This window comes from Bombina bombina, chromosome 8, assembly GCF_027579735.1.
Source record: "Bombina bombina isolate aBomBom1 chromosome 8, aBomBom1.pri, whole genome shotgun sequence".
In the NCBI taxonomy this organism is placed as follows: domain Eukaryota; kingdom Metazoa; phylum Chordata; class Amphibia; order Anura; family Bombinatoridae; genus Bombina; species Bombina bombina.
In genome coordinates, this window is record NC_069506.1 from 193,720,359 (window position 1) to 193,787,651 (window position 67,293).

The 67,293-nt window shown below is 36.3% G+C and overlaps 1 protein-coding gene across 1 annotated transcript; it reads left to right on the forward strand.

Moving 5' to 3' along the window:
- Positions 1 to 21,010: 21,010 nt before the first annotated feature.
- Positions 21,011 to 46,186, forward strand: SPIB (Spi-B transcription factor). The gene is made up of 6 exons (XM_053690818.1): positions 21,011 to 21,083; positions 25,181 to 25,205; positions 26,008 to 26,089; positions 38,166 to 38,365; positions 41,148 to 41,310; positions 43,096 to 46,186. Exons 1-6 carry the CDS (start codon positions 21,061 to 21,063, stop codon positions 43,413 to 43,415), a joined length of 813 nt encoding a protein of 270 aa, XP_053546793.1. The 5' UTR covers positions 21,011 to 21,060; the 3' UTR covers positions 43,416 to 46,186.
- Positions 46,187 to 67,293: the final 21,107 nt, after the last annotated feature.

Sequence of the window (67,293 nt, forward strand, 5' to 3'; positions counted from 1 at the left end):
GCTGGTCTTTGTGAAGAACGTCACTGATCCAAACAGCAGCGCTAGTCGCACGACTCAGGTGGGGAACTAGCGCCGTTGATTGTATTAGCAATATTTTCTGCTCAGGACAAACAGTGCCCTGTGATTCCCCAAGCGGTATTTTTATCCTGCGTTTCATACTGTAGTCTAGGATCCACAGTCTTAATATTAACGGATTAGAGCATGTATTTTTTTACTATAATTGCCCTCTAATAACATTTGAAACCTAATATATATATATATACTGTATATACAAGTGCTTGGATCATCTCATTCTCAAAATATTGAGCAATAAGTTAGAGGAAAGTTATGTAAAAATAATCTTCCATTATTTAGAGTCAAACATAAATGGAAAGGGGAAGGAACCAATTTGTATAATTTAGCAGATTTCTGTCTCTGACAATGCTCTCTGAGATATTCCCAGAAATCAATGTACACTGTGGTATATTTTTCTATATTGGCACTCCTGGTGTATTTAAATTAGAATAATAATATTAATCTTAATATATAATTATAATGGATTATAATATAAATAGAACAAAAAAATGTATTATATAAAACTCACAAGTAATATGAATGTAAATACAATAAAAGGTAAAGCTATTCTTGCCTTTCAGCTTTGTATTGACTATTATGTTGGCTTGAAATGACCCTTAATAAAATAACCCTTTAAGTGTGAATGACAACAAGTGGTCGTCATCCATACAATGTACTACGGGGTAGATTCCGAGTGGAGCACTATTAAGCTCTCCAGTTCGCACGTTAATATCTCTAGACATAGGCTTTTTGCATGCGTCGGGTTGCACTCTGTATTATGAGTTAAAAGTAAAAAAAGTTTGCAAGTGAAAACCGTTGCGCAAAAAAATTGAACCTTAAATATCTCGACCGCGTTAAAGGATTACTTTCTGTTATAATTTTTAAGCTAAACAACTAACATATTAAAGTTAATAAACATTAATTAAAACCTACTGATCTATATTTTCTCCAAAACGAAGTTTCATAACGTTCTAAAAGTTATATCTTTTATTCGCCGATGATGTCACGTTATCCTGCCCACTATTTTCAGCACTGCATGTTCAAAATACTTAAACCAATAACTTTGTGTTTAAAGCGCCATTTTGAAACCTAGGTATTGTAAACTGATTGGTACAGAGCAAAGGATACCCACGGAGTGGGTTTGGAAAACAATTAAATTTGCAGACATGATTTCTGGTATACGGTAGAGATATGTTAATGAAATGCTATTGATAAAAAGTGTATTTGGGGTAGTTAGTTAGTAACAGGCATAGAAAATATTTACTTACAGTGGCCCTTTAACGTATTCTCTCATAGACCTGAATAGACCTCAAAAACTGCAAAAAACAAAACAAAAAAAACATACTCACGCGCATATATTCAAGAGTACTAAACCGTACATGAATTATTAATGCCAATGTACTTCACACAGAAGAATATGTTCTGTTTATTCTTAAATAAATATATATTTCTTTCATGTAATTAGCAAGAGTCCATGAGCTAGTGACGTATGGGATATACATTCCTACCAGGAGGGGCAAAGTTTCCCAAACCTTAAAATGCCTATAAATACACCCCTCACCACACCCACAATTCAGTTTTACAAACTTTGCCTCCTATGGAGGTGGTGAAGTAAGTTTGTGCTAGATTCTACGTTGATATGCGCTCCGCAACAGGTTGGAACCCGGTTTTCCTCTCAGCGTGCAGTGAATGTCAGAGGGATGTGAGGAGAGTATTGCCTATTTGAATGCAGTGATCTCCTTCTACGGGGTCTATTTCATAGGTTCTCTGTTATCGGTCGTAGAGATTCATCTCTTACCTCCCTTTTCAGATCGACGATATACTCTTATATATATACCATTACCTCTGCTGATTCTCGTTTCAGTACTGGTTTGGCTTTCTACAAATATGTAGATGAGTGTCCTGGGGTAAGTAAATCTTATTTTCTGTGACACTCTAAGCTATGGTTGGGCACTTTTTTATAAAGTTCTAAATATATGTATTCAAACATTTATTTGCCTTGACTCAGAATGTTCAACATTCCTTATTTTCAGACAGTCAGTTTCATATTTGGGATAATGCATTTGAATCAATCATTTTTTTCTCACCTTAAAAAATTTGACTTTTTTTCCCTGTGGGCTGTTAGGCTCGCGGGGGCTGAAAATGCTTTATTTTATTGCGTCATTCTTGGCGCGGACTTTTTTGGCGCAAAAAATCTTTTCTGTTTCCGGCGTCATACGTGTCGCCGGAAGTTGCGTCATTTTTGACGTCCTTTTGCGCCAAAAATGTCGGCGTTCCGGATGTGGCGTCATTTTTGGCGCTAAAAGCATTTAGGCGCCAAATAATGTGGGCGTCTTGTTTGGCGCTAAAAAAAAATAAAAAATATGGGCGTCGCTTTTGTCTCCACATTATTTAAGTCTCATTATTTATTGGTTCTGGTTGCTAGAAGCTTGTTCACTGGCATTTTTTTCCCATTCCTGAAACTGTCATTTAAGGAATTTGATCAATTTTGCTTTATATGTTGTTTTTTCTATTACATATTGCAAGATGTTCCACGTTGCAACTGAGTCAGAAGATACTTCAGGAAAATCACTGCCCAGTGCTGGAGCTACCAAGCTAAGTGTATCTGCTATAAATTTTTGGTATCTGTTTCTCCAGCTGTTGTTTGTATTGCATGTCATGACAAACTTATTAATGCAGATAAAATTTCCTTTAGTACGGTTACATTACCTGTTGCTGTTCCGTCAACATCTAATTTTCAGAGTGTTCCTGATAAACATAAGAGATTTTATTTTTTAAATCCATTTAGAAGGCTATGTCTGTTATTTCTCCTTCTAGTTTACATAAAAGTCTTTTAAAACTTCTCTTTTTTCAGATGAATTTTTAAATGAACATCATCATTCTGATACTGATGATGGTTCTTCTGGTTCAGAGGTTTCTGTCTCAGAGGTTGATGCTGATAAATCTTTGTATTTGTTCAAGATGGAATTTATTCGTTCTTTATTTAAAGAAGTATTAATTGCTTTAGAAATAGAGGATTCTGGTCCTCTTGATACTAAATCTAAACGTTTAAATAAGGTTTTTAAATCTCCTGTAGTTATTCCAGAAGTGTTTAATCTCCCTGATGCTATTTCTGAAGTAATTTCCAGGGAATGGAACAATTTGGGTAATTCTTTTACTCCTTCTAAACGTTTAAGCAATTATATCCTGTGCCATCTGACAGATTAGAGTTTTTTGGGACAAAATCCCTAAGGTTTGGGGCTGTCTCTACTCCTGCTAAATGTACTACTATTCCTACGGCAGATAGTACTTCATTTAAGGATCCTTTAGATAGGAAAATTGAATCCTTTCTAAGAAAAGCTTACTTATGTTCAGGTAATCTTCTTAGACCTGCTATATTTTTAGCAGATGTTGCTGCAGCTTCAACTTTTTGGTTAGAAGTTTTAGCGCAACAAGTAACAGATCATAATTTTATAGCATTATTATTATTCTATAACATGCTAATAATTTTATTGGTGATACCATCTTTTGATATCATTAGAGTTGATGTCAGGTATATGTCTCTAGCTATTTTAGCTAGAAAAGCTCTATGGATTAAACTTGGAATGCTGATATGTCTTCTAAGTCAACTTTGCTTTCCCTTTCTTTCCAGGGTAATAATTATTATCTCAACTGTTTCTGGAAGGAAGGGAACTTTTTTACCAAAGGATAAAAAATCCAAGGTAAATTTAGGTTTAATAATCATTTTTCGTTCTTTTTCTCACAACAAGGAACAAAAGCCTGATCCTTCATCCTCAGGAGCGGTATCAGTTTGGAAACTATTTCCAGTTTGGAATATATCCAAGCCTTATAGAAACCTATAGCCAGCTCCTAAGTACCCATGAAGGTGCGGCCCTTATTCCAGTTCAGCTGGTATGGGGCAGATTATGTTTTCTTCAAAGAAATTTGGATCAATTCCGTTCTCAATCTCTGGTTTCAGAACATTGTTTCAGAAAGGTACAGAATTGGCTTCAAGTTAAGGCCTCCTGCTAAGAGATTTTTTTCTTTCCCGTGTCCCAGTTAACACAGCAAAGGCTCAGCATTTCTGAAATGTGTTTCAGATCTAGAGTTGGCTGGAGTAATTATGCCAGTTCCAGTTCTGGAACAGGGGCTGGGGTTTTATTTTATCTCTTCATTGTACCAAAGAAGGTCAATTTCTTCAGACCAGTTCCGGATCTATCAATATTGAATCGTTATGTAAGGATACCAACATTCAAGATGGTTACTGTAGGACTATCCTGCCTTTTGTTTAGCAAGGGCATTATATGTCTACAATAGATTTACAGGATGTGTATCTGCATATTCCGATTCATCCAGATCACTTTTAGTGTCTGAGATTCTCTTTTTAGACAAGCATTACCAGTTTTGTGGCTCTACCGTTTGGCCTAGCCTCAGTTCCAAGAATTTTTTTCAAAGGTTCTCGGTGCCCTTCTTTCTGTAATCAGAGAACAGGGTAGGTACTTGCTCAGTCTTCTCATTTTCGAAGAATCTCATACGAATCGACTTGTGTTGTTTCTTCAAGTTCATGGTTGGAGGATCAATTTACCAATCAGTTCATTGATTCCTCAGACAAGGGTAACCTTTTTAGGTTTCTAGATAGATTCAGTGTCTATGACTCTGTCCTTGTCAGACAATAGAAGTTTAACATTGATATCAGCTTGTCAAACCTTCAGTCACAATCATTCCCTTTGGTAGCCTTATGCATGGAAATTTTAGGTCTTAGGACTGCCGCATCAGATGCGATCTCCTTTGCTCGTTTTCACATGCGACCTCTTCAGCTCTGTATGCTGAACCAATGGTGCAGGGATTACTCAAAGATATCTCAATTAATATCTTTAAACCGATTATACGACACTCTCTGACATGGTGGACAGATCACCATCGTTTAGTTCAGGGGGCTTCTTTGTTCTTCCGACCTGGACTATAATCTCAACAGATGCAAGTCTTACAGGTTGGGGAGCTGTGTGGGGGTATCTGACGGCACAAGGGGTTTGGGAATCTCAGGAGGTGAGATTTCCGATCAATATTTTGGAACTCCGTGCAATTTTCAGAGCTCTTCAGTCTTGGCCTTTTCTGAAGAGAGAGTTGTTCATTTGTTTTCAGATAGACAATGTCACAACTGTGGCATACATCAATCATCAAGGAGGGACTCACAGTCCTCTGGCTATGAGAGAAGTATCTCGAATTTTGGTTTGGGCGGAATCCAGCTCCTGTCTAATCTCTGCGGTTCATATCCCAGGTATGGACAATTGGAAAGCGGATTATCTCAGTCGCCAAACGTTGCACCTGGGCGAATGGTCTTCACCCAGAGGTATTTCCTCAGATTGTTCAAATGTGGGAATTCCCAGAAATAGATCTGATGGCTTCTCATCTAAACAAGAAACTTACCTGGTATCTGTCCGGATCCCGGGATCCTCGGGCGGAGGCAGTGGATGCATTATCTCTTCCTTACAAGTGTCATCCTGCCTATATCTTTCCGCCTCTAGTTCTTCTTCCAAGGGTATTCTCCAATATTCTAAAGGAATGCTCATTTGTCCTGCTGGTAGCTCCAGCATGGCCTCACAGGTTTTGGTATGCGGATCTTGTCCGGATGGCCTCTTGCCAGCTGTGGACTCTTCCGTTAAGACCAGTCTTTCTGTCTCAAGGTTCTTTTTTCCATCAGAATCTCAAAACCTTAATTTTAAGGTATGGAGTTTGAACGCTTGATTCTTGGTCAAAGAGGTTTCTCTGACTCTGTGATTGATACTATGTGACAGGCTCGTAAATCTGTATCTAGAGAGATATATTATAGAGTCTGGAAGACTTATTTTTCTTCAGGATGGTTTAGATAAAGGTTTGTCCGCAAGTTCCTTGAAAGACAAATCTCTGCTCTTTCTGTTCTTTTTCACAGAAGGATTGCTAATCTTCCTGATATTCATTGTTTTGTACAACCTTTGGTTCGTATAAAACCTGTCATTAAGTCAATTTCTCCTCCTTGGAGTTTGAATTTGGTTCTGGGGGCTCTTCAAGCTCCTCCGTTTGAACCTATGCATTCATTGGACATTAAATTACTTTCTTGGAAAGCTTTGTTCCTTTTGGCAATCTCTTCTGCCAGAAGAGTTTCTGAATTATCTGCTCTTTCTTGTGAGTCTCCTTTTCTGATTTTTCATCAGGATAAGGCGGTGTTGCGAACTTCTTTTGAATTTTTACCTAAAGTTGTGTTTTCCAACAACATTAGTAGAGAAATTGTGGTTCCTTCATTATGTCCTAATCCTAAGAATTCTAAGGAGAAATCGTTGCATTCTTTGGATGTTGTTAGAGCTTTGAAATATTATGTTGAAGCTACTAAGTCTTTCCGAAAGACTTCTAGTTTATTTGTTATCTTTTCCGGTTCTAGAAAAGGCCAGAAAGCTTCTGCCATTTCTTTGGCATCTTGGTTGAAATCTTTAATTCATCTTGCCTATGTTGAGTCGGGTAAAACTCCGCCTCAGAGGATTACTGCTCATTCTACTAGGTCAGTTTCTACTTCCTGGGCATTTAGGAATGAAGCTTCGATTGATCAGATTTGCAAAGCAGCAACTTGGTCCTCTTTGCATACTTTTACTAAATTCTACCATTTTGATGTATTTTCTTCTTCTGAAGCAGTTTTTGGTAGAAAAGTACTTCAGGCAGCGGTTTCAGTTTGAATCTTCTGCTTATGTTTTTCATTAAACTTTATTTTGGGTGTGGATTATTTTCAGCAGGAATTGGCTGTCTTTATTTTATCCCTCCCTCTCTAGTGACTCTTGTGTGGAAAGATCCACATCTTGGGTAATCATTATCCCATACGTCACTAGCTCATGGACTCTTGCTAATTACATGAAAGAAAACATAATTTATGTAAGAACTTACCTGATAAATTCATTTCTTTCATATTAGCAAGAGTCCATGAGGCCCGCCCTTTTTTTGTGGTGGTTATGATTTTTGTATAAAGCACAATTATTCCAATTCCTTATTTTTTTATGCTTTCGCACTTTTTTATCACCCCACTTCTTGGCTATTCGTTAAACTGAATTGTGGGTGTGGTGAGGGGTGTATTTATAGGCATTTTAAGGTTTGGGAAACTTTGCCCCTCCTGGTAGGAATGTATATCCCATACGTCACTAGCTCATGGACTCTTGCTAATATGAAAGAAATGAATTTATCAGGTAAGTTCTTACATAAATTATGTTATATATACCTATTTTATATATATATATATATATATAATATTATATTATATATTATATTAAAAACAATGGAAAGTTAAATATTTACAGTACATACACAATTAAACACATTATTAACCCTTTGGCTGCTAAACCATTTCCCACCTGGGTGCTAAGCTGGTTTTAAGTTTTTTTTTTTTTTTTACTTTTTAAAAAATATATTTATTTTTTACTTTTTTTTCCCAGGTCCCCAAGACTTCTACCATTGGAAAGGTTAGGGTCTTGGGGGTCTGTAGCTGCTTAGATGCCTGAGATACAAGCTTCTACGCAGCATGCCCCCATCTCCCTATATTGTCCATTGTTATTCAGGCTAGATTGCCGGGGTGGGAGTAGGTGGGAGCCCCCAGATTGCCCTCAAGGTGGGTGAGTGCTAGCGACAGCTCTAAACCGTCGTTAGCACCTGACTGAGAAAATTGTGACAGTTCAGAACCGTCGTTAGCACTCAAGAGGTTAAATATGAATATTGCATAAATATGATTTTTCATGTTTTCAGCTACTTGATTGCAAAGGGCTCCAATACACTTATATCTATATATGTGTACATATGTATGTATATGTATGTGTTTATATGGCTGTAACTACATATAAGCCCTTTGCATGCCTTTTTTTTTCTAAGAGCAGTTATAACTTTTTTTAATGCAATATTTTTAAAACAATTTTATCAGACATTAAAGGGACACTATACCCAATACCAAATTTTCTTTCATGATTAAGGTAGAGAATACAATTTTAAACAGCATTCCAATTTATTTCTATTACCTAATTTGCTTCATTCTTTAGATATACTTTAATGAAGAAATAGCAATGCACAGGGTGAACCAATCACAGGAGGCATCTATGTGCAGCTACCAATCAGCAGCTACTAAGCATATCTAGATATGCTTTTCAGCAAAGAATATCAAGAGAATGAAGCAAAATAGATAATAGAAGTAAATTAGAAAGTTGTTTATAATTGTATGCTCTTTCTAAATCATGAAATAAAAAAATTTGGGTTTCATGTCCCTTTAATATTATGAGTGTAACTGTACTTTTAAATGTATTTTTGATGTTTTTTTGTACTACTTTGTTGTCTCATGTAACAGTTAACCAGAGATCTGAAGTTGCGCTAACCCAATACGCATTAAATTCAATTGTGCTCAAGTAAATGTGTTTATTTTCAACTCATAAAACACGTGCTATTTCCATTGCATACAAAAGCCGCAAAATAACCCATATTGCTTGCGCGCTAAAGTTAGTGTGCCACTCATACTATTATTATCATCAGGTATTTGTAGAGTAGGTATGTGTAGATATGTAATCTAGCCTTAAAGGGACAGTACACTGTAAAATTGTTTTTATATGACTGTATTTTCAATGACTTGTTATACCAGCTGCAGAGTATAGAATTTATGAGAAATTGCATTTTTCGGTTTATTTGTGTATATGAAATAGTTGGTTTTGTGATTTTAAACCACAGCCTATTACAATGGGTTGAGCTTCAAGTAATATCAGATCTCATTATGTTATCACTTTTATGTACACAGACTGGCTTCATTATCTTAAATTTGTCTATAAAACCAAAGCTCAATACTTAGAGAGAACAATGGAAAATTATAATTTTATTACTTAACTATCCTGCATCCCACTGAGAGTGTAATCTCTTCTGCTAGCTGTGTTTACTTAGGCTATTCAATAGAATATACTCCAGTATAGAAACTTTCAGTATAGGTTGGGATACCACAGGCTAAATCAGCTATTTCAAATGCCAAATTAAGGGTAAAGGAGCTACTTGTAAACAATTTAAAACACTCCAGCAGGTAAAACAAATCATTGGGAGCAGTTTAAAGAGGAGAACATTTTTGGGTGAACTGTCCCTTTAAGTGTAGATGACAAACGCTTGTCATCATCCTGCCCCCCCTGCACTAACCCCTGCAGGCCAAGTAGAAAGCTATCGCTGAGGGAATCCGGGATGCCGGTAACATCACCACGCCAATGATTGGTGACATCATTAAAGGGACAGTCTACTCCAGAATTTGTATTGTTTAAAAAGATAGATAACCAGCACTGTTATATTAATATACTTTTTACTTCTGTGATTACCTTGTATCTAAGCTTCTGCAGACTGCCCTCTTATTTCAGTTCTTTTGACAGACTGGCATTTTAGCCAATCAGTGCTGACACCTAGGTAACTCCACATGCATGAGTACAATCTTATTTATACAAAACAAATGAACTAATGCCCTCTAGTTGTGAAAAACTGACAAATGTATTCAGATAAGAGGCAGCCTCCCAGAGCTTAGAAATTAGCATATGAATCTACCTAGGTTTAGCTTTCAAATAAGATTACCAAGAGAACAAAAAACTTTGATGATAAAAGAAAATTGGAAAGTTGTTTAAAATGACATGCTCTATGTGAATCATGAAACTTTAATTTTGACTAGAAGACTGTCCCTTTAAGTCCCGGAAATCCAGAAGTGTTGGGCAACTGCAGAGTACTTAAGACATCTAATTCTCAGCTCCCTTAAAACCTAGAAACCTCCAAGAACCGGTTATTTTAAAGGCAATGGCCTGCTCTTTCAAATGGTGCCTCAGAGGTATGTTTAATAACCTTTTTTTTTTTAAAAAAAATAATAAAAAAAACATCCCTGACACACACTATGTGAAGGCTGGAGGTCTCTAGGCACTTATAACAAGTCATCAGAAAGGCCTAGGGACCCCCATGACCCCTGAAGTCTATATAGGTTGTTACAGCCAGGTGATCACTGTGGTTGGTAATAGTGGTCACTTGGCATGAATACATTTACATAGATTTAAATAGAGGCTCATAGGAGCTCCTACATGCACATCAAAGTTGTATACATATAACCAATGGTCCTTATTTGGTTATATGTATACAACATAAATCTGCAGGGTTCCCTGCAGATTTATGTGTGTTAACAATTAAAGGTTATGTTTTAGCCTAAATACTACAATACTAATAAGAGTGAGTGCTTTAAGCCCCTATATCTTTTGTTCTCTCCTGTCTGTGGGAGGGTTTTTTGCTATTATATATAGTGGGGTAGCACCGGCCTATTTGGTTTATTCCTTAGGTAAATATTTGTCACAGTGCCGGTAATTACTTTTTTGTATTGAATTGATACTTCATAGTAAGCAATGGGGCAAACAACAGGCAAGGCAGAGGGACACACAGAAAAGTATCTACTTATGTGTTATGTCACTGATTCTTCATCAGAGTACCCTGCATCAACATCTACACATAACTGAAGCATAAAAAGGCGCAGTTTCACAGATTTTTTAACCTTTTTTTTTTTTTTTAGAACAAATCTGATTAAATAATAAAATACAAAAAAATGATAAGAACATTTTTTTATTTAAATGCAAATTTATTAGAGCATGACATTTTATCCACTGTTCACTGTGAAACTCTGTGTTTAACCCCTGTAAAGGGGGTCTGCTCATAAGCCACAGAGCATGCTGGTCCCAAGCAGGAAACAGACGGTGAGTCAGAGGCAGTTGCACGACCTGCTAATTACAGAATGCTCAGGAGCTGCAATGCTTACCTATGAGTTTAACTCCTTTGCAGGTGTTAAACACATGGGGCCCAGTTATCTAACATTTATCAGACCTTGTTGACAATCACAGAGGCTCCCCCCAGGGAATTCTTTAAAAAAAAAAAAAGGGACTGTCCCTTCGAGTTGTAAGATGCCTCCCGTAAAAATTAATAGAGCTTGCTGGAAACGGAAGCTTTGCTGTGGAGAACGGATTTAGGAGGCGCAATTAAAAACTTAAATGCTGTCACCAATGCAAAATCAGATTACCTTGTTTCAGTTACGTTGCCAGTGGGGACCAGGGGGGCACTAGCCCAACCAGCATAACAGTTGCCCCCACCCAACTCTGATCCACCAGAATTTCCCACCACTGTTCTGACAACAGATTCCACAGTCCTTTCAGGTCCTGTTGCTCTCGTTGTGGCCCTGTTCTCAAAACACTGATGGACCTCTGACAAGTGACACCTTATAATTTCTATCTGGCAACACTACTGCCCTGTTTTCAGTGTATATTATCTTACATCTGTGTTTATATTTCCATACATACAATATTTGACTCTCTTTTTATTTCTCTTTGGTTGCCATACGTCCCAGAAAACCGGAGTCCCGGATTTTATCCAATAAAAAAAGTCCTGTTGGGTTCTCTATATATCCCGGTTTTTATTATTGCACATGATAAAGAACAGTTGTTTTTTTTTTGGGGGGGGGGGGGGGTTCTACTTGCAATCTTTATTTATATCTACAGGGAGTGCAGAATTATTAGGCAAGTTGTATTTTTGAGGATTAATTTTATTATTGAACAACAACCATGTTCTCAATGAACCCAAAAGACTCATTAATATCAAAGCTGAATAGTTTTGGAAGTAGTTTTTAGTTTGTTTTTAGTTATAGCTATTTTAGGGGGATATCTGTGTGTGCAGGTGACTATTACTGTGCATAATTATTAGGCAACTTAACAAAAAACAAATATATACCCATTTCAATTATTTATTTTTACCAGTGAAACCAATATAACATCTCAACATTCACAAATATACATTTCTGACATTCAAAAACAAAACAAAAACAAATCAGTGACCAATATAGCCACCTTTCTTTGCAAGGACACTCAAAAGCCTGCCATCCATGGATTCTGTCAGTGTTTTGATCTGTTCACCATCAACATTGCGTGCAGCAGCAACCACAGCCTCCCAGACACTGTTCAGAGAGGTGTACTGTTTTCCCTCCTTGTAAATCTCACATTTGATGATGGACCACAGGTTCTCAATGGGGTTCAGATCAGGTGAACAAGGAGGCCATGTCATTAGATTTTCTTCTTTTATACCCTTTCTTGCCAGCCACGCTGTGGAGTACTTGGACGCGTGTGATGGAGCATTGTCCTGCATGAAAATCATGTTTTTCTTGAAGGATGCAGACTTCTTCCTGTACCACTGCTTGAAGAAGGACTGGGAGTTGAGCTTGACTCCATCCTCAACCCGAAAAGGCCCCACAAGCTCATCTTTGATGATACCAGCCCAAACCAGTACTCCACCTCCACCTTGCTGGCGTCTGAGTCGGACTGGAGCTCTCTGCCCTTTACCAATCCAGCCACGGGCCCATCCATCTGGCCCATCAAGACTCACTCTCATTTCATCAGTCCATAAAACCTTAGAAAAATCAGTCTTGAGATATTTCTTGGCCCAGTCTTGACGTTTCAGCTTGTGTGTCTTGTTCAGTGGTGGTCGTCTTTCAGCCTTTCTTACCTTGGCCATGTCTCTGAGTATTGCACACCTTGTGCTTTTGGGCACTCCAGTGATGTTGCAGCTCTGAAATATGGCCAAACTGGTGGCAAGTGGCATCTTGGCAGCTGCATGCTTGACTTTTCTCAGTTCATGGGCAGTTATTTTGCGCCTTGGTTTTTCCACACGCTTCTTGCGACCCTGTTGACTATTTTGAATGAAAAGCTTGATTGTTCGATGATCACGCTTCAGAAGCTTTGCAATTTTAAGAGTGCTGCATCCCTCTGCAAGATATCTCACTATTTTTTACTTTTCTGAGCCTGTCAAGTCCTTCTTTTGACCCATTTTGCCAAAGGAAAGGAAGTTGCCTAATAATTATGCACACCTGATATAGGGTGTTGATGTCATTAGACCACACCCCTTCTCATTACAGAGATGCACATCACCTAATATGCTTAATTGGTAGTAGGCTTTCGAGCCTATACAGCTTGGAGTAAGACAACATGCATAAAGAGGATGATGTGGTCAAAATACTAATTTGCCTAATAATTCTGCACTCCCTGTACTCCCACATGCACTGTACGTCTCTTTTGTGGAGAGTCTAATTTACCTGTCTGTTATTTGTGTGATTCGATTTGCCTCGCCCCCTGCATGGTGGCCCCAGGAGCAGCTGAGTGATTATGTCTAGGCCGGTGTTATGTTATATTTCCCTACCTTTTTACGTTGTCCCATCTATGTAACGTGTACGGCCAAGCCTACATTGAGATAGAGAACTTTCCTATCCGCCATATTTGTTTCAAAAGGAGGCTGATGTTAAAATAGTGATCGGATTCTGTATATTTTCTGACCATGTTATATTTGGCTGTTTTGAGTGCAGAGCTCACTCAAACATAAATAATTAAAACCTAAACACAAAATATTATGTATGGTATTAGCTTGTGATGATAGCGTTCATTTTATTAATGTATTTTTCAGGATATGTAACAAAAAATAATGGAAACATATCTGTACCCTGAAAAAATACATTTATAAAATCAATGCTATCATCACAAGCTAATAACATACATAATTTTTGTTTATTATGTTTTAATATTTTATGTTTGAGCGAGATCTGCACTCAAAACAGCCAAATATCACCATCCGATCAATATTTTAATATCAGCCTCCATTTCAAACAAAAATGGCGGATATGAAAGTGCTCTATCTGCCCGTACGTGTTACGTAGGTAGGAAAACTTAAAGGGACAGTAAACACCAGAATTTTTGTTGTTTAAAAAGGTAGATAATCCCTTTATTACCCATTCCTCAATTTTGCATAACCAACACAGTTATAATAATATACTTTTTACCTCTGTGATTACCTTGTATCTATGCCTCTGCAAACTGCCCCCTTATTTTAGTTCTTTTGACAGACTTGCATTTTTAGCCAATCATTGCTGACTCCTAGAAGCTTCACGTGCCTGAGCTCAAAGTTATCTATATGAAACACATGAACTAATGCCCTCTAGTGGTGAAAAACTGTCAAAATGCTTTCAGATTAGAGGCAGTCTTCAAGGTCTAAGAAATTAGCACATGAACCTCCTAGATTTAGCTTTCAACTAAGAATACCAAGAGAACAAAGCAAAATTGGTAATAAAAACAAACTGGAAAGTTGTTTAAAATTGCATGCCCTATTTAAATCATTAAAGATTTTTTTTTACTTTACTGTCCCTTTAACACAGTAGGCAAATATAACAGAGCACTGGAAGCCTTATAAAACTGCGCATGTGTGGGCTGTGTAGAGAGGGATATTGATTGCTGCTGCTTCGTGAAGCAGTTGTCGTTGAGTTGGTCAGTCTCAGTGAGTTTGTCGTGCACAAGCTGCTAGAATGTGGGTAGAAAACAAGTCAGAGAAGACTGGTGAGGTGCAGACTGTAGCAGTATGTTTTCATTGTATGTCAATATACTCCCTACCTAACCCCCCTCATTCCAGTGAAATATCACTTTGTCCCGGTTTTGTGGAAGGGAGTTATGGCAGCTCTACCTGCAGCTCTATTGGTGAACAACAATGCACAAGGAGAAACACTTATTTATTTATTTTTTAATCCAAGTACATGAGTTAAAAAAATGTATAGTACATTTTACAATACCCTGTATTAGATGCATTAAATAAAATGATAATGATGATGATTATAAATAATAATAATAATTCCAATGTCCCTTCATGTGTTACTTGGCTTGAGAATAAATTAAGTTTACTAAACGGTATTATCAAGCACAGAACCTATGAAAACTGGAAATATCTGTGACTAGAAGTAAACTATAGATCCTGCAACATCCCAGATACAGTAAATGACAATCTAATCGCTGTATGTGTGAAATACTCAGTGGGTTCTTTCTTTGTTTCATAATGCCCTGCTCTATCTCGCTTGTTTGTTGGCACAAGATAATTGCTGCTTGTGTAACTTTTTCTTAGGGGGGGGATCAATTTCCTCAGTGATGTCACCAATATCTGTAGGAGGGTTAGCTGTGTAGTAACGCAAGGAGCCTGTAAAGTCTATTTTGCCAGACTTCCTGCCATCCACTTAGAATTCATGATAAGGTCAAGATATCACTATGATAAATTACTGGGGGAAATGTGAATTTCTAATACCCCAGCTGCTGGGGGGACAAGTTCAAATACATTAATACCCAATGCCCTATAACAGTAAGGGGCACTAAGATCATATTTTACCTAAGACGCCTCAGACCAGCCTTGGTGGTTTTATAAAGTTGTATAGAAGAGACAATTCATTACTAAGTTGCCTCCCCATGCTGTGCGGCTTTGCTTATACAGTTGTGTAGTATACAGTTGTGTAGTACATAGGGCAGTAGGTTACAGTTTACCATATTTACATTAGTTTATATTGTTTCCAGGAGGACATCTAAACTTCAAGGGAAATGGAAATAAATGGCAGCACGGCCCCAGCACACTGTAGCAAGGCACAGTGTTTTAACAAAAAAGGCTGCATTAGAATTTTTTTAACAACATGGTGGTGCAGTATCTATATACCTGGTGCATATGCGGAGGAGCGGATTGGCAAGTTTGCTCTGTTCGTAGCACAAACTTTATATTTTACAAACAGTAAACTGGTGGTAAAAACATTTATCTCCATTAAAGTCTATGGAGAGTTTTTTTTGTTATCACCAGTTTCCAAACTTTACCATCTCAATTGAAACTAGGCCTAAGTGTGCTGATCTTAGTGTTAAATAGCCTTTTTTTTTCTTCTTTTTTTTAACTGCATTATAGCAGGTACTGTTATGTAGTATATTGTGGCTATAAAGGCCCAGCTTACTATTGCAAGGCACTTAGGAATACAAAGTGTGTTAATAATATATATATGTAAATAAACTGCTTTAGCGCACTGTTGCTGTTAGGCAGTATGTATAGTAAGTATGCTCCCTTTATAACACAGGCTGTTTTTGCTGTGTACATGAATATAGCTCCCATTGCATATTAAACATACTATACATAAGCAAAAGAAAGCAAACCTTTGTAAGCTTTACAATCAGTCATTCTGGCATAGAATGTATAAGTGCCTGGTGCGCTAGCTAATACATGTGTCACTCGGCAACACACCTGGGGCGCTAGCTAATACATGTGTCACTCGGCAACACAAACATAAAGGGCTCAATCTATCTAACGCAAGGAGAATTCTCAGTGTAATTCTCCTATGTGTTCTCTTCAGCTCTCCTTTACTGAAGTGAGCTCAAATTTATCAAAAAATGTTGGGGGGGTTTTGCGCTTCTCCATAAGAGAACTGAGGAGAACTAAAGATAAATTTTTCTAGTCGGATTAGTATCTGCGCCTTATTTATCATTGAAAATATGCAAATATTCTCCATGTAAGTCATATATAAACCAATAGTATAAGCGATGCACTGTGTTGTCTGCGCTCCTCCCGCAGTCCTGTGTAGTGAACGGAGCCCGGCACAATGGAGAGTGGGCGGGGGACACACCCCTGTTGTAATCCAATCCGGTAGGCAGCCACTTCAGGCGTGTCTGCCACACACGCCCCAAACAATAGTAGTATGCAAGGTGCAGAGATGGCGCTCTGATAGAAAGGAGAGTTATTACGAAAGAGCAAAAGAAAGAGCTGTATATACAATGAAGGATTCCAGGCAGCAAAGTAAAAAGTAAAAAGTAAAAAACTAACTTTATTCCAAAAGCTTAAAAAGGACAAAACCAGGATGTCCTATACAGAGCGAGCAGTGACTCTAGCAATCAGGAAAGTAAGCAGATCCCCATGCAGACATGTTTCGTGCACCAGGTGCACTTGTTCACTGCTATATAAACCAATAGAAATATTTATATAGCCCCCCCTAGTAGCTTTGTTAACGCCCTTCTTTAGCAAACTCTCATGGAAGAAAATAGATCTACATTTTCATTGTTTTTGTGCTTCTATTTTTAGCGCTTCTTTTATATCTTATTTTTATACCCCAATAATTTTTGTGCTCGGTTATATATTATTTTTGGGTTCCATTATATATTTTTTATCACCTCAATACATATTATTTTTGCACTCCAATATAAATTATTATTGCGCTCCAATAAACATTATTATTGCACTTTGTTATTAATTATTTCTGCACCTTTTTATAACATTGCTTCCACAACTGGCAGATAATAGATTACTAATGCTGTTCTCCACAGTAGCTATGGAGAACTTTAATGCAGGCATTTGCAGGAGACCTTTCAGTCCTCTATAGGAGAATATAACTGATACATTTGTAACTAGGAGAATTGAGGAGTACTATAGGAAATTTCTCAAATTTAGTCTAAATTTAACCTTTTTATTTAGCACATGTTCTTCAAGGAGAATGAAACAAAGTAGAATTTTACAGTCGAACACATTTTAGAATGATAAATAGGGGCGTTATTTCTCATGTGCATTTTTAGGGGACAGTTATAGAACATCAATTATAAATCAAGGCCAAACTATAGTATATGATTATAGACTGGTCACTATGGGGCCCCCCATGTCACTAGTGTCATATGGTGCAGATGACACAAGGGATACAGTTTTGGTGTGGGGTTATGGGTAGTTCTAGGTCTTGAATTTGGGGGTGCTAAGAAAGCTGCATAGCAAGGAATAAGAGCGCTAGTGATGAGGGACTTATTATTTTCTATTGTTTTCCAGCACTTATTAAAAGCAACAGTAAAAACCTTGTAATTACAAGACATTTCTGTTGTATTGCTAAAGTATAATATATAAAAAGTCTTTTTTCAAACAAATTAACATCCTTTTTACTGCAGTTATTTTTCAATTGTCAAACTCCCCTTACCATTTGTCTTATTTGTAGGAGTCAATCTGGGCTTTAGTCTGCATGCAACAAGGCTTACTACAGTCATAAAGTTAGCATTAAAGGGACACTGAACCCATTTTTTTTTCTTTTGTGATTCACACAGAGCATGCAGTTTTAAGTAACTTTCTAATTTACTCCTATTATCAAATTTTCTTCATTCTCTTGGTATGTTTATTTGAAAAGCAAGAATGTAAGTTTAGATGCCGGCCCATTTTTGGTGAACAACCTGGGTTGTCCTTGCTGATTGGACAGCACCAATAAACAAGTGCTGTCCATGGTCTGTCCATGCCTCTGAACCAAAAATTTGCTGGCTCCTTAGCTTAGATGCCCTATTTTTCAAATAAAGATAGCAAGAGAACAAAGAAAAAATGATAATAGAAGTAAATTAGAAAGTTGGTTAAAATTGCTGCTCTATCTGAATCACGAAATACATTTTTTTGGGTTCAGTGTCCCTTTAAGTACCCTGTTTTCCATCTTAACAGGGTTAGCCTTAAGAAGTCAGCAGGGTGCTTTTCATGTTCTGAGACATAGAAATTGCTTGTTTTCCAGAGCTAAATTACATGAAAATGGAGCAAAATAAATAATGAAAATACATTGCAAAGTTGTTTCATTGGGCATAACTAAACATTCTATATACAAATCTCAAAGCTGTTTACTGTCCCTTTAAAAGCAGACTTTCCTTTCCCTCCTTGTGTTGCTATAGTGAAGGACAAATAAAAAGAGGGAAATGCAACCCTTGTGCTACACATGTTGTCACTACTTTTATTACATTACAGACATTTGATTTCTCCTGCACCAGCCAGAAAACATTTGGTGGAGGCTCATGTATGGCTCGTGACACCTTTACAAATGAGCAGTGCCTCCCTTAAAGGGACAGTACACTGTAAAATTGTTTTTCCATAAATGTATTTTAAATTACTCGTTATACCAACTGCAGAGTATAAAATATTTGAGAAATTGCATTTTTTGGTTTATTTGTGTATATGAAGTAGCTGGTTTTGTGCTTTGAAACCACAGCCTATTACAATGGGCTGAGCTTCAGGTAATATCAGATCTCATTATGTTATCACTTTCATGTACACAGACTTGCTTCCTTATCTTATATTTGTCTGGAACACCAAAGCTCAATACATAGAGAGAACAATGGAAAATTATAATTTTATTACTTAACTATCATGCCCCCCACTGACAGTGTAATCTCTTCTGCTGGCTGTGTTTACTTAGGCTTGTCAATAGCGTATACGCCAGTATCAAAACTTTCAGTATAGGTTGGGAAACCACAAGCTAAATCAGCTTTTTCAAATGCTGAAATATGAATAAAGGAGCTACTTGCAACCAATTTAATACACTCTAGCAGGTAAAAAGGATCATTGGGAATAATTTAAAGGGGAGAAAGTTTATGGGTGAACTTTCCCTTTAAACACATAATAGCCAATACAGTTAAAGGGACACTGAACCCAAATTTTTTCTTTCATTATTCAGATAGATCAGCAGTTTCAAGCAACTTTCAAATGTACTCCTATTATAATTTTTTATTCGTTCTCTTGCTATCTTTATTTGAAAAAGAAGGCATCTAAGCTAATGAGCTAGCCAATTTTTGGTTGAGACCCTGGACAGCACTTGTTTATTGGTGGGTGAATTTATCCACCAATCAGCAAGAACAACCCAGGTTGTTCACAAAAAATGGGCCGGCATCTAAACTTACATTATTGCTTTTCAAATAAAGATACCAAGAGAATGAAGAAAATTTGATAATAGGAGTAAATTAGAAAGTTGCTTAAAATTGCATGCTCTATCTGAATCACGAAAGAAATAATTTGGGTTCAGTGTCCCTTTAACCACTTAATTGATGGCGCTAACTGCAGCAACCTGTGGCTCCCAAAAGGCTCACACAGCATGCCCTGTTGCTATTTCTGTTGTATAACTTGTTTTTTTATCATTAGACACACTAACATACTCTAAAAGTTTGACAACCCTGACTTTTATTTTTTTACAGGTTACTCCCAAGAACTCCAGTACAATTATTTGAAATAAAAATATGGTGAGCTCTGTAAAGGATATAAAATCAGTATTTTTCAGTTTCCTTTGCTCAAATAAATCTACTATCAATAATATAGAGAGAATCACAGCTTTCATTGCTCATATTGTTTAATCTATATGAACCACTGTATATGTTTTCCCAAATAGGATGCTATATACTGCATTCCATCATATGTTTCATAGGTGTTTAATCTATATGAACCACTGTATATGGTCATATTGTTTAATCTATATGAACCACTGTATATGGTCATATTGTTTAATCTATATGAACCACTGTATATGGTCATATTGTTTAATCTATATGAACCACTGTATATGGTCATATTGTTTAATCTATATGAACCACTGTATATGGTCATATTGTTTAATCTATATGAACCACTGTATATGGTCATATTGTTTAATCTATATGAACCACTGTATATGGTCATATTGTTTAATCTATATGAACCACTGTATATGGTCATATTATTTAATCTATATGAACCACTGTATATGTTTTCCCAAATAGGATGCTATATACTGCATTCCATCATATGTTTCATAGGTGTTTAATCTATATGAACCACTGTATATGGTCATATTGTTTAATCTATATGAACCACTGTATATGGTCATATTGTTTAATCTATATGAACCACTGTATATGGTCATATTGTTTAATCTATATGAACCACTGTATATGGTCATATTGTTTAATCTATATGAACCACTGTATATGGTCATATTGTTTAATCTATATGAACCACTGTATATGTTTTCCCAAATAGGATGCTATATACTGCATTCCATCATATGTTTCTAGACCATAGGTGTTCCTCATACTACAGTTACACAGATCTTTTTACCTGAGTCCTAAAACATCACCCTCAGCTGGGGAGAACACCCCAGGGTGCCCAGACACCAAATTAAGAATCATCAGACCTGTAATTACATTGTCCAGTATAATAGACCAGATAACAATCCTGTGTCTTACTGTGTTGAGCAAGTATTCAGCTCCTCCTATTTAAACAGAAGGGAAATTTTGTAATGATCTCATGAGTCCCTCCCCTCTTGGGAAACTTAAAAACGAAGCACTGAAAGTTGTGCTGAAGTCTAGAGGTAGAAACTTAACAATTGCACTGACCGGGACCCATCCCTCCTGTGAAGAGATGCTCGCCTTAAATTCTGTGCAGTAAGTAGCGGGCTTCCCTGTGTTATACAGTTATTTATTTCTTGTGTTACTGTGTGAGTGCAGTCTTGATCACCTCAATATAGGGAAACTTACATGTAGCACCTTATCCATTCCTTTTTTTCATAAAAATAGTACATTTTTTAAAAGTATTAATTTGTAAAGTCATGAATTCTTAGTTCTGTTTTTTGTTTTAGTTATTTTTGCTGTGGCGCAATGAAAAGGGAACTCAAGATAAATAAAACAGGAATTATGCAAGTTAAATGGACATAAAACATTTTTTTTTCTTTCATGATTCAGATAAAGCAACTTTCCAATTTACTTCTATTATCTGGTTTGTTTTATTCTATTGGTATCCTTTGTTGAAAATGCTACCTAGGTAGGCTCAGTAGCTGCTGATTGGTGGCTGCACATATATGCATCATGTTATTGGCTCACCCAATGTGCCCAGCTAGCTCCCAGTAGTGCATTGCTGCCTCTTCAACAAAGGATATGAGAATCCAAGAGAATGACACGTTAGATAATAGAAGTAAATTGAAAAGGTGTTTAAAATGGTATTTTCTGTGTGAATCTTGAAATAATTTTGGGGGTACACATCCATTTAATCAATACGTAGCTGTTCTCATCAAAAATAGATGCTATAATACCAATAGCAAATAAGAAAAAAATACAAATTTGAATAACTTTGTTTTTCATAATTAATCATTATATATATATATATATATATATATATATATATAGCTTTCCTTTCTTAAAATTTAAGACATAAAACTTACTATTTATACCCATTTGAATCTCTATAACAGTTAAAAAAAATTATTATGGGTGTAGTTTGCTCCATAAAAGTAATATTCTATGAACAATGGAATATAAAATAAATTATTAATCAATCTATCTATTTATCTATACAGTATCTATCTGTCTGTCTATCTATATGTCTGTCTGATTGTCTATCTATCTTTCTGTATGTCTGTCTATTGATCTATACAGTATCTATCTATCTATCTATCTATCTATCTATCTATCTATCAAGACACTAGGGTAATCAATTAAATAGCCTTATTTTTTAATCTGTTTTTAAAACTGTAGGTCAGGTAGCAATTTTAAATCCACATTGCCTATGTAATAATAATCACCTGTGATATCTCCAGCAGCGACAAAACAAAAACTTCTGTTGGAATTAAAAACAATAATGTGTCTTACAACAGAATGTATAAAATTTTATTTTTCATTCTCCTCGCTACCAAAAACATTTTTTTTATTAACAATATCATATTGGACAAAGCAGTTCTCCTAAGGGTAAATTGTACAAATTTTGTAACTGAGAAATGATGTAGGCATTTATAGACTGTTTTACCCAAACTTCTACAAACTTCATGGATCTAGGTAGTTGTATTTGGTTACTAATTATTTTCCAATAGTAAGATTTGTATAAAGATAAGTAAACAGGACAACAACATATAATTATAACTTATGTATCACAATGGCTTTATGTCTTCTAATCATATTCAAAATTGGCTTGTTCTATCTAGACAATAAAATACAATAAAAAACAAAACACAACATTGCAAATTCAGGATAGCTAGCACCTTTGAGGTTTGGGGATGCTACAGTATTGAACGGGGGTACATTTATCCCCCATAGAACTGGCACTGTTCTGAGTTAAAGGGACAGGAAACCCCATAAATTTAATTAATGATTAATCAGAACATACAATTTTAAACAACTTTCAAATATACTTTTATCAAATGTGCTTCATTTTTTTGTTATCCTTTGCTGAAGGAACAGCATTGCACTACTGACAGCTAGCTGAACACATCTAAGTAGCCAATCACAAGAGACAAATGTGTGCAGACACCAATCACCAGATAGCTCCCACTAGTGTAGGATATGTGCATATTCATTTTCAACCAGGGATACCAAGAGAACAAAGCACATTTGAAAATAGAAGTTATTTTAAAAGTGTCTTAAAATTACATGCTCTATCTGATTCTTGCAATTTGCTATCCCTTTAAAGCCTAGTTTTGTTCACCCCATAATATTTAACACTGGGTCAAATGTAAATTGAATCTTGAATTTTGTAAGCATTAGTTTGTTTATGGTTATTAAAATGTATCTGTAATGTACCACGTCGGTGTATGATGTTCTGATCAGGATGACACAGTTGTATTGTTTTGACTATCTTTTCCCTTTTATGCAAACTTGGTCCTTTGGGAGACAGTAAGAGGCACTGTGGGTGATTGGAAATTTACACCCCATGACCCTGCAGTGGGAGGAGAATGACACAGTTTTGCAGACATAGCTGCCTCACTGCATCACATGGTGGAAGTTTCCATCTCTTCAGTCATTCACATTACTAATAACGTTGACCTGTCTCAGACAGTGGTGCCCAACTGGTCATAAGATGCTGCGGATGCAAATGAACTGTGTTTTCAGACACTAGGAAATTAACTGTAAATTACATTCTATTGGCCTCATCTTTATAAGGGTGTTTGCACTGGATATTGTTACTTGCTTAAGGGTGTAGTTAATAAATATTTGTGATAAAAAAAATGTTAATCTCATATGTGGTGACATGTTATGAAAGCTCCTATGTTTATCTGATTAGACACACAACACCTACAGCTAAAACCTTCCTTCTGTGCATCTTTTTGTGCTTCAAATTGGTTAGTAGTTTGTAGTATAACTGCTTCATACAAATAGCGTGATGACATTCCAAAGTTTTATCATTTTTTTTTATATACATACACACACTTACACACACATACATATACATACACACACTTACACACACATACACATACATATACACACTTACACACACTTACACACACATACATACATACACACACACACACTTACACGCACATACATACATATACACACATACATACATATACACACACTTACACACACATACATATACACACTTACACATACATACATACACACACACACACTTACACGCATATACATACATATACACACATACATACATATACACACACTTACACACACATACACACACTTACACACACATACATACATATGCAAATACATACATACATACATACACACACACATTCACATACATACATACATACGCCCACATACATACATACACCAACATACATACACCAACATACACACACACACACATGCACATACATATACCGACATGCACACACATACATACACATACAAATACACACACACTCACATATACACACACAATAAATTGAACAGCATTCTTTCAATTCCCTCTATAATTGCTTTGCATGGAGTGCTGAATAAAAAAAATGAACTTGAAAATTCCTGGTTCCTTTAAGTTTTGAGGGTTTTACAGTAATTAATAGGGGTGTACTCCCCAAGAAAGAAACACTAGTTTTTAGTAAGTATTTTATATTAAATTTAAAGATTTAACACATAGCCAGATGCTGACAATATTAACTAGGTATGGTATGAAACACTAAATGTTGATTTTTGATAATACTAAAATGACATAATTTAGTAGACATTTTTTGCTTAAAGTCTTAATAGTATAAGTAGGATTCAAAGCTATTATTTTACTTAATTGTATTTATAGTCGCAATAGTCAATAAAGTTCCCATTACTGTAAAACAGAACATTTCAGTATTGTCGTAGAATTATAGGTTATGATATTTTCTAATATTTTGCTGTGGTTGCCTTGAATGATACAACCTTATCAATTCGTTTAGCCATCCAAATAAATAATACATTTTTACAGCAGTTGAATAAATTACCAGCCTCTATTTTAGTATCTAATAATGACTTAAGGCCTAATGATCAAAAACCTGCCGGCATGGAGAGAAATTTCGCCAAATATTAGGGGGCTTTTTGAGCATTATTTTGCAACGTACGTGTCTCTTTCACATCCAGAACTTTACATAGAGAGATAAACAACGCTCAAGAAAAAAAACGCCTTTTTAAAAGTCTTTGAGGGACCTCTTGGTACTGACAAGATCACCTCGACAGAGCAGAGAGGTTTAGATCATTATTCCCTTAATGAGAAATATCAACAACAATATAACACATCATATAGTATCTATAATAATATTACGTTTTTTTCTATCTCATAGGTTTGATTCTACATTAAACTACTCAGTAAGTTTTATCTTTTTTATATTTATATTTTTTGTTTATTATCTCTCTCTCTCTCTCTTTCTCTCTCTCTCTCTCTCTCTCTCTCTCTCTCTCTATATATATATATATATATATATATATATATATATATATATATATAAACGTGTGTTATGTTTTACAATTTAGTGTGCGGTGGCTTAATTATAATAAAAAATCTTTCTCTTGTTTCCATTTATTTTGTTTCCTCTTTTTAAACTTCCTATTTTTTCCTGCAAACAGAGTTTTTTTTTTCTTTTCTCTTCTCTACTATTTTTTATAGCTATATTTTTCGGTCCCTTTTCTCTCGTGAGCTGTGCAAGTTGCTATTAAGAGATTGACAGATAGTAATCTTTGCATGTACTTTAAGTTTTTTGGAGTCTGCAATTAACAGGAAATGTATCTCAAAGATATTGTCACTTATTTTCATTTCCCTAGTATACAGTATACACCCTAGTCTTTAGCTTTACTGTCATTTATTTTTAATAAATATATAAAACAATTCCTCCTTATAAATACTGAGACCACTAATAAGTTTAGTTTGGATTTTTGGATTACATTCCATATTGTTAGATTTTTCAAATACATTGGTAGTTTGAAATCTAGAGCTTGTCATTGAAAAAAAATTAAATTTGAGAGCATTTGAACAATTACTAAGAATTTGCTTTAGTTCTTATGAGTGAATTTATTCCCTGTACAGAATTGTGTATATTTCTGGTGCATTACAATCTAATATCTAATTATTAATACTAAATGAAGACATTAAATTTAATTGTCTCTGCTTTAGTATCTAGATACAGTGTTTCAAGATTCGTTCAGCAAACACTCCAACAGTTTTCCACAGATCAATGAGCCTGACACTCATGCAGGTAAAGCCTCTCTCTTTCTATTTCTTAATATTTTCATGGCTATATTGCTCTTACATGTTAATGATAACATTCAGTTTTAGAGATATTCCTAATTAAAGGGACAGTCAACTCAAAAAAATGTTTATTGTTTAAAAAGACAGATAATCCCTTTATTACCTATTCCTCAGTTTTGCACAACCAAGATTGTTATATTAATATACTTTTTACCTCTGTGATTACCTTGTATCAAAGAGCTGGGGAATGGTTAGTAAAGGCATTATCTATCTTTTTAAACAATAACAATTTTAGTGTTCACTGTCCCTTTAAATGTAAGACTTCTTAAATCACACATTGATGTAGATATTTTTTGACTATGTGTTGCCAATGATCATTTCATGTAATATATAAATAAAATGTGTGATGTGTACAAGGGAAACAGCTGCAACAAAGAGTATTTGAGGATGGTACAGATAAAGTATTCAATTTTAAACAATTTTAAACAACTTTCTAATTTACTCCTGTTATCTTTTGGTATCTTTAGTTGAAAAGCACAAGTGTAAGCTCAGGAGTGTGCACGTGTCTTATTGAGCACTATATGGCAGCAGTTTTGCAAGAATGTTATCCATTTGCAAGAGCACTAGATGTCAGCACTGTTTCTTGCCATGTAATGTTCCAGATGCCTACCTAGGTATCTCTTCAACAAAGAATACAATAGGCACTAAGGAAATTTGATAATAGAAGTAATTAGGAAACTTTAAAAATCGTATGCTCTGTCTGAATCACAAAAGAACATTTTTAGGATTCATATTCCTTAAAGCTAAGAGTCAGGGGTCTGATCTGATGTGTGTATGTGTTTGAAAGAGAGGCTGTGGACAGTTGGTTTGATGTGATGTGTGTATATGATGGATACAGGGGCTGCAGGACCAGTGATCTGATGTGATGAGTGTATATGATGGATACAGGGGCTGCAGGACCAGTGATCTGATGTGATGAGTGTATATGATGGATACAGGGGCTGCAGGACCAGTGATGTGATGTAATGAGTGTATATGATGGATACAGGGGCTGCAGGACCAGTGATCTGTTGTGATGAGTGTATATGATAAATACAGGGGCTGCAGGACCAGTGAGTGGTCTGATGTGATGTCTGTATATGATGGATACAGGGGCTGCAGGACCAGTGGTCTGATGTGTGTATACGATGGATACAAGGGCTGTAGGACCAGTGGTCTGATGTGTGTATATGATGGATACAAGGGTTGCAGGGGCAGCGATCTAATGTGATTTGTGTATATGATAAATACAGGGGCTGCAGGACAAGTGATCTGATATGGTGAGTGTATGTGATAAATACAGGGGCTGCAGGACCAGTGAGTGGTCTGATGTGATGTGTGTATATGATGGATACAGGGGCTGCAGGACCAGTGGTCTGATGTTTGTATATGATGGATACAAGGGCTGCAGGGCCAGAGGTCTGATTAAATGTATGTGATTGACAGGAGGGCTTCAGAGCCCATGGTCTGATGTGAGATTACATCTGAGAGAAAGGCTGCAGGGTCACGGATCTGCTCTGAAGTGTGTATGTGACTTGCAGGGAGGCTAAATGGCTTTGAGATATGATCTGATTTCTGATGTTGGTGGGTAACACAGACAGGTGTTGCAGGGCCAGAGGTCTGATCAACTGTTGAGATATGGCTGCTCAATGATTGTTTTTGTTTTTTTATTATCTGACAATCAGAAAATCTAAGCAACTATACCACCAACATCTTTTAAATTATAAAGCAACTTAACTATATTTTTGTACTAGTTTAACTCTTTAAAGACCAGCAACGTACCCTGTACATTGCTGGTCTTTCTATGGGGATTGCGTTATTAATAGCGCAGTCTCCCCGCCAGTGGTAAGACCGCAATATTTCCGGTGACGAGAAAGGAGGAGGTAAGGTATAATAAAGCGGTCCCACCATTTGCAGCAGGACCCGCGCTATTATAAACAAGAAAACCCTTAATGACTGGCAACGTACATGGTATGTTGCGGTTATAAAAGGGTTAACAGTACATAATGGAACCTTTTTCTTTTTTTGTTCTATTTTGTTAATAAAGACAAACACATTTGATTTTATTACAAAGCATAATAAAATAATACCATGTCTAATGGGTTCCCCTAAATCAGGGGTGGGCAGACTTTTGTAAGGCAAGGGCTACCTCTAATTTAAGTCCAAGTGACTTGGTCATCTAATTAAAAAAAACACACCAGTCTTGATAATAATAATTACAATAATCTATTTATTGTAGGGGTTAGTTTAAGATAAGCGCCAAGTTGTTATCCTTATGCTCCCTCACAGGTAATCTTCCCTATGATTACCAATTCACAGTACAAACAACATTCAATTTTTATAGTTTAGGAGCGCTTGAAAAGCTTAAAGGATGATATGGAGATTGATATTTTAATAAGTGTGATTTATTTGCAAAATATCTTAAGAAACATATGGTTAATCAAAAATTCATTAAAACAGTAACAAAAGCAGATTAGTATTGCTGAAAAAATACTAATCTGCTTTTGTTACTGTTTTAATGAATTTTTGATTAACCATATGTTTCTTAAGATATTTTGCAAATAAATCACACTTATTATTAAAATATCAATCTCCATATCATCCTTTAAGCTTTTCAAGTGCTCCTAAACTATAAAAATGTAATAATCTATTTATTGCCACAAATAGGACCTGCTAGCTGAAAATTTTATTTTTGCTACAAATAGGACCTTCTGGCTGAAAATTTTATTTTTGCCACAAATAATACAGCTTTAAAAATCAGCCACGCTATTTAAAAAATACAGCCGCGCTCTGTCTTTACTTACTGCGAGAGCTCTCTCTTTACGTCACGCTGGGACTGTCAAGCAACCTTATCTGTGTACCATGCCTGCGTTTGATAAGTAGTCTCACAATCGAGTCTCATTCTTCAAAGTAATGTTATTGGCTGGACGCCATGTCAGGTTGATTAGGGGGCAGGTTCTGTAACCAAAGCTGGGGCAGCGAGTTCAGCTACAGTCGCGTCACGCATGCTAAAGTACAGTGCCCATACCGCCGTCATAGACCCAGAGTCATAGCCGATTTCAAAAGTCTGCATAAGAGAAATATTTCTCACACATCTACAGTGGCGAGGCTCTAGATTCTGAGTGAAGATCCTCGCCGCCGTAGATGTGTGAGAAATCTTTCTCTTATTATGCAGACTTTTGAAATCTTACAGGAAGTCACCTCAAAATTCACTCGCGGTCCACGCGGTCCACTGGTAGACCGCAATCTACTTCTTGTTCACCCTGCCCTAAATTATATCATTCCGCCTCAAATTTCATGCCACAGAATAAGATAGAATGTTCTCTTATGCAGAAATATGGCTTGTAGTACCACATTAAAAATTAGCTCCTTTCCATGAGAGCATGCTGAGGTAGGCTCAGGGGTGTGCATGTGTTTTGAGCATTATATAACATCCTTCTGAACTTACCTACCTCAGTATGCTCTCATGGAAAGGAGCTAGGTTTCAACATAAAGTACCAATAAAAATGGTTAAATTTGATAATGGAAGTAAAATGGAAATCTTTTTAGAAAAATTTACACTTTATTGGACTTAAAGGGACACTAAACTCAAACATTTTCTTTCATGATTCATATAGAGCATGCAATTTTAAACACATTTCTAATTTACTCCTATTATCAATTTTTCTTCGTTCTCTTGCTATCTTTATTTAAAAAGCAGGAATTTGATGCATAGGAGCCGGCCCATTTTTTTTTGAGAACCTGGGTTATGCTTGCTTATTGGTGGGTAAATGTAAGCCTCTAATAAGCAAGCAATATCCATGGTGCTGAACCTAAAATGGGCTGGCTGCTAAGATTTACATTTTCGCTTTTAAAATAAAGATAGCAAGAGAACGAAGAAAAATTGATAATAGGAGTAAATTAGAAAGTTGCTTAAAATTTCATGCTCTATCTGAATCATGAAAGAAAAAAAACTGAGTTCAATGTCCCTTTAAGTAAGTTAAATTTTGACTACCCCTTCCCTTTAACAATAATCACTTCAGAAAAACTAAAATTAAAAAACTGTAATATGACATGAAAAACTTTCAAACGTTGCTATGGGGTGTTCTTGTAGAATAGATTCATAGCTCTATAGAGGGAAATCATATGTAAGGAAGTTTTTAAATTATTTTTATTTATAGCCTACGAGTACAAATATACAATATACACATCATTTCGCCACGCAGGACGAAGAAAAAGTTACAGTCGTGGTGACTAGAATTATAAACATCATACATTTCAGATATTCAACATGTGTACCACAATTATAGATTACCCTGTACGTCGCTAGTTGTTAAGTGTTTTCTTGATTAAAATAGCGCTATTATACCCTGCCTCTTGCTGGACACTGGAAGAAGAACGGTCTTGCTGCTGGCGGCGAGAACACACTATTAAAAATGCAATCCCCATAGAAAGACCAGCAACGTACCCTTAAAGGGACAGTATACTGTAAAATAGTTTTTCCCTTAATGTGTTTACAATTGCTTTTTTTACCAACTGCAGAGTAAAAAATTTATGAAAATTATCTTTTTAAGGTTTATTTCTGTATATTAAAGCTCTGATTTTGTGTTTTGAAGCCACAGCCTAATAAAATGGGTTGAGCTTGTAAGTATAATCAGATCTCATTACTGTATCACATTGTGTAAATATAGCTGCTTCTTTATCTTATATCTGTCCATAAAACAATCACCAATACTTTGAGAGAACAATGGAAAATCAACATTTTATTACCTTATCTCTGCTTTATCACACTGGGAGTGTAATTTCTTCTGCTAGCTGTGTTTACAAAGCTTATCTATAGCTGGTACGCGCGGCCACAAACTTTCAGAATAGGTGGGGATACCACATGCTAAATTAACAATTTCAAATGCCAATATAAGGGTAAAGGAGCTACTTGTAAACAATTTAATACACTCCAGCAGGTAAAGTGGATCATTGGGAACAAATTAAAGGGGAGAAAATTTTTGAGTAAACTGTCCCTTTAAGGGGTAAAGATACACTCATGATAGCAAACTGTCACAAAATATTGTATTAACATTATTGGGGGGGTTCGAGAGAAAAAAATTGTAAGGAAGTTTATTATCAGTGCTAAACTAGATCAGTAAGGTAAATCTGCACGCTTCCGCTAGATTAACATATCAGCAGAGTCTGAACTATATTAGAACTGATTAACATCTTGTTTGCTGCAATTGTTTTTCAATTTCCAAACCCCCCCCCACCACCACCACCACCACTTTCCCTAGCCTATCTGGATTTGAGTTTAGAGAAGACAGGGCTTTCTGTTCTCATTGTGTTAATAAAATCTACATATTTTTACTTCAACAGAAAAAAAAAAAAAACTTCAGAGTTATGTGGCCAGGTTAGGCTTGTGAAGCCTTTTATATAACAATCTCAAAGTGTTTACTGCTTCTTAACTTTAAATTGTAATATATATGTACATATATGTAATATATGTACATGTTTTATATTAAGATGTAATGTTGTTATGGATTCCACTGCCCCCTCGCATACCTTATTCTAACCCACCTTTTGTTCATAACGTAATACTCTCTAGGGGCGCCAGCAGAATAAATACAGCACTTTCTATGAAAGGGGTGTTTTTTTTAAGAAACCACAGTGAAGGGGCTACATAAAAATACATAGTTTTCCATAATCAAACAGACATTCAATTGTAAATCTAGAATGTTCTATTTCGTTAGGACTTTTCATTTTTAAACAAATACCTGTCTTTTACTATGTGTTTAACCACTTCACATAGGTTACCCATGTAGTCAGTGTTTAATTCCTGGTAACCCTTATTATTTCTCTAGGTGGTGATGTGACCAGTGACAGGAGCTTACGCATGCGTTTCTGATTCTAATTTTCTAACCACCTGTATTTTTATTTGTATGCAATGTACATTAAACGGACATGAAATCCAACATTTTTATATTTTGTTTCAGCGATAGCTACATTTGCTTTATTTTCTTGGTATCCTTTGCTGAAGGAGTAGAAACCCACTAATGTGAGCTTGCTGAACCAATGACAAGAGACATATATGGGCAGCTACCAATCAGCAGCTAGCTTCCAGTAAGTCATTGCTGCTCCTGAGCATACCATAGGTTTGCTTTTCAACAAAGAATACCAAGACAACAAAGGAAATTAAATAATAGAATTAAATTGGCAAGTTTTTGAAACTGTGTGTTCTATCTGAATCATAAAATAAAAAAATAGGTTTCATGTCTCTATAAACACTTTGAGATTGTGAAGAAAAATTGTATTTGTGTGTAGTAAAACAACTTTGCAATATTCTTTCACTATTTATTTTGTCTCCTTTTTCTGAAAGTCAAAATTAAACTTGCAAGAATCAGAGCATATAATTTTAAGACACTTTTAAATTAATTTCTATTTTCGAATGTGCTTTGTTCTCTTGGTATCCCTTGTTGAAAAAGAATACATACATATCCTACACTAGGGGGAACTAGCTGTTGATTGGTGCCTGCACACATTTGTCTCTTGTGATTGGCTTACTATAGGTGTTCAGCTAGCTGCCAGTAGAGCAATTCTGTTCCTTCAGTAAAAGGATATCAAGAGAATGAAGCAAATGTGTTTATAGAAGTAAATTGGAAAGTTGTTTTAAATTGTATGTTCTTTCCAAATCATGAAATTAAATTTTGGGGGTTTCTGTCCCTTAAACTCTGAATTTGTGTGCTTTCCAATAGTTGAAGTGTATGTACTAACACTTCTATACACAGCATTGGTCACAAGTATCTACTAACTTAGAATTTGTTTTCATTGAGCCGCCATTGGGTTTTCACAAGGTCGTAAAACTAAAAAACTGCTGTCAGAAGCCATTACACTTATAGACAGTTTCCAATGGCGAGTTTTCCATCGTTACCGTCTGCCCCAAAGAAAATAATAGAAGTTGAAAATCGCAAATTTACACCCGGTTTCCATTGAGCACGCAAACAGTTAAAACAATTTTGGAAGCTGTCAATAAGGTCTCAAACATTACAGCCTGCTCAACTAGGTGTAAAAGAGGAAAATTAAGCTTTTTTTAGGCCTCTTTTCCTTTGCGATATTAAAGTTTTCAAACAATACAAGTGTTTCAGTTTATAAATGTATTGTTATATAAAATATTTTTTTCTGGCCCAGGTATTGGACTAGTTGGAGTTATCTTCCTATTTAAATATCATATAAATTTACATATACAAATATAATCAAGCCTATGCCTAGGGTAGCGCTAAAAATTACATATATCAATCATTTTTTTTCCATTAAAGGGATAGTAAAGCCCAAAATTTTCTTTTATGATTCAGATAGAACATACAATTTTAAACAACTTTCCAATTTAATTCTATTATCAAATTTTCTTCATTCTCTTGTTATCCATTGCTGAAGGGAAGGCATTGCACTACTGACAGGAAGTTGAAAATATCTATTTAGCCAATCACAAGAGACAAATGTGTGCAGGCACCAATTAGCAGCAGCTCCCACTAGTGTATGATATATGCGTATTCATTTTTAACAAATGATACTAAGAGAACGAAACACATTTGAAAATAGAAGTGAATTTAAAAGTGTCTTAAAATGACTTGCTCTATCTGAATCATGCAAGTTTAATTTTGACTTTCCTATCCCTTTAATTAAAATATTTTTCATTTCATTTTTTTTTAAATGAATTACATACTATCTTTGTTTTGTTTTTCTCTCTAGAGGCGATCACAGGTAAGGAGAGTAGACGTTAAATGTAACTTTTATAATGTAAGGTAGGGTTACCATAGCAACAAACTTGTTATGGTGCGTGTTTCGACAAATCTAACATTGGATGGAACCATTACCACATTGTTAACTTACACCTACCTACACGAATAGAGTGACTGCACACATTGCGCAAAATATTTAAATGGAAACCTGTTACTAAAATTGAGCCGTAAATTACTTTTAGCTGTCGGCAACTTTGGTAGCTGACGGCTCCATTTTGAATGATTCAGTGGAAACGAGCCCTGATTTGTAACTGTCCCTAATTGTCCTTTAGCAGAAAAGGAAACTTTGGTTACATCATTGCTCTATCGACATTAAAGCTTCACACGTATGTTTTCAGTATTTAAACAACTGGTATCATTTGAAAAGAAAAATGAATCTGCTAATTGTTTTTAAGCCAATCTTTGCTTCGAATACATCATTCTGATAGCATTTATTTAGTTTAATGTCCCTTTAATACTCTTGCAGGGGATAAACCCTTAGGAATTGATCACAAACCTGTAGAAAAAATAAAAATCAAATGGTTTATTTACACAAATCCCCATAAAATTCAGTGATGATTATCTGTAGAAAATCTTTGTAAAGGATTGTGCTCAACCCCATAGTAATCAAAATGAATTAGTTTAAAAAAAGAGTATTTTTATTTTACACTAAAGTATCACTTTAAAGAAACAAGAAACTCAATACTTTTCTTTCATAGTTCAGACAGAGAATTCACTTTTAAACAGCTTTGCTTCATTCTCTTGCTATCCTTTGTTGAAGAAGTAGCAATGCACTACTGGGAGCAAACTGAATGCACTGGGTGAGCCAATAAAATAAGGCATATATGTGCAGTCACGAATTAGCAATAGGTATCATTTTCAACAAAGGATAGCAAGAGAACAAATTAGACCATAGAAATAAAATGGAAAGTTGTTTAAAATCCAATGCTCTATCTGAATCATGAAAGACATTTTTGGTGGGGTTTCATGTCCCTTTAATACACCATGGCTAAGTTAGCTGCAGGAGGATTCTAACCCATCCATTGGATTGGTTATTCCTGTTTTTGGAATCTTGCCCTTATTTGTAACCTGCTTTTACCCTAAACACAAGTAAGCAAAGTGTTCTTAGAGGCGCAGAAGTAAAACACAAAGACCTTGATAGAACTTAGAGATGTAATGCAAATTATCCCATTGGAAATTTGCAAATTTTCTGTATGGAAAATGGCAGCTGCTCTGTGAGTCGTCCAGTAACAAAGGTGCTATTGTCCTCTCATTACTGTGCTCATTCTCACTATCTCTCTGTCTTTGCTTAGCAAATGTATTGATTTGTGGATTTGATAATGAGATGGACCTGCTATATGACATTACACAAAAAAGTAACTCAGTGCCGATGGAAAACACAATACTGTGTGAAATTGCATTTGTAATGTGTTAAAGGGATAGTTATACTTTAATAAATACATAACATTATCAGCAAGTTCTGCTTTGTAATATATCTGCATATCACAGAAATGGTTTAATAATTTAAAGAGGCATACATTTTTTTATGATTCAGATAGAGCATGCAATTTTATACAACTTTCCAATTTACTTCTGTTATCTAATTTGCTTCATTCTCTTGATATCCAATGTTGAAAAGCATAGCTAGGTAGGCTCGTGAGCAGTGATCCACTACTAGGAGCTAGCTGCTGATCGGTGTCTCTTGTCATTGACTCACCTGTGTTAAGCTAGTTTTGTTACTCCTTGAACAACGATAGCAAGAGTATAAAGCAAATTTAGTAATAGAAGTAAATTGAAATGTTGCTTAAAATGAAGTGCTCTACCTGAACCATGAAGGTTTTTTGGGGGGGTTTATGTCCCTTTAAATGGACATATATAAAAATTTGCAATGGTTTCGATTTCAGAGGCACACCTCCTGAAAGCCTTTAAAAGATGTTTCTCCAGTCTCCCTATATTAAATCACAGTTGTAAACATTCATTTGTATAGCATTTTGCAGGGTTAAATTCATAGCCCTTCAGTAGGGTTACCACCGACCCGTCCCTTAAAATACAGAACACTTATAAGTTACACATGCTGCAGGGTGTGCAGGGAGCAATATGAATGTTGCTGTCCAGAAACACAATACATGTTCCTCCCTGCACACTCTGCAGCATGCGTAACTCATAAGTGTCCAGGAAAACATGGCTGAGGTGGCAACCCTATGTATAACTCATAAGTGTCCAGGAAAACATGGCCGAGGTGGCAACCCTATGTGTAACTCATAAGTGTCCAGGAAAACATGGCCGAGGTGGCAACCCTATGTGTAACTCATAAGTGTCCAGGAAAACATGGCTGAGGTGGCAACCCTACCCTTCAGGATTCACTCTAGCCCCTTTCTGACAGTGTAAAACCTACACGTTTCTGAGTTAAATTACAGGAAAATGGAGCCAAATAAATAATTAAATACACTGCAAGTGTTTTTTATTACAATATCAAAGTGTTTAAAAGCAAATTAACACGTATTTCTTAATTTTAATATTTATATTGTGTGTTTATATATATATATATATATACACAAACACACACATTATCTATATATCTGTCTGTCTATCTATCTATCTATCTATCTATCTATCTATCTAAATAAAAAACTTTTATAGAGTTTAATTTGAATATATACTTTAAGGAGCATACATGAATTTAACTTAGAAGAAGGTAACTAACTGTATGAATAAAGCCCATTGTATTGCTTGCACCATTGATATGAACACTGTTTCTGGTAATATGCAAAACGGTCTCTGGATGGTGCGTGTACTATTTGTGTGAGACTAATTTCCCTCCATATCATTATTATCTGCTAGACTGCTCCCCAGCTGTTCCTTTGTTTTCTGTTATGTGCAAGCCCTGTAAAAGTGCATAATCCCTTGTTTAATCCATCTGATAACTGTATATCTCAATAGAATGTGGTTCCTTACAGGTAATAACCATCATTATAATCTGGTAAATGCTAAATGAAAGCGAGCAAACCAGCATTCATGTTTATTATTTTCAAAACTGTTTATTTTGTTAAAGGGACAGTCTAGTCAAAATTAAACTTTCATGATTCAGATAGGGCATGCAATTTTAAACAACTTTCCAATTTACTTCTATTATCTAATTGTCTCAATTCTTTAGATATCTTTTGTTGAAGAAATAGCAATGCACATGTGTGAGCTAATCACACAAGGCCTCTATGTGCAGCAACAAATCAGCAGCTACTGAGCATATCTAGATATGCTTTTCAGCAAGTGATATCAAGAGAATGAAGCAAATTAGATTATAGAAGTACATTAGAAAGTTGTTTAAAATGACATGCTCTTTCTAAATCACGAAAGAAAAAAATTGGGTTTCATGTCCCTTTAACTTGCCCTTCCTGATACTAACACACAGAAATAAAGGTGCTATTCAATGTTATAATTATTAATGATTTATGCTTATTTAAGAATTAGAGTATTGATTCATGTTACTTGCTTGTCATTCTTTATCACATTATTGTCCATAAATTAAAGGGATACTAAACCCAATTTTTTTTCTTTCACGATTCAGATAGAGCTTGCAATTTTAAGCACCTTTCTAATGTACTCCTATTATCATTTTTTTTCTTTGTTTTTTTTGCTATCTTTATTTGAAAAAGCAGGAATCTAAGTTTAGGAGCCGGACCATTTTTGGGTCAGCACCTGGAAATTACTTGCTGATTGGTGTATAGATGTAGCCACCAATCAGCAAGTGCTACCCAGGGTGCTGAACATTTCTGTTGTTGAGCTTGTTCCAGCTCACTGGAGGCTGGAAATTACATTCTGTAACTAAAGTATGCTGCAAAATACTGTAAATTGTATAGACCATATACATATTTAATGTCTTTTGATTGTGACTAATTAGAATGTTGTGCATTAATCTACGCAACAACTGTGTAGTGTAAAGACGATTCAGACCATGTTGCAGCATTTTGCAAAATAAAATGTTTGCTTTTCATTAATTTATTATGGATAATTACATTTTGAGTTAATGTCCTTTAAAGGGATATTAAACAAAATACATTTCATGCATCTCCCTCTAATTATGGGTGCTGCCATTTTGGAACCTAAGCTACACAATGCACATGTACAAACATCAGCACTCAAATGCAGTGAAAACTAGATTTCAACATGGCGGCACCCATGACTAGGCAGAGGATAACATCAGTACTATGCTTATAAAAGATATTTAGTGTTTAGTGTAGCTTTAAGTATTTCCAGGTCTCAGAAAATGTTTCACGTTTCAATAAAGTTGTTTTGCCTATACAGATCTCTTTTGGAATTTGGAGCAACAAGATCCTTGTTATGATATTTACAAGAATGGACAGTTAACCCCTCTCCAAAATGTTGAAGTTTCCTACTTGCAAGGCACCTATCAAAACTTTTGCCCAGACAATGTTCAGACCATGGATGGCACAACTCCCTGCATAACACAATACCAACTGCCTGAAAACATGTATAATGCAGAGGTAAGAATCCCATAAAACTAATTCTCTTACAAACTCTTTTTAATGTAATCATTTGTGTAATCTGCATGTACGTTCTCAGAATAAATAAATACATAAAAAAAAAAACTTATGCCAAGCTTTAAAATAGTTAAGTAACAGATAAAACAGTGAAATGTTTTCTTCAGGAAAAAAAACAGTTTTGGAGTTTTAAACACATTGCATTAAAGGGACATGGAAATAAAAAAATAAAAAAAAACTCATAATTCAGCAGAGCCTAGACCTTTTAAAAGAACTAATTTTTTAATTTATATCTATTATCAAATTGACCTTGTTATCCTTTGTTAAAACGTTGTTCTTTTCCTTGAGAGCATACTAAGGTAGGCTGAGGACTGAGCACGTGTCATGAGCAATATGTATATAACATTGTTTTATATTCCCTGTGTAATGCTATGTGGTGGTCGCAATTATTATTATCATTTATTTGTATAGCGCTGCCAAATTCCGCAGCGCAATTTAGTTTAGTTTTAAAATGACATTGTGTTTACCCACTATTGTTATTCTTCCCTCTCAAGACTGCTAAGTGGTGATGAAGAACATACATAGGAAGTATCAGGAACATAGATGCTAATTGATGGCTGTACATATATGCTTCTTGTCATTGGCTCACTGTATGTGTTCAGCTAGCTCCTAGTAGGACTTTACTGCTTCTGACAATGCTGTTGCATTGTAGGCCCTGCTGGCATCCACTGGGTTAATGGGAGTTTGTATTCCTGTTAAGGGACATTAAACACTGTGTAATTACAAGATATTTCTGCTGTGTTGCTGCAGAATAACATATCAGACAAGTCTAATAGATTTTAATACAAATTAACATCCCTTGTACTGCAGATATTTTTCAGTAACCAAACCATCATTTGCCTAATTTGGAGGAGCCAATCTGAGATTTAGCTCACAGGCAATAAGGCTAGTCACAGTAATAATTTTAGTATTATAAAGCCAATTAGGGACATATATGTAGTAGGGTTAGCCTTGAGAAACCAATAGGTGCATTTCAAGTTCTTGGAATTTAAAATGGCTTAATCTTCAGAGCTAAATTGCATAAAAAGGGGTCAAAATAAATAATTCAATTATATTGCAAAGTTATTTAATTATACATAACTAAACATTTTATATAGAAATCTCAAGGTGTTCACTGTCCCATTAAAGGGACATTCCAGTCAAAATATAAATGCACATAAATGAATTACATCTTTGAAAAGAAACATATTTGCAATATACTTGTATTGGTAAGAATGCTTCTGGTAAAAGTTATCACTGTTTTAGTGTGAGCATTTTTCTCTGCACGTGCATGTGAAGCTTAGCTATTCTAAGTGCACCAGCATTTTAAACACTGCAACTGCTCAGAACACCAGTGGGGCTTGTATCATGTGAGCTATTAACAAATTGAGTCATTACTGAGCAAGTGCTGTGTTTAAACTGCTGGTGCACGGAGCATACTTAAATACACGTTTTAAACAGCTATAGCTTTTATTAGAAGCATTTTTGCTAATACATCTATATTACAAAAATGCTTCTATTGAAAACTGAAATGCATCCACGTGCATTTTAATTTGGGCAAGAATGTCCCTTTAACAGTGATAGGTCTGGACACATTATATCCATTGCAATATTATGGCAATAGTGATATTGCTGTGCTGGCAAAACTACCTTATTGAATCCTGGTAGACTATACCACTGTAATATTATGGCTAAAAAGGGTTGGTCACACTTGCAGGAATTTGTATTGTAGTAAAGTAGGGATTCTAAAAACTGACATTAGCTCAAAATACAGCGATATAATAATTACTGGACTTCAAATGGAACTTTTAAATGAAAATCTGCCCAAGATGTACAGTTTGGTGTAAGGTAAGTTTAGGCCTTGTGTATTTCTAAGTTATATCACATGGAAGAATAACAATGGTTGGTTTACTCTGCACTTAAAGGGATAGTATAGTCAAAATTAAACTTTTATGATTCAGATAGAGGATGCAATATTAAGCAATTTTCTAATTTACTCCTATTATCAATTTTTCTTCATTCTCTTGATATCTTTATTTTAAAAAGCTGGAATGTAAGATTAGAAGCAAGCCCATTTTTGGTTCAGCATCTGGATAGCGCTTTCTGATTAGTGTCTAAATGTAGCCATCCAATCTGCAAGCGCTACCCAGGTGCTGAACCAAAAATGGGCTGGCTCCTAGACTTACTTTCCAGCTTTTTTTAAATTAAGATACCAAGAGAACAAAGAAAAATTGATAATAGGAGTAAATTAGAAAGTTGTCTAAAATTGCATGCTCTATCTGAATCATGGACATTTATTTTTGACTAGACTATTCCTTTAAAGGACTACCCAATGCAGTATAATTACATAATTTAACAAGTGCATAATAAAATGACAATTCTATAGAACTTACTCTGAATTTCAAATAAGCAGTAGATTTGTTTCTGACAATTTTATTTCCCCCCCCCCATTTTCCGGCCCCCTGTATCATGTGACAGACATCAACCAATCACAGACTAGTATAAGTATACCCTGTGAGCTTGTGCACATGCTCAGTAGGATCTTGTTCCCTAGAAAGTGAGAAAGTGTGAATATAAAATGACTGTGCAAAATTTGATAATGGAAGCAAATTGGAAAGCATCTTAAAACTGCTGCTCTATTTTAATCATAAAAGTTTATGTTGACTTTAGTGTCCCTTTAAGAGAACCATTAGGTTAGTGATGTGTGTAGGTTACACAATGTTTACAAATATATTTCTCTCTCCAGGCATACACTGATTACACAACATACCAGGTGTCATGCAACCTCCCAAGTCCTTCACTGTCTGAGGAAGAAAGGTACAGTAACGTGGAAAGCCCGCCTCTAGAGGTTTCAGACAGCGATTCTGATGGAACCTTTTCTCCTGGAGAAGCCAGCAGTTATGACTCAGGTGGGCAGATTAGGTCTATACCGAACAACTGCAAATGTACTGTAGAGGTTCTATTGAGCGGTGCTGACTGACATTTTTAGTTTCATTACCAATATGGCTTCTCTTTGATGGATCTTCTGGTCTGGGGTTAAATGATTATATTTCTTATATATATTTCTAGTTCTTGTCATCTGATTATCTTCCATTCTCATCAATTTTCTACTCATCTCCTTTTCCTTGTTCTAAAGGCCACAGGTTTTCCTCCTCTGTTGTATGTATAGCACTCAAACTTAAAGGGACAGTCTACACTAAAATTGTTATTGTTTAAAAAGATAGATAACGCCTTTACTAACCATTCCCCAGCTTTGCACAACCAACATTGTATTAATATACTTTATAACATTTAAACCTCTAAATTTCTGCCTATTTCTAAGCCACTACAAACAGCCTATTATCACATGCTTTTTTATTAAGGAGACTGCTAGTTCATGTGGGCCATATAGATAACATTGTGTTCACGCCTGAGGAGTTATTTAAGATTTAGCACAACACAGTACTAAAAGTCAATAGATAATAAATAAAAAGTCATGTGATCAGGGGGCTGTCAGAAGATGTTTAGATACAAGGTAATCACAGAGGTAAGAAGTGTACTAATATTGAAAAAGTGTTGGTTATGAAAAACTGGGGAATGTGTAATAAAGGAATTATCTATCTTTTAAAACAATAACAATTCTATTGTAGACTGTCCCTTTAATTCTTAAAGGGATAGTAAAGTCCAAATTAAACTGTCATGATTCAGATAGGACATGTAATTTTAAACAACTTTCTAATTTACTTTTATCATCAAATTTGCTTTGTTCTCTTGTTAATCTAAATTGAAAGCTAAACCTAGGTAGGCTCATATGCTAATTTCTAAGCCCTTGAAGGCCACATCTGCATTTGACCGTTTTTCACCACTAGAGGGCGTTAGTTCATGTGTTTCATATAGATAACACTGTGCTCATGCAGGTGAAGTTATTTAAGAGTCAGCAGATCTGAGATAAGGAGGCAGTCAGCAGAAGCTTAGATACAAGGTATTTACAGAGGTAAAAAGTATATTCCTATAACAGTGTTGGTTATGCAAAACTGGGGAATATTAAATAAAGGGATTATCTATCTTAAACAATAAAATTTTTGGTGTTTACTATCCCTTTAAAAGCCTTCCAAGAAAATACAGGAAATATAAAAAAAAAACAGGTTCTGGTTGAGCAGATAAAGCAAATTATAATCTGATTTAAAGTAAACTAATCTAATCTAAATATATTATATTTATATGTTATTATCTATATACAGAGTAGCAATATTGTATTATAATTAAATTTGTATTTATTTTTTTCAATTGTTCAAAAAATCTGCACAAAGCAGTGATTTTGTATTGGGCACCTTAACGGTTTAATTCTTTTTAGATTAGAAGAGGTCAAAATTTAACGGCACACAGCCCAGTACAAATAAATGAATTGCACCACTGATCACTATATGGATGAAGCATAAATCTTACTTGAATTAATAGGCAATTTAAGAATCCACACATCAGTAAATATATCAGTGAGACATATGGGTATCATAAAACAATATATAATGAAGATAAGAAATCTGTTTGACTGAGGTCATGCTATAATAAAAATACAAGGAAGTAAATGTAAAGGAACAAATGATTTGTCACTCGTGATTTATTTTTATTTTTTTGTATTTTATCAAATTTAAAAAATATATATTTTTTGAGTGATCTTTTATTTTTAATATGCTATGCACACATTTGTATTACAGGAGTACGGAAGAAAGTACGTCTTTATAAATTTCTGCTGGAGCTCCTACAGAATGGGGATATGAGAGATTGTATCTGGTGGCTGGACCGTGAGAGGGGAACTTTCCAATTTTCCTCCAAGCACAAAGAATTATTAGCTCACCGCTGGGGGCAACAGAAAGGCAATCGCAAGAAAATGACCTATCAGAAGATGGCCCGGGCTCTGCGCAATTATGGCAAGACTGGAGAGATCCGCAAAGTCAAGAAGAAGCTGACGTATCAGTTTGATGGTGAGCTGCTCGGAGAAAGAAAGGTGGAATCTTCAATGCTCCTGCTTTCCTAAATTTGCCTTCATCTTGAGGCTGAGCAATAAAAGACAAGGATGGACGTTATTCTGTCAGCTTTCAGTTTTGATATTTCATCATTTATATTTAGTGAGTGTAGATGAGGTTTCAAATGACAAGTGAAATACTAAAAAATGACTTCAAAATGAGGCTGAGAAAGCAATGCTACAGTATCTATGCAATGAGTAACCATCTTACCAAGACCCTGAGCTTTCAGCAGAAGTAGACTGGTTCTCATAAATGAATTGCAAATAGTAAATGTAGCATGCAGAAGAGTAGGATGAGGAAAAACACCGGTTTTGGTGAAAGTGATGACAGATGGTGTGAAATAAAAAGCGAATGGCCTCATTTCTGTGCAGATCCCATGGGAAGCCAAAGGATACATAAACGAACTATGGGCTTGTCACTGCCAGTTATTCACATGGACAATTATGGGCATCAGTACCAGTTTGATTGTCATCTACTGACTGCTAGTGACACATTGACAGCTTCCTAAGAGTTGGTTATTGTCATCTGTTTTATATGTATTCTATTGCACCTTTTTTTTCTTTGTGCAAATAGTTTGTTTCATTTTTGTTTTCTTCCATATTGGATAGAGTATTGTAGAACTAGATCAGAATTGTTATTTTAATTAGTCATAGATTGCTCTATGTGGTTTCAAAGAGCAGGTAATTATAAATATATTGAAGGTCCCATGTTATCTTAATGCTATGCATATGTTCTTATTTAAGGGAAACTACAGCTCAGATTTTATAAGAAGGCATCAACTCAGGGATATCAGGAATATATATATATAAACAGAAGATCATAGACAGACACACCTGTAAGTCAGTGAGTATACAGTGTCATTTATAAAATATAAATTAGGATTTATCAGACATTATTATTTCACTTGTAGGCGCCCATTTGACATAGTGAAAAATAAACAGTATAATTTAAGCTGTATGGGTGACAGCTAAACTTTATTAAAAGGCTCTAAAATACTTTAAATCTTTTTATTGGATTCAGAACAGAAGTGTTTAAATCCACCGTTTTGGAGGATGTGAGAATGGTTGGAGATTATGCTATTATAAAAAAAGATGATATTGATTTCTTGGTTAGGTCGCCATTTACCGCATTTTGCCTGCCCCTACTTAATACTGATACAGCTTGTGTGACTATCCTGATTGTATACATTGTATTCATTATAAATGTAGATAATAGTTCATTCTCAGTTTTTAATACAAACACCTCCACATTGATAAAAAAAACAACAACTACCTAACAGCGTGAAGATATTAATTCAGTTTCTAAACACAGTGAGATAATAATTCTGGGCCTGCAACATCTACCAATACTGTGGTCAAAATGAGTGTTTGCGGTATGATAACGTTAGCTTTTTTATTGCTTAGACAAAATTTGGTTGTTAAATGTGTTGCGGTCTAACCTACTGGGTGGCAGAACACATTCATAACTGGCAGCTAAGGAACATAAAACATATTACATAACCTAAAAGGCATAAAAAAGTATAACATACATGATGAAGCTTTAAAAAAAAAATCATCTAAAATCCCTGCTTTCCTTGAAATTTCTGAAGGCAACATTGCCTCCATTGCATTGCCCTTCCCTTTAAATATGCGTTGCATCACTTATTCCTGTATTCTCCTTTAAACTGCCTGCCGGCCTGCTTGTAGCCAATCCAGAGCACTTATGGGAGTGTTCATGGAAACATATTATGATAGCAATGGAAAGTGTCAAAGGCCAATGCCTTTGGTGCTTCAGAAGAAACACAGGAGACATCAGGGGACAGTTTACTGTAAAACAGTTTTAACCTTAATGTGTTTCCAATTACTTGTTATACCAGCTGTAGAGTATAAAATGTATTAGAAATTGCTCAATTGTGTTTATTTTTGTATTTGAAATAGCTGTTTTTGTTCTTTAAAACCACAACCAACCAAAATGGGTTGAGCTTGCAGGGAAATCAGATAACCCTATTTTATCACTTTCTGTACACACACATACTTATTTATATTGTCTCTGCTTGTAAACCAAAGTTCAAAACTATTAACATGTTATTGCTTATGTCTCCTACACCCACTGGGAGTGTAATTGTTTTCTTTGGCCTACACTTAAAGGGATACTGAACCCAGTTTTTTTCTTTCATGATTCAGATAAAGCATGACATTTTAAGCAACTTTCTAATTTACTCATATTATCAATTTTTCTTCGTTCTCTTGCTATCTTTATTTGAAAAAGAAGGCATCTAAGCTAAGGAGCCAGCAAATTTTGGGCTCAGACCATGGACAGCACTTGTTTATTGGTGCTGTCCAATCAGCAAGGACAACCCAGGTTGTTCACCAAAAATGGGCCGTCATCTAAACTTACATTCTTGCTTTTCAAATAAACATACCAAGAGAATGAAGACAATTTGATAATAGGAGTAAATTAGAAAGTTGCTTAAAATTGCATGCTCTATCTAAATCAGGAACAAATTTGGGTTCAGTGTCCCTTTAAGTATAGTAAATTGCAGTATAGGTAGGAATACCACAGGCAAAATCAGGTATATCAAATGCCAAAATAAAGTAAACGGAAACATTTGTAAACAATGTATTATACTCCAGCATGTAAATTCTGTATTTGGGGACAAATTAAAGGGGAGAAAAAATTATCTACAGAGGGAAACAGCAGATTTCTTGTATATACTTTTTGTTCTTTGTGAAGAGGCTGTTAATATATAAATAGTTGTAAATTGATATGCATTTTCAGAATAAAATAAACAAATTATAGAAGACTTACAGTATGCACGGTTCTTTTCATATTCTTGCTTAGGCACATATACTGTATGTCCAAATAATTATTTTTATTAACTTGATCAAAAGGTTGATACATTTCTTGTCTCATTGATTTAGTCCAAGTACACATATCGATATGGAAAAATAACTTATTTGAAGCCAGATTATTACACATACATAAAAGATAAGTGTCATAATAGACGCCAAATCTATTTAATGGTGAGGGAGACAGAACTAGTCAGTCTTAAATATGTCTGCATAATCTCTAGGCTCTCTGGTACTGCCTTCCATTCCACCAGAAAACAAGCACAATATACATCTTCTCCAGCTGCTCTGTATTTGGACAACTATGCAGCCCCAACCCATTCCTCACCTTCTTCAAAGTTGCTGGACCCTCTAGCTTAAACCCTAGCTTAGTTTATATGGACCTGACATTCGGGTTTTGCTATTGAGCAGAGATTTGGTGTAGAGAAAAAAATTACATCACTACTAGAGAAGTGATAGGACCCAGTGATCTAAAGTTCTCCACTCAGGTGAGAGGATCTAAGAAGTCTCACCAGTACGGCGAGAATTCTCAAAATGGTTAAAAACATACATTTTTATTTGAGAGATGTTAATCTAACTATGCAGGGTTTTTTTTTATGTAAAGGAGAGACTCCTATATTACAATATAAGGAGTAAAGAAAAAAATACAGACGACTTTGTTTGATTTCTCTCCATGCCAGTAAGTTTTTGATCAGTTCCATAGAGACGTATTTTATCCTTCAAAGCAACCATGTCTTTGACCCTCCCTATATGGCTCCACTCACACAAAAAACACAGCTGCAGTGTCAGGAAAGTTTTAGATTATAAAACACAGTATATATAAATATATATATATATATATATATATATGTGTGTGTGTGTAATATATATATATATATATATATATATATATATATATATATATATATACGGTATATATATATATATATATATATATATATATATATATGTGTGTGTGTGTGTGTATACACAAAACAGTAGGTATCGGCGCACATCCACTTGCAAATAAAGAAAACATTTTTTCTTTCATGTAATTAGCAAGAGTCCATGAGCTAGTGACGTATGGGATATACATTCCTACCAGGAGGGGCAAAGTTTCCCAAACCTCAAAATGCCTATAAATACACCCCTCACCACACCCACAATTCAGTTTTACAAACTTTGCCTCCTATGGAGGTGGTGAAGTAAGTTTGTGCTAGATTCTACGTTGATATGCGCTCCGCAGCAAGTTGGAGCCCGGTTTTCCTCTCAGCGTGCAGTGAATGTCAGAGGGATGTGAGGAGAGTATTGCCTATTTGAATGCAGTGATCTCCTTCTACGGGGTCTATTTCATAGGTTCTCTGTTATCGGTCGTAGAGATTCATCTCTTACCTCCCTTTTCAGATCGACGATATACTCTTATTTATATACCATTACCTCTGCTGATTTTCGTTTCAGTACTGGTTTGGCTTTCTACAAACATGTAGATGAGTGTCCTGGGGTAAGTAAATCTTATTTTCTGTGACACTCTAAGCTATGGTTGGGCACTTTATTTATAAAGTTCTAAATATATGTATTCAAACATTTATTTGCCTTGACTCAGGATGTTCAACATTCCTTATTTTTAGACAGTCAGTTTCATATTTGGGATAATGCATTTGAATCAATTTTTTTCTTACCTTAAAATTTGACTCTTTTTTCCCTGTGGGCTGTTAGGCTCGCGGGGGCTGAAAATGCTTCATTTTATTGCGTCATTCTTGGCGCAGACTTTTTTGGCGCAAAAAATCTTTTCTGTTTCCGGCGTCATACGTGTCGCCGGAAGTTGCGTCATTTTTTGACGTCCTTTTGCGCCAAAAATGTCGGCGTTCCGGATGTGGCGTCATTTTTGGCGCCAAAAAGCATTTAGGCGCCAAATAATGTGGGCGTCTTATTTGGCGCCAAAAAATATGGGCGTCGCTTTTGTCTCCACATTATTTCAGTCTCATTTTTTCTTTGCTTCTGGTTACTAGAAGCTTGTTTATTGGCATTTTTTCCCATTCCTGAAACTGTCATTTAAGGAATTTGATCAATTTTGCTTTATATGTTGTTTTTTCTCTTACATATTGCAAGATGTCTCACGTTGCATCTGAGTCAGAAGATACTTCAGGAAAATCGCTGTCTAGTGCTGGAACTACCAAAGCTAAGTGTATCTGCTGTAAACTTTTGGTAGCTATTCCTCCGGCTGTTGTTTGTATTAATTGTCATGACAAACTTGTTAAAGCAGATAATATTTCCTTTAGTAATGTACCATTGCCTGTTGCAGTTCCTTCAACATCTAAGGTGCAGAATGTTCCTGATAACATAAGAGATTTTGTTTCTGAATCCATCAAGAAGGCTATGTCTGTTATTTCTCCTTCTAGTAAACATAAAAAATCTTTTAAAACTTCTCTCTCTACAGATGAATTTTTAAATGAACATCATCATTCTGATTCTGATGACTCTTCTGGTTCAGAGGATTCTGTCTCAGAGATTGATGCTGATAAATCTTCATATTTATTTAAAATGGAATTTATTCGTTCTTTACTTAAAGAAGTACTAATTGCTTTAAAAATAGAGGATTCTGGTCCTCTTGATACTAATTCTAAACGTTTAGATAAGGTATTTAAATCTCCTGTGGTTATTCCAGAAGTTTTTCCTGTTCCTAATGCTATTTCTGAAGTAATTTCCAGAGAATGGGATAAATTGGGTAATTCATTTACTCCTTCTAAACGTTTTAAGCAATTATATCCTGTGCCGTCTGAAAAGATTAGAATTTTGGGACAAAATCCCTAAAGTCGATGGGGCTATTTCTACCCTTGCTAAACGTACTACTATTCCTACGTCGGATGGTACTTCGTTTAAAGATCCTTTAGATAGGAAAATTGAATCCTTTCTAAGAAAAGCTTATCTGTGTTCAGGTAATCTTCTTAGACCTGCTATATCATTGGCTGATGTTGCTGCAGCTTCAACTTTTTGGTTGGAGACTTTAGCGCAACAAGTAACAGATCATGATTCTCATAATATTATTATTCTTCTTCAGCATGCTAATAATTTTATCTGTGATGCCATCTTTGATATTATCAGAGTTGATGTCAGGTTTATGTCTCTAGCTATTCTAGCTAGAAGAGCTTTATGGCTTAAAACTTGGAATGCTGATATGGCTTCTAAATCAACTCTACTTTCCATTTCTTTCCAGGGTAACAAATTATTTGGTTCTCAGTTGGATTCTATTATCTCAACTGTTACTGGTGGGAAAGGAACTTTTTACCACAGGATAAAAAATCTAAGGGTAAAAACAGGGCTAATAATCGTTTTCGTTCCTTTCGTTTCAACAAAGTACAAAAGCCTGATCCTTCTTCCTCAGGAGCAGTTTCAGTTTGGAAACCATCTCCAGTCTGGAATAAATCCAAGCCTTCTAGAAAGGCAAAGCCTGCTTCTAAGTCCACATGAAGGTGCGGCCCTCATTCCAGCTCAGCTGGTAGGGGGCAGGTTACGTTTTTTCAAAGAAATTTGGATCAATTCTGTTCACAATCTTTGGATTCAGAACATTGTTTCAGAAGGGTACAGAATTGGTTTCAAGATGAGACCTCCTGCAAAGAGATTTTTTCTTTCCCGTGTCCCAGTAAATCCAGTGAAAGCTCAAGCATTTCTGAATTGTGTTTCAGATCTAGAGTTGGCTGGAGTAATTATGCCAGTTCCAGTTCTGGAACAGGGGATGGGGTTTTATTCAAATCTCTTCATTGTACCAAAGAAGGAGAATTCCTTCAGACCAGTTCTGGATCTAAAAATATTGAATCGTTATGTAAGGATACCAACATTCAAAATGGTAACTGTAAGGACTATCTTGCCTTTTGTTCAGCAAGGGCATTATATGTCCACAATAGATTTACAGGATGCATATCTGCATATTCCGATTCATCCAGATCATTATCAGTTCCTGAGATTCTCTTTTCTGGACAAGCATTACCAGTTTGTGGCTCTGCCGTTTGGCCTAGCTACAGCTCCAAGAATTTTTACAAAGGTTCTCGGTGCCCTTCTGTCTGTAATCAGAGAACAAGGTATTGTGGTATTTCCTTATTTGGACGATATCTTGGTACTTGCTCAGTCTTTACATTTAGCAGAATCTCATACGAATCGACTTGTGTTGTTTCTTCAAGATCATGGTTGGAGGATCAATTCACCAAAAAGTTCATTGATTCCTCAGACAAGGGTAACCTTTCTGGGTTTCCAGATAGATTCAGTGTCCATGACTCTGTCTTTAACAGACAAGAGACGTCTAAAATTGATTTCGGCTTGTCGAAACCTTCAGTCACAATCATTCCCTTCGGTAGCCTTATGCATGGAAATTCTAGGTCTTATGACTGCTGCATCGGACGCGATCCCCTTTGCTCGTTTTCACATGCGACCTCTTCAGCTCTGTATGCTGAATCAATGGTGCAAGGATTACACAAAGATATCTCAATTAATATCTTTAAAACCGATTGTACGACACTCTCTAACGTGGTGGACAGATCACCATCGTTTGATTCAGGGGGCTTCTTTTGTGCTTCCGACCTGGACTGTAATTTCAACAGATGCAAGTCTCACAGGTTGGGGAGCTGTGTGGGGATCTCTGACAGCACAAGGAGTTTGGGAATCTCAGGAGGTGAGATTACCGATCAATATTTTGGAACTCCGTGCAATTTTCAGAGCTCTTCTGAAGAGAGAATCGTTCATTTGTTTTCAGACAGACAATGTCACTACTGTGGCATACATCAATCATCAAGGAGGGACTCACAGTCCTCTGGCTATGAAAGAAGTATCTCGAATTCTGGTTTGGGCGGAATCCAGCTCCTGTCTAATATCTGCGGTTCATATCCCAGGTATAGACAATTGGGAAGCGGATTATCTCAGTCGCCAAACGTTGCATCCGGGCGAATGGTCTCTTCACCCAGAGGTATTTCTTCAGATTGTTCAAATGTGGGAGCTTCCAGAAATAGATCTGATGGCGTCTCATCTAAACAAGAAACTTCCCAGGTATCTGTCCAGATCCCGGGATCCTCAGGCGGAAGCAGTGGATGCATTATCACTTCCTTGGAAGTATCATCCTGCTTATATCTTTCCGCCTCTATTTCTTCTTCCAAGAGTAATCTCCAAGATTCTGAAGGAATGCTCGTTTGTTCTGCTGGTAGCTCCGGCATGGCCTCACAGGTTTTGGTATGCGGATCTTGTCCGGATGGCCTCTTGCCATCCGTGGACTCTTCCGCTACGACCAGACCTTCTGTCGCAAGGTCCTTTTTTCCATCAGGATCTCAAATCCTTAAATTTAAAGGTATGGAGATTGAACGCTTGATTCTTGGTCAAAGAGGTTTCTCTGACTCTGTGATTAATACTATGTTACAGGCTCGTAAATCTGTATCCAGAGAGATATATTATAGAGTCTGGAAGACTTATATTTCTTGGTGTCTTTCTCATTATTTTTCTTGGCATTCTTTTAGAATTCCGAGAATTTTACAGTTTCTTCAGGATGGTTTAGATAAAGGTTTATCCGCAAGTTCTTTGAAAGGACAAATCTCTGCTCTTTCTGTTCTTTTTCACAGAAAGATTGCTAATCTTCCTGATATTCATTGTTTTGTACAAGCTTTGGTTCGTATAAAACCTGTCATTAAGTCAATTTCTCCTCCTTGGAGTTTGAATTTGGTTCTGGGGGCTCTTCAAGCTCCTCCGTTTGAACCTATGCATTCATTGGACATTAAATTACTTTCTTGGAAAGTTTTGTTCCTTTTGGCAATCTCTTCTGCCAGAAGAGTTTCTGAATTATCTGCTCTTTCTTGTGAGTCTCCTTTTCTGATTTTTCATCAGGATAAGGCAGTGTTGCGAACTTCTTTTGAATTTTTACCTAAAGTTGTGAATTCTAACAACATTAGTAGAGAAATTGTGGTTCCTTCATTATGTCCTAATCCTAAGAATTCTAAGGAGAAATCATTGCATTCTTTGGATGTTGTTAGAGCTTTGAAATATTATGTTGAAGCTACTAAGTCTTTCCGAAAGACTTCTAGTTTATTTGTTATCTTTTCCGGTTCTAGAAAAGGCCAGAAAGCTTCTGCCATTTCTTTGGCATCTTGGTTGAAATCTTTAATTCATCTTGCCTATGTTGAGTCGGGTAAAACTCCCCCTCAAAGGATTACAGCTCATTCTACTAGGTCAGTTTCTACTTCCTGGGCGTTTAGGAATGAAGCTTCGATTGATCAGATTTGCAAATCAGCAACTTGGTCCTCTTTGCATACTTTTACTAAATTCTACCATTTTGATGTATTTTCTTCTTCTGAAGCAGTTTTTGGTAGAAAAGTACTTCAGGCAGCGGTTTCAGTTTGAATCTTCTGATTATGTTTTTCATTAAACTTTATTTTGGGTGTGGATTATTTTCAGCAGGAATTGGCTGTCTTTATTTTATCCCTCCCTCTCTAGTGACTCTTGCGTGGAAAGATCCACATCTTGGGTAATCATTATCCCATACGTCACTAGCTCATGGACTCTTGCTAATTACATGAAAGAAAACATAATTTATGTAAGAACTTACCTGATAAATTCATTTCTTTCATATTAGCAAGAGTCCATGAGGCCCGCCCTTTTTTTGGGGTGGTTATGATTTTTGTATAAAGCACAATTATTCCAATTCCTTATTTTATATGCTTTTGCACTTTTTTTTATCACCCCACTTCTTGGCTATTCGTTAAACTGAATTGTGGGTGTGGTGAGGGGTGTATTTATAGGCATTTTGAGGTTTGGGAAACTTTGCCCCTCCTGGTAGGAATGTATATCCCATACGTCACTAGCTCATGGACTCTTGCTAATATGAAAGAAATGAATTTATCAGGTAAGTTCTTACATAAATTATGTTTTTTTTAATGTTGTAAAAATTGTCAGCAAAAATCACCTATGCTTTTATATTAAACTTGGGATCTTAGTCACACAATATGGCCATATTCTGCTTAGACAGTTAAGGTCTAACTTACACTTAACTTACAAGGTGTCCTACCGTTGACTGGTTCTAACACTGCAATACTTTGCCTTAAAGGGCCATAATACCCAAAAGTTGAAACACTTGAAAGTGATGCAGCATAGCTGTAAAAAGCTGACTAGAAAATATCACCTGAACATCTCTATGTAAAAAAGAAAGATATTTTACCTCAAAAGTTCCTCAGTAGCCACATCCCATTGTAAAGGACTTCTAAGCAGCAAATCATTATGTCTGTCCTGGGACAGCTAAGGGGTTGAGCCTTGTGCACTCTCATATTATTTCCCTATTCAGTTTAAAGGAAGCTTACTATAAAATCTCATGAGAGTTAAGTCAAATCTCATGAGATCACAGTAAAAGAGTTCATGACCTCAACACTGTTGATGCTGATTGGCTGCAATTCATTTCTTCATTTTTTTTATTTTTTTTACCTGCAGCTGGGTAGCAGCTGAGTCTAACTTTTTACACAGAACTTACTCTGCTGAGCTGAGGAGATTGTGAGGTAAAATATCTTCCTTTTTTACATAGAGATGCTCAGGTGATATTTTCCTGTCAGCTTTTTACAGTTATACTGCATCAGTTTCAAGTGATTTAGCATATGAGTATTATGTCCCTTTAATTAATGGTCTGAATTATTCCTGCTTTTTCTCTGTATAATAGAGTGAGACTCCCTGACTTTATATACAACTCCAATACACTGTCATAAGTACACCTGATCTTGGGTGGGGCGCTTTAAGCAATGGAAAATGGTCAGTCTCCCTTTTTTGAAAATATAAATTCACAAAGTTTGGTTTAGCACACCTGACAAAAAGAGTTTAAATACTTTCACCTAGATTAAGAGTTTTGCGTTAACAGGGGTGCGGTGCTAACGAGCAGTTTTCCCTCACCGCTCACTTGCAGACAACGCTGGTTTTACAGGTTTTTAGAAACCCTGCGTTAGCCGCAGAAAAGTGAGCGTAGAGCAAAATTTTGCTCCACATCTCACCTCAATACCAGCGCTGCTTAAGTGAGCGGTGAGCTGGTAAAACGTGCTTTTTAAAATTGTAATTAATTGTATTTAGTTTAGGTAATTCATTTAATTCAAGTGTAGTGTTAGGTGTAATTGTAACATAGGTTAGGTATTATTTTACAGGTAAATTTGTATTTATTTCTTTCATGTAATTAGCAAGAGTCCATGAGCTAGTGACGTATGGGATATACATTCCTACCAGGAGGGGCAAAGTTTCCCAAACCTCAAAATGCCTATAAATACACCCCTCACCACACCCACAATTCAGTTTTACAAACTTTGCCTCCGATGGAGGTGGTGAAGTAAGTTTGTGCTAGATTCTACGTTGATATGCGCTCCGCAGCAAGTTGGAGCCCGGTTTTCCTCTCAGCGTGCAGTGAATGTCAGAGGGATGTGAGGAGAGTATTGCCTATTTGAATGCAGTGATCTCCTTCTACGGGGTCTATTTCATAGGTTCTCTGTTATCGGTCGTAGAGATTCATCTCTTACCTCCCTTTTCAGATCGACGATATACTCTTATATATACCATTACCTCTGCTGATTCTCGTTTCAGTACTGGTTTGGCTTTCTACAAACATGTAGATGAGTGTCCTGGGGTAAGTAAATCTTATTTTCTGTGACACTCTAAGCTATGGTTGGGCACTTTGTTTATAAAGTTCTAAATATATGTATTCAAACATTTATTTGCCTTGACTCAGAATGTTCAACATTCCTTATTTTTCAGACAGTCAGTTTCATATTTGGGATAATGCACTTGAATTAATCATTTTTTTCTTACCTTCAATTTGACTCTTTTTTTTCCCTGTGGCCTGTTAGGCTCGCGGGGGCTGAAAATGCTTCATTTTATTGCGTCATTCTTGGCGCGGACTTTTTTGGCGCAAAAAATTCTTTTCCGTTTCCGGCGTCATACGTGTCGCCGGAAGTTGCGTCATTTTTTGACGTTATTTTGCGCCAAAAATGTCGGCGTTCCGGATGTGGCGTCATTTTTGGCGCCAAAAGCATTTAGGCGCCAAATAATGTGGGCGTCTGATTTGGCGCTAAAAAATATGGGCGTCGCTTTTGTCTCCACATTATTTCAGTGTCATTTTTTCTTTGCTTCTGGTTGCTAGAAGCTTGTTCTTTGGCATTTTTTCCCATTCCTGAAACTGTCATTTAAGGAATTTGATCAATTTTGCTTTATATGTTGTTTTTTCTCTTACATATTGCAAGATGTCTCACGTTGCATCTGAGTCAGAAGATACTACAGGAAAATCGCTGTCTAGTGCTGGATCTACCAAAGCTAAGTGTATCTGCTGTAAACTTTTGGTAGCTATTCCTCCGGCTGTTGTTTGTATTAATTGTCATGACAAACTTGTTAATGCAGATAATATTTCCTTTAGTAAAGTACCATTGCCTGTTGCAGTTCCTTCAACATCTAAGGTGCAGAATGTTCCTGATAACATAAGAGATTTTATTTCTGAAGCCATAAAGAAGGCTATGTCTGTTATTTCTCCTTCTAGTAAACGTAAAAAATTTTTTTAAAACTTCTCTCCCTACAGATGAATTTTTAAATGAACATCATCATTCTGATTCTGATGACTCTTCTGGTTCAGAGGATTCTGTCTCAGAGATTGATGCTGATAAATCTTCATATTTATTTAAAATGGAATTTATTCGTTCTTTACTTAAAGAAGTACTAATTGCTTTAGAAATAGAGGATTCTGGTCCTCTTGATACTAATTCTAAACGTTTAGATAAGGTATTTAAATCTCCTGTGGTTATTCCAGAAGTTTTTCCTGTTCCTAATGCTATTTCTGCAGTAATTTCCAAAGAATGGGATAAATTGGGTAATTCATTTACTCCTTCTAAACGTTTTAAGCAATTATATCCTGTGCCGTCTGACAGATTAGAATTTTGGGACAAAATCCGTAAAGTTGATGGGGCTATTTCTACCCTTGCTAAACGTACTACTATTCCTACGTCAGATGGTACTTCGTTTAAGGATCCTTTAGATAGGAAAATTGAATCCTTTCTAAGAAAAGCTTATCTGTGTTCAGGTAATCTTCTTAGACCTGCTATATCATTGGCTGATGTTGCTGCAGCTTCAACTTTTTGGTTGGAAACTTTAGCGCAACAAGTAACAGATCATGATTCTCATGATATTATTATTCTTCTTCAGCATGCTAATAATTTTATCTGTGATGCCATTTTTGATATTATCAGAGTTGATGTCAGGTTTATGTCTCTAGCTATTTTAGCTAGAAGAGCTTTATGGCTTAAGACTTGGAATGCTGATATGGCTTCTAAATCAACTCTACTTTCTATTTCTTTCCAGGGTAACAAATTATTTGGTTCTCAGTTGGATTCTATTATCTCAACTGTTACTGGTGGGAAAGGAACTTTTTTACCACAGGATAAAAAGTCTAAGGGTAAAAACAGGGCTAATAATCGTTTTCGTTCCTTTCGTTTCAACAAAGAACAAAAGCCTAATCCTTCATCCTCAGGAGCAGTTTCAGTTTGGAAACCATCTCCGGTCTGGAATAAATCCAAGCCTGCTAGAAAGGCAAAGCCTGCTTCTAAGTCCACATGAAGGTGCGGCCCTCATTCCAGCTCAGCTGGTAGGGGGCAGGTTACGTTTTTTCAAAGAAATTTGGATCAATTCTGTTCACAATCTTTGGATTCAGAACATTGTTTCAGAAGGGTACAGAATTGGTTTCAAGATGAGACCTCCTGCGAAGAGATTTTTTCTTTCCCGTGTCCCAGTAAATCCAGTGAAAGCTCAAGCATTTTCAGATCTAGAGTTGGCTGGAGTAATTATGCCAGTTCCAGTTCCGGAACAGGGGATGGGGTTTTATTCAAATCTCTTCATTGTACCAAAGAAGGAGAATTCCTTCAGACCAGTTCTGGATCTAAAAATATTGAATCGTTATGTAAGGATACCAACGTTCAAGATGGTAACTGTAAGGACTATCTTGCCTTTTGTTCAGCAAGGGCATTATATGTCCACAATAGATTTACAGGATGCATATCTGCATATTCCGATTCATCCAGATCATTATCAGTTCCTGAGATTCTCTTTTCTGGACAAGCATTACCAGTTTGTGGCTCTGCCGTTTGGCCTAGCTACAGCTCCAAGAATTTTTACAAAGGTTCTCGGTGCCCTTCTGTCTGTAATCAGAGAACAGGGTATTGTGGTATTTCCTTATTTGGACGATATCTTGGTACTTGCTCAGTCTTTACATTTAGCAGAATCTCATACGAATCGACTTGTGTTGTTTCTTCAAGATCATGGTTGGAGGATCAATTTACCAAAAAGTTCATTGATTCCTCAGACAAGGGTAACTTTTCTGGGTTTCCAGATAGATTCAGTGTCCATGACTCTGTCTTTAACAGACAAGAGACGTCTAAAATTGATTTCAGCTTGTCGAAACCTTCAGTCACAATCATTCCCTTCGGTAGCCTTATGCATGGAAATTCTAGGTCTTATGACTGCTGCATCGGACGCGATCCCCTTTGCTCGTTTTCACATGCGACCTCTTCAGCTCTGTATGCTGAATCAATGGTGCAAGGATTACACAAAGATATCTCAATTAATATCTTTAAAACCGATTGTTCTACACTCTCTAACGTGGTGGACAGATCACCATCGTTTAATTCAGGGGGCTTCTTTTGTGCTTCCGACCTGGAATCGTTCATTTGTTTTCAGACAGACAATGTCACAACTGTGGCATACATCAATCATCAAGGAGGGACTCACAGTCCTCTGGCTATGAAAGAAGTATCTCGAATTTTGGTTTGGGCGGAATCCAGCTCCTGTCTAATCTCTGCGGTTCATATCCCAGGTATAGACAATTGGGAAGCGGATTATCTCAGTCGCCAAACGTTGCATCCGGGCGAATGGTCTCTTCACCCAGAGGTATTTCTTCAGATTGTTCAAATGTGGGAACTTCCAGAAATAGATCTGATGGCGTCTCATCTAAACAAGAAACTTCCCAGGTATCTGTCCAGATCCCGGGATCCTCAGGCGGAGGCAGTGGATGCATTATCACTTCCTTGGAAGTATCATCCTGCTTATATCTTTCCGCCTCTAGTTCTTCTTCCAAGAGTAATCTCCAAGATTCTGAAGGAATGCTCGTTTGTTCTGCTGGTAGCTCCGGCATGGCCTCACAGGTTTTGGTATGCGGATCTTGTCCAGATGGCCTCTTGCCAACCGTGGACTCTTCCGTTAAGACCAGACCTTCTGTCACAAGGTCCTTTTTTCCATCAGGATCTGAAATCCTTAAATTTAAAGGTATGGAAATTGAACGCTTGATTCTTAGTCAAAGAGGTTTCTCTGACTCTGTGATTAATACTATGTTACAGGCTCGTAAATCTGTATCTAGAGAGATATATTATAGAGTCTGGAAGACTTATATTTCTTGGTGTCTTTCTCATCATTTTTCTTGGCATTCTTTTAGAATACCGAGAATTTTACAGTTTCTTCAGGATGGTTTAGATAAGGGTTTGTCCGCAAGTTCCTTGAAAGGTCAAATCTCTGCTCTTTCTGTTCTTTTTCACAGAAAGATTGCTATTCTTCCTGATATTCATTGTTTTGTACAAGCTTTGGTTCGTATAAAACCTGTCATTAAGTCAATTTCTCCTCCTTGGAGTTTGAATTTGGTTCTGGGAGCTCTTCAAGCTCCTCCGTTTGAACCTATGCATTCATTGGACATTAAATTACTTTCTTGGAAAGTTTTGTTCCTTTTGGCCATCTCTTCTGCCAGAAGAGTTTCTGAATTATCTGCTCTTTCTTGTGAGTCTCCTTTTCTGATTTTTCATCAGGATAAGGCGGTGTTGCGAACTTCTTTTGAATTTTTACCTAAAGTTGTGAATTCCAACAACATTAGTAGAGAAATTGTGGTTCCTTCATTATGTCCTAATCCTAAGAATTCTAAGGAGAAATCGTTGCATTCTTTGGATGTTGTTAGAGCTTTGAAATATTATGTTGAAGCTACTAAGTCTTTCCGAAAGACTTCTAGTCTATTTGTTATTTTTTCCGGTGCTAGAAAAGGCCAGAAAGCTTCTGCCATTTCTTTGGCATCTTGGTTGAAATCTTTAATTCATCTTGCCTATGTTGAGTCGGGTAAAACTCTGCCTCAGAGGATTACAGCTCATTCTACTAGGTCAGTTTCTACTTCCTGGGCGTTTAGGAATGAAGCTTCGGTTGATCAGATTTGCAAAGCAGCAACTTGGTCCTCTTTGCATACTTTTACTAAATTCTACCATTTTGATGTATTTTCTTCTTCTGAAGCAGTTTTTGGTAGAAAAGTACTTCAGGCAGCGGTTTCAGTTTGAATCTTCTGCTTATGTTTTTCATTAAACTTTATTTTGGGTGTGGATTATTTTCAGCAGGAATTGGCTGTCTTTATTTTATCCCTCCCTCTCTAGTGACTCTTGTGTGGAAAGATCCACATCTTGGGTAATCATTATCCCATACGTCACTAGCTCATGGAATCTTGCTAATTACATGAAAGAAAACATAATTTATGTAAGAACTTACCTGATAAATTCATTTCTTTCATATTAGCAAGAGTCCATGAGGCCCGCCCTTTTTTTGTGGTGGTTATGATTTTGTATAAAGCACAATTATTCCAATTCCTTATTTTATATGCTTTCGCACTTTTTTTTTATCACCCCACTTCTTGGCTATTCGTTAAACTGAATTGTGGGTGTGGTGAGGGGTGTATTTATAGGCATTTTGAGGTTTGGGAAACTTTGCCCCTCCTGGTAGGAATGTATATCCCATACGTCACTAGCTCATGGACTCTTGCTAATATGAAAGAAATGAATTTATCAGGTAAGTTCTTACATAAATTATGTTTTTAGCTAGGTAGTTATTAAATAGTTAATAACTATTTAATAACTATTGTACCTAGTTAAAATAAATACAAACTTGCCTGTAAAATAAAAATAAACCCTAAGCTAGCTACAATGTAACTATTAGTTATATTGTAGCTATCTAAGGGTTTATTTTATAGGTAAGTATTTAGTTTTAAATAGGAATAATTTAGTTAATGATAGTAATTTTATTTAGATTTATTAAAATTATATTTCAGTTAGGGGGTGTTAGGTTTAGGGTTAGATTTAGGTTTAGGGGTTAATAACTTTATTATAGTGGCGGCTACATTGGGGGCGGCAGATTAGGGGTTAATAAATGTAGGTAGGTGTCGGTGATGTTAGGGCAGGCAGATTAGGGGTTAATAATATTTAACTAGTGTTTGCGATGCGGGATTGCGACGGTTTAGGGGTTAATATATTTATTATAGTGGCGGCGATGTCCGGTTCGGCAGATTAGGGGTTAAAACATTTATTTTAGTGTTTGCGATGTGGGGGGACCTCGGATTAGGGGTTAATAGGTAGTTTATGGGTGTTATTGTACTTTTAAGCACTTTAGTTAAGAGTTTTATGCTACGGCGTTGTAGTGTAAAACTCTTAACTACTGACTTTTAAATGCGGTACCAGGCTTGACAGGAGAGGGTCTACCGCTCACTTTTGGTTAGACTCGTAATACCGGCACTATGCAAGTCCCATTGAAAATATAGGATACGCAATTGACGTAAGTGGATTTGCGGTATTTCCGAGTCTGGATAAAAAAGTGAGCGATGAGCCTGTCATTTCAAGACTCGTAATACCAGCGGGCGTTAAAAAGGAGCGTTGGGACCTCTCAACGCTGCTTTTTAACCCTAACACACAACTCGTAATCTAGCCGATATTTTGCAGTGCAGTCAATAAGGCCAAATAGTTAGAAAGGGAGGTATTGGCGCACGTCCACTTGCAATTAAACAAAATATTTTTAAATTCTGCAAAAAGTGCCTAAAAAACACCTATGGGTCAGTTCATCACAAGTGGTCCAATAATTGTCAAGTAGGTTGCTTGACCATTTTTAATTTTCATAATTTTTTTGAGTGATTACTTCTTTGTATTGGTAATGTGAAACTGACAGCTTGTTAATGTAATTTTACTTGGTTTAAACATAGTGCCCAGCTTTGAGTCATGGTCATAGCAAATTACAAAATTTGGCTATACACATTTGCGAAAAACCTCAAAAATCTCAGCTCAGGGGGTCTTAGCTCCTTGACAAAGTATATATCTTTGTAAAATAAAAGGTGCCGGTACTCATTGATTGCTGTTCAGTAACTTTAAGAAAAGCAAAGTAAGGAGATTAATTACGTTTGATGTACTTTGCAGCCCCCTCTTGTAAAAACTAGGGTATTTACATGATGATTACAAAAATGACCTATTATGAGTTGGCAGAGATGGTGGTATTCAGTACCGGTGAGTACCCACACAAAAAAGCCCTTCATGTACATATATAAACATTTGGCACATTCCTGCTTCTAAGACTTAGAACTTGAGTCCTAATGTAATGATAAAGATTGCTAAAAATTTCCACTTTTAGGGTCAATTTATAATGGGAAGGTTTCAGGTCTCAGTCTTAAGTTTTTTTAGGGGGTACCTAGGTAAGTAAAGTGTACAAGCAGAACATTTCAGGTTTGAGACTTCTCTTTTTTTTATTGGGGCGAGAAAGTGCAATTTTTATTTTTAACATTTCCCCTCACTTTTGGGTTTATTTTCTATGGTGGGGGACCATATAGTAACCTGAAATTTATAAGTCCTGTATGGTAGTTTTCTGATTTAAAAATGTTGAGTATGAGATTCCACTGGTTGCAGAGCTAGGGCTAGTAGAAATCTGGGAAAAGCCTACTTTATTCATACATTTTGAGAAATGAACAGATGTAATATAAACATAACAAATAAAATGAACAGTATTTTAAAGTAATTTTGTTTATGATTGGCATCCCACAATTTCAAGCTGCATGTTTGATTATAAGCTCTGAGATTTCCTCATTCAGTCTCTCGTAAATGTTGTGGGAGCATCCAGTGGCAGAAGTCAACTCAACAGGTGTCAGTTCTCTGAGAACATTGTTCATGGGAAAATCCTGCTTTGTCCACAGCAGATATCTTTAATGACGTTCTTGGTCCAGGTGGGGGGAAGAACATAACAAAAACATCACAGTTTTTCACGCTGATGTCCTCAATCAAGCCTAACCACCATTGGTCATCAGACACAAGTGACAAAGTCATTATTCTGTAAGATCAAGGGAACAGATTTCATCACTTCATGTTCTTCAAACTCTTGCGGTGTAGATATAAAGAAGCAACAAATATTACTCTCGGATTCCGCCTGAAAATGGTGACTTTTTTAATACCTGGAATTCTCTTACACTTATCCAACCTGTCCTTGAGTTGCAGTTCATGAAGTTTAGTTTCTTCCTTGGTTTTGATGTAGATTTTTTTTCAAAGTTTCAGAAATCCTTCCTACTTTAGCTTTAAAAGCACTTTTCTTTTATCTGCTTTTATTTTCCTAATCTAGGATGCAGGTGACACACAAAAAGCAATGCAAGTTGAGTCAACCTTCTGAAGAGAATCTTAACGTAATCAATAGTCCGCACTCTCCTCCATACCAGGGACACATTGTAGAGAATAGATATTTTCCTTTGATACATGCTCTAATTGAATTTGTCATAGTCATATATACACATACTTACACACACACACACTATATATATATATATATATATATATATATATATATATATATATATATATATATATATATATATATATATATATATGTATGTATACTGAAGTCAAAAAGCACCAGCTTTTTATAGCAATCTAGATTTATAGATTGCTATGGACAAGACACTAAATATAAAAAGTCAATTATGGGTGTTTTGGTGCATCAAGCTTTATATTTAATAAATAGATTCACAAAAGTGAAACAAAGTAAACCTTATCCTGTAACCCCATATTAAGCAGACCAAACACAGTTCTAGGACACACCTCTTTCCCAAAATATAACACGGCTAAAATAAATTAAGCATAAATAATAATGCATTTATTAGGGCACATACAAAATACAATGAACTGAGCCTGTAACAGGGATCCCTGTATTAAGAACATCAAATGTCCAAATGGATTTTGATTCTCATTCAAACCATTCAGTTTGCTAGGAAGTCCCAACTCTATTATTGTTAGCGAGTCCCAATTATGCAGATGATAAAAAGTAGCATAAAGTTTCCATTTATTGGTTATTGTTTCCGTATAGACAAACCATAGTATAGAATGTTCCTTGATAGTTCACAGGGAATACACACATTGTCCCTTCTCTCTGTGTATATGTGAAACATAACAGGGCGGTATTCAGAGCAAATGCTGGTCCTCCTATTGATCAAGCTCACTGAACCGCAATGAAAAGAGTACTAGGGGACTTACCAGCTCCGACTAGATGAACGGTATACCTCAGAGGATCGCAATGCCGCTGATCCGGTTATCACCTTCTCTCCCCAGTTTCCGCTGTCTGTTAATTCTTTATGCCTGATGAAGCCCTGTGTGACTATATAATGAAAAAGTCCGGAGTCTCATTCATAGATAGGTTAAAAATCAATCAAACTTTATTCTTCCATGGAGTTAAAAGCATGACAAGTAAGACAGGAGTACTGGTCTTACGCGTTTCAGCATAGAGCCGTAATCATAAACCTGACAAAACAGTGTGTCCACCCTCTTTAAAAAGACAGCTGCTAAGCAGCTATTGGTCAAACAATTAGCAATATTTAAATACTTTAAAGTTACACAACACCTTAAAACCAACTAACAATAGTGACAATAATATAGATGCCAAAGTGGACATGTAGATAGTCAAGGAGATAATCATACTTTTACAAATTGGAAAAAACAATGCATAAATAATTTAAATAATGCATATTAGAAAGGCTAAGTATAAACAATGACTTAATATAGATAAAAAAATCCATCAGATAGTCTTTGTTTTATGCATGAGGATAATAAAACAGTTGAATATTACATGAACTTGCAATATTTAAACTACTGGAAAACTCCACTTAAATGCTCAGTAAATTACATCAGAGTAACATAATATGGAAGTATGTAGTCTATCACTAGATACTATTACATAGATCTGCTCTAGATAGATAAAAGAGATGTAACTAATTACTTATGGATAAGAAGTGACTGACACCTATTCCCAAAAATGTATTATGTGATACTCTGAATTAAACCCTTTGGGTACCTGTGTGGCTAGTTTGAAAATCCAAAATATTTCTTTCTACCTACCTTCTCTGCCCCTCTTCCACTCTATTGCCCCTCCAATCTTGCCCATCCCATATTCAGTGAGACAAAGGGGGGGAGGCGGTGAGACAGAGGGGGGAGACAGAGAGGGGAGACATAGAGACAGTTAGGGGGGACAGAAGGGGAAGACAGAGAGGGGGGAGACAGAGAGGGGAAGAGAGTGAGACAGAGGGGGAAAAAGAGAAAGACAGAGGGGGGAAGAGAGAGAGAGAAAGAGGGGGGATGCAGGCAGAAGCACAAGCCAGGGCACAGTGTGCAATTTGGGCCAGCTCTTCAGACTCTTTTCTTCCCCCATTCTCTTTTCTCTGCCACAGAGCCTCCGCTTCCACTGCAGTCTTGGTCTAACCCCTGGCCTTAACCACCCCCACCCGGGGGCCAAGAAGGACAAAGACAGTACAGCTTCCTTCCTACTATTTCCTCTGATGGCGTGGTCCCTACTCACCCTGACCTCTCACTCTCAGTGAGACTGGGTGAGAAGAGACCATGCAGGCAGAGGGAACAGAGAAGGTAGAATGGTCAGGGCCCAGTAACTAGCCGTAACTAGTGAAAACTCTTTACCTCCTCCTGCTCCCTCCTCCTGACTCCAGCGTGAGCGTCCAGTCTCCGTATGTGTAGGTAGGGATGGTTATGAGAAGTGTCATGGCTGCCTCCATGAGTTACCGTGCCAGTGTCATGTGGAACAAGGCTGAGGATTGCCACACATTGTTTGACAATGAGACGTTGTGCGCTGCTCTGAGCTCACTTACAATCAAGCGCCAGTTATAAGACAGGGAGTGGCGCTGTGACAGTGGATGTGGGAACCCGGTAACTTTTTTATACACGCCTGACATCCTCCCCACGCTCCCTCACACTGAACTGCTATCCATGTTCTGATATAGTACAGACAGTGCCACAACCATGTTACATCAGTTTACCGGGTTCCCACATCCATTGTCACAGTGCCACTCCCTGTCTTATAACTGGCACTTGGTTGTAAGCAAGCTCAGAGCGGCGTACAATGTCTTATTGTCAAACAATGTGAGGCAATCCTCGGCCTTGTTCCATTTACACCGGCACAGTAACTCATGGAGGCAGCCATGACACTTCTCATAACCATCCCTACCTACACATACGGAGGCTGGAAGCTCACACTGTTCCACATTCCACAACTGACAGAACAGAACACCGGCATGCGCGGCCTGACTTTATCAGTGAGCGGGCCTATGCAAAACAGTGCACTGCCGCGCATGCTACAGGGAACGTTGACTGTCAGCAAACTGTATCCTTCCTGCCAATGAAAATATTTTAAAAGGCTCAAAACGTGTAGTATCTCTTGTGTAACTTTGTATTCTCAATACAGTCTTCTTTAAACTGGAATCCAACAACTCTGACAGAGGGCCAAATAATGACCCAATCCCAGAGACAATGGGTCTTCCCTTAACACAATCCAGACTTTTATGAACATTCGGTCTCCCTATATTCTAGCATACCACATCATAAAAGGTTACAATGATAATGATTTGGAGATGTCAGAGAAGTATTATATTTTGCAAGTGACACGTTTTTTGCTTGAGCATAATTACTTCCTTTTTCGAGGGTACGTTCTATCTGCAGTAAAAGGAACTGCGATGGGGGCAATGTTTGCCCCATCATACGCAAACATTTTTATGGGATGGTTTGAACGCACCTTATCTATACAGATACAAACCCTCTAAAGGAACATATGTTTTTTCAACGTTTTATTGATGTCCTCCTCTTTATATAAGACTCAGACAAAGATAATTCTGAAAGATTTGTCAGTTTTCTAAATGAACAGAATACAGGAGTAAAATTTACATTTGATTGGAACAAAAATAGCATCTGTTTTCTTGATGTGACATTGACAGGAAATGTAGATTCAAATCAGGTCAAAACTGACTTATACCGTAAAAAGATCTCAGGCAATACCCTCCTTCACGCAAAGAGTGCACATCCAAAGCAAGTGTTTAAGGGCATTGTAAAACATAATTTATGTAAGAACTTAACTGATAAATTAATTTATTTCATAGTGGCAAGAGTCCATGAGCTAGTGACATATGGGATATACATTCCTACCAGGAGGGGGAAAAGTTTCCCAAACCTCAAAAGGCCTATAAATACACCTCCCACCACACACTACTACTACTAGGAACTGGAAAAAAATAATGTGCTTTTATACAAAAAAAATCATAACCACCAAAAAATAGGGTGGGTCTCATGGACTCTTGCCACTATGAAAGAAATTAATTTATCAGGAAAGTTATTACATAAATTATGTTTTCTTTCATGTAAGTGGCAAGAGTCCATGAGCTAGTGAAGTATGGGATACAATACCCAAGATGTGGAAATCCACTGAGTCATTAGAGAGGGAGGGATAAAATATCAAACGCTACTTTCGCTGAAAAAATTAAATCCAAATAATAAATACGTTTTCTTAAATTTAAAAAAACTCAAATCATAGTCAAAATGAATCAAACTGAGACAGCTGCCTGAAGAACGCTTCCGAAGAAGCAAATACATCAAAATGGTAACATTTAGTAAATGTATGCAAAGAAGACCAAGTTGCTGCTTTGCAAATCTGATCAACTGAAGCTCCATTCTTAAAAGCCCAAGAAGTGGCAACTGATCTGGTAGAATGAGCTGTAATTCTCTGAGGTGGAGACTGCCTTGTGAATCAACAATTTCAACCAAGATGCCAAAGAAATGGCAGAGGCTTTCAAACCTTTCCTGGGACCAGAGAAAATAACAAATAGACTAGAAGTCTTTCTGAAATCCTTAGTAGCTTCAACATAGTATTTCAAAGCTCTTACCACATCCAAAGAATGAAGAGATCTCTCAAGAGAATTCTTAGGATTAGGACACAAAGAAGGAACAACAATTTCCCTACTAAT

Bases quoted from the DNA above. Each gene is read 5' to 3' on its own strand.
- SPIB (XM_053690818.1), top strand. From the start codon at position 21,061: ATGCTCGCCTTAAATTCTGTGCA. The intron at 21,084-25,180 runs GTAAGTAGCGGG...TCTATCTCATAG, and splicing joins CTCGCCTTAAATTCTGTGCA to GTTTGATTCTACATTAAACT. The intron at 38,366-41,147 runs GTAAGAATCCCA...TTCTCTCTCCAG, and splicing joins AAAACATGTATAATGCAGAG to GCATACACTGATTACACAAC.